This window comes from Cetorhinus maximus, unplaced genomic scaffold (genome assembly GCF_964194155.1).
Source record: "Cetorhinus maximus unplaced genomic scaffold, sCetMax3.hap1.1 HAP1_SCAFFOLD_1468, whole genome shotgun sequence".
Classification (NCBI taxonomy): domain Eukaryota; kingdom Metazoa; phylum Chordata; class Chondrichthyes; order Lamniformes; family Cetorhinidae; genus Cetorhinus; species Cetorhinus maximus.
In genome coordinates, this window is record NW_027597409.1 from 229 (window position 1) to 72,167 (window position 71,939).

Below are 71,939 nucleotides of genomic sequence, written 5' to 3' on the forward strand. Positions count from 1 at the left end.
CATTCTCCGGCCTGTTTGAGTTAGCTGGGTGCTGCAGTTGACCTCAGCTTCGAAAAGGGCAAGGTTCCTGCTCAGATTCATTGATTTCTGCTGTGGTTAGTGAGGATAGGGTTGTGTTCACACACACCTATGTGTACTTTCCAGGGCATTGTTTGTAGATTGAATGGTTTGGCTCTGCAGCCACCTTCCTTCATACACCAGAAAATGGGTGTGAAGGTAGAATTGGCCTAAAGTGATGAGTTGAAATAAGATAAACACTCAAATTATATTGATGAGGAATAAAGTGGGGAGCACTTGGGCAGTAGTGATTTGAAAACAGGTTTAGAATGGAGTGGAAAAGGATTAGAAATAATTGGGCTTAAAAATGCTCAACTGAAGGAGTGGACATTTCAGTGAGAAAAAGATACTTTGCATTTCTATAGCACCTTTCATGACCACAGGGTGTCCCAAAGCACTTTATAGCCAGTGATGTGTAGTTCACTATTGTAGGAAGTTTTGCAGCAGCCAACTTGTGCACAGGAAGCTCCCACAGACAAAAATGTGGTAACGATCAGATAATTTGTCTTTGTGATATTGATTGAAGGATAAATGTTGGCCAGGACAATGAGGAGAACTCCCCAGTTTTGTTTGAAATAGTACCATGGGATCTTTTACATTCACCTGACAGGGAATACGGGGGCTTCAGTTTAATGTTTCATCTGAAAGCCAGCGCCTCTGACAGAGGTGCAGTCCCTCAATACTTCACCGGAGTATCAGCCTGGATTGTTGTGCTGTAGTTCTGGAGTGGGACTTAAACCCACAACTTTCTGACTCAGAGGCAAGAATGCAAACAATGGAACAAAAGCTGAGTTCGAATACGATCTGGCCCAGGTGAATTGGAATCAAAAATTGGTCAGTGAAACAGTGATTAAATAATGTGAGACCTTGAAAGTGAGATCGTTCAGCTACAGACTAGACACATTCCTTTCCCCTTTGTGACAAAGGCATCCAAAGCTGGAGCTGTCTAAAGGACTCAAGATATAATTACTAAAATAAAACAGAAAAAAAGAGGTTTGGAATAAATGTCAGGCTCATAATACAGCAGAGACCCAAGATGAATACAGACAGTACATAAAAATAAAATCTTTTTTAAACATAATTAGAAAAAAGTAATTTAAAGAAAGGTGGAGCCAATGTAGTGACTAAAAGGGAGATTTACTTAAATTACCCTAATATAGACCAGAATAGTAATATTGTAAAGGGCAGAGAAGGGGAAGGGTTCCTGAAGTGTGTTACTGGCTCTGTGAGGAAGGAGGCACTTCTGAATCTGGTGCTGGGGAATGGGATGGGTCAGTGGATCAATGCACAGCAAAAATAATTAATTCAGGGAGGCCCAATTTCAGTGGGTGAAAATGGATCTGGCCCAGGTAAATTGGAATCCAAGAGAGGCTGGCAAACCTGTAATAAAACTATGGGCTGCCTTTAAAGAGGAGATAGTTCAGGTAAAGTCGAGGTACATTCCCACGAGGGAATCCAAAAAACCTTCAATAGGCATATTAGTAGTAAAGGATAGTAAGAGGAGAGGTGGGGGCAATTAGGTACCTAAAAGGGTGATCTACATATAGAGGCAGAGGGCATGGTGAAGGCACTGAGTACTTTGCATCTGCTTTTACCAAGGAAGGAGATGCTGCCAAAGTTATAGTGAAAGAGGAGGTGGTGGATAGGCTAAAAATGGATAAAAGAGGGGATATTAGAAAGGTTGCCTGTACTTAAAGTTGTTGAGTCACCAGGACAGCATGGAGATGGATCCAAAGGAAGCAAGGTAGAAACTGCAGAGGCACTGACAATAACCTTTCTAATCCTCTTTGGATACGGGAGTGGTGCCAGAGGACTGCAGAATTGCAAATGTTACATCCTTGTTCAAAAAGGCTGCAAGGATAAGCCCAGCAGCTACAGGCCAGTCAGTTTAACCTTGGAGGTGGGAAAGCTTTTAGAAACAATAATCCGGGACAAAATTGACCATCACTTAGACAAGTGTGGATTAATTAAGGAAAGCTAGCACGGGTTTGTTAAAGGTAAATCGTGTTTAACTAACTTGCTTGAGTTTTTTGATGAGGTAACAGAGTGAGTGGATGAGGGTAATGTGGTTGATGTGATGCCCATGGACTTCCAAAAGACGTTTAATAAAGTGCCACATAACAGGCTTGTCAGCAAAGTTAAAGCCCATGGAATAAAAGGGACTCTAGCAGCTTGACTGAGTGATAACAAATGGTTGTTGGAGGAAGGTACACAGTTGGATTCCCCAGGGGTCAGTACTGGGGCCACTGCTCTTCTTGAGCTATATTAATGATCTAGTATATTAATGATCTAGTCTTGGGTTTACAGCCAGAATTTTAAAATTTGTAGATTTGTAGATGACACAAACCCTGGAAGTACTGTGAACTGTGAGGAGGATAGTGATAGACTTCAAGAGGACACAGACCGGCTGGTGGAATGGGTTGCCACATGGCAGATGAAATTTAAGGCAGAGAAATGTGAAATGATAAATTTTGGTAGGAAGAATGAGGAAAGGCAATATCACATAAAGGGTATAATTCTAAAGGGGGTGCAGGAACAGGGGGACCTGGGAGTGTACACAAATTCCTGAAGGTGACAGTGTAGGTTGACAGTGATTAGAAAGGCACAATGGGATCCTGGGCTCTATAACTGTCCATAGAGTACAAAAACAAGGAAATTATGAAGAATCCCTATAAAACACTGTTTCGGCCTCAACTGGAGTATTGTGTCCAATTCTGGTCACCAGACTTTAGGAACGATGTGAATGTATTAGAGAGGGTGTAGAAAATATTTATGGGATGTTTCCAGGGATGAGGGACTCAGTTACAAGGACAAATTGGAGAAGCTGGGGTGATTTTCCTCAGCAAAGGGAAGGTTGAGAGGAGATTTAAAAATGATGTTAAAACCCTAAGCCATATAGCTAGGGAGAAACTGGTCCCCATTGGTGTAAGGGTCGAGAACTAGAGGACACCGATTTAAGGTGAATGGCAAAAGAACCAAAGGTGTCATGAAGGCAAAGCTTTGTTACACAGCAAGTGGTTAGGATCTGGAATGCACTGTCTGAGAGTATGGTGGAGGCAGGAACAATCATAGCTTTCAAAAGGGAATTGGATAATTATCTAAAGAAAAAAATTGCAGGGCTGTGGGGAAAGAGTGGGGGAGTGGGACTAACTGAATTGCTTTCAGAATGCTGGCATGGACACAAAGGGCCAAATGTCTTCCATCTGTGCTGGAAGTATTTTATGATTCTGTATGTATAGAGCCAGAGGGTATGACAGTGGTCTTAAATGAGAGCTTTGCATCCACCCGAGAGGAAAGACAGGACCTCAGATTAATATCTCCTTTGAAAGACCACAATTTGACACTGCAGCAGCCTCTGAATACTGCACTGAAGTGTCAGCCTGGTTATTCTCAGGTCCCTGGAGTAAAGACTTGAACATATAACATTCTGACTCTGAGGTGAGAACATTAAGCCATGGTTGACTCTAAGAAGTTACTTGAAAATGCACGATTGAGGTTATGAGGGTGTGAGCATTGTGTTTCAAGACCTGAACTAGGAGCCAATGCGTACCAGTTTCATGCTGTGTCCTTTCTTCCAGCGAAGTGCAGAAAGCAGTGAACACTTCTCAAGGACTGTACCAGCGATGGACTGAGCTCTTAGCAGAACCCTCTTCTGCCAGCAAGGAGGAGTGTGACTGGACAACCAATGAGCTTCGGAATAGCCTCCGTAGTATCGAGTGGGACCTGGAGGACCTCGATGAGACTATTAATATCCTTTAATTGCAAGTGTTCCTCCTTCAAAGCCACTTCTAACAACAATGTAGCAGTTTTACCTCATTGATGCTGCAATTGCTAATAACTGGAGTTTTCTAATGTTTGTATCAAACATGCATGTCCAGTTTAGCGGCTATGTCTTAAGAGGCCATGTTGTCCATAAAACTAGGATGCCGTGGTCTGTCAAAACCTCTAGAAATTCAAGAGCTAACTTTGTGCGGTGTTACAAGAAGCTCTTGGAGATAGCTGTGTTTATCAAGCTGGTTAGTGCAAGTCAGGCCATGTATTCTCCTGTATCTGAAGCCAGCTGCAGGTGAGATTCAGCACACATTGAAAGTAGCAACATGCAAATACAGCAGAGCTACTGAATACATCCCAAATATCAGCGTTTCTAATGGCTAACATTTGACAGACTAGAATAGAGCCTAGAAGTAGACCAGTTTCCAATTAAATGTTGTCTTGCAACAATATTGTAACAATACTTGTGCTTCGCTAAGCAAATTGAGCTTCTTGATAGTGCTCAAGGTGAGTTACTTCAGTATAGTTTGGGAACGGAATGCAACTCCGTGTTAGCACATGGAAAAATCAATTGTTAGAACAAACTGATTTTCTGTAGTGGTGGCTATAGGCAATGGTGAAATCGGATTTGCCGTCTTTACAGTAAGTGGTTTGCACCATCTGTGATGGTGGCATGGCATCAAAAGGAAGTCATGGGATGGGAGATCACAGAACGAGTCATCCTCGCAACTAAGGACAGGTCTTGAGAGAAACAACTTGAGAGGAGGTCACCTCTTACTTCCTTGACTGGGAAGTTGTGTGGTGCGGAAAGAGGGAGGAGGAAAAGGTGCAGCGTTGAGAGATTCAGTGTTAAGAGTATGTGCACACATTTATTTGGTGGTGCCACTGTTATGTCAAATTGCAAAATTTGTTTTGGAGTGTACAGCTGTAAAAGGTGCTGCAGTTATCTGAGTAATTATTTTTCGTTGGATTGTCAGCTCCTTGAGGCATTTTACCACATAAAGGTGCTTTATCAATGCAGATCGTGGAGTATAAAATTGCCATTCCACTGTAAACACACACGATTTACCTTGACTGCAGCGTACGTATTGTGGAGACGAATCCTCGGAAGTTTAACCTTGATCCAGCAGAACTAAGCAAAAGGAAAGCATTCATCACCAGTACAAAGCAAGTTGTAAAGGTAAGTCCTGTTGATGTGTTACAGGTAAATGAGGAAGTGATGGTTACTGATAGCAATGATTCAGTGGGACTGGGCTGTGGAAATATTTGTTCTGGCTCCCCCCCTGCTGGCATCTGGGATGTTGGAGATGCAGAGCAGGATCTAAAAGCTTTTGTGGAGAGGTAGGAGGCAATGTGCTTTTGTGCTCCAACTTACGCTACAGTTTCTTTATCTTATATGTTTGTGTCTAGAATTTCTTTGGAGAATGGCATCACAGTGGTTATGTCACTAGATTAGCAAGCCAGAGCCTGGACTAAGCCAAATTCCATTTTAGCAGTTAAAATACTGGTATCAGTAAAAGTGATCCCACAGAGATGTTGAATTATCTTTTAAAATCTCCAACTGGTTCACTAATGTCCTTTTTGTGAAGTGAATCTGCCGTGTTTACCCAGTCTGGCCTGTTGGGACTTCAGTCTCACTTGGAGATGGTTGACACTTAACTGGCCCTAGCTTGCTGTCTACTTCAGCCAGTCATCAGGGCAATTAGGTGTGGGCAATGAATGCAAGGTATAGGCAAGAATGAATTTTTTGTGAAGTTGGAAGTTCCAGTTATCTGATGTTGTATAGCTGTTTTCGCTTTTAAGTACAGTATTGCTGTTACCTTATGGGAGACAGGCACAACTGGGAAAACCCTGGAACAGGTGCAATATCTGCTGCAGTACGGTTTAATGGATTTTATGATTTTTTTTCTGAGAATCATCTCTCAGGTATGGGTTTTTAGCCTTGATTTAGCCCTACAGTGTGAGGTTGAGCTTTCAGTCAGCAAAGCAGAGAGAGAGAGGGTGTGAAAATCAGTGGGAAAATCACTAAGTACCTGATTCAAAGCTGTTTGGGAATTATGGAGAGGTCACATGAGTGTTGGAATGCTGGCTGTGTGGGACACATCACAGGAAACTGATGTGGGAAGTGCAAGAATGTCACTAATGCGGTAGAGATACTGTTCTGCTGCATGTTTATGAAAGAGTGTAGAGGGAGCTTTACTCTGTATCTAACCCCGTGCAGTACCTGTTCTGGGAGTGTTTGATGGGACAGTGTAGGGGAGCTTTACTCTCTATCTAACCCTGTGCTGTATCTGCCCTGTGGGTGTTTGATGGGACAGTGCAGAGGCAGCTTTATTCTGTGTTTAACCCCATGCTGTAACTGCCCGAGGAGTGTTTGACAGGATAGTGCAGAGTACGATACATTTTAAAAGTGGGGCTGAGTGGGTTGGTTTTGGCTCAAGATGCTGATGTATAGATGTAAACCCTAAACTCTCAGAGGGAGAGACCGGCTCACTGCAGTTGTTCATATCTATTTCTGGTGAGTGTTTCCATTATCTGCTAGAATGAATACCAAACCTTTTCATTGCATTTACAGGAAATGAAGGATCACATGTCCAGTTCCTCAATGCAGGTGTTAGTGGAACAGAAGAACAGACAGGTGAGTAGCCTGTATTTGACTCTTGCTTATTTTCAACCAGTGCTGTGTTGCAGCACAGGGGCACAGTATGAAAATTCATGAGTACTGGTCAGCAAAGCTGGGACTTCTCACAGCCTTTTGGATAACGATGAGATATCTCAGTGGGAAAAATATAGGCCTTAACCTTCCAGTCAGTTTCCCAGATTGGATATTCATGGATATTGTCAACATTATCTTCAATATTATGCAGGTTAGCCAAAAACTCCATTCCCAGAGTTTGAAATCACTTGCATGGAAAATTAAAGGCATTTCACAGTGTGTTAAAGAGTTGAAGAAAGGGGATTCCGCCCACCCCCCAAGTTGAAATGCAGGTAGACTAGCACCTACTGTGCAGATCGCTTACCCACTTTGCCCTATTCAGCACAGTTAACCAAACTTGAAATTTCATTAACGTGACATTCTTAACTCCACTGTGTTTTCCTTCAGAAGGCACTCGAACTTGAGGAACTCCTCTGATGACCTGGCACAGGCTGGTGTGGTGCCAGGATGCCAAGGTCAGAAGGTTGCAGGTTCGATCATGGGCTGAGTTGACAGATTTCAGCTGGGGTGGCTGTTGGGTGCTCAAGTGAATCTCAGTGTCTCGGGAGGAAAATGTGTGGGTATTCCAGCTGTTGATTGCCAGCTGGATGGCCTCAGCTTGATGTTGTATGCCACAGAAATCTAGTGAGCCTCAACTGTCCAGTTCCTGTGGTGTGCTGGGCATGATTTCCTCAAACCAGCGCCACCAAAATCAGATCATTTGGTCATTAATGTGTCGGCCATGGCTCAGTGTGTAACACTGACACGTGTCAGAAAGTCACGGGCTCAAATCCCACTCCAGGAGCATCCCGTAATCCAGGGCTAACACACTCCAGCGCAGTACTGAGGGAGTACTGCACTGTCAGACGTGCCACTTTTCAGTGAGGTGTTAGACTGAGACCCCATCTGTCCTCTCAAGTGGTTATAAAAGTTCCAAGGCATTATTTCAATGAAGAATAGCTATTTGGGAACCTTACTGTGTGCAAATTGACTGCCACTTTTCCTTATATTATGCAATGATTACATTTCAGAAGTATATAGTTAGCTGTAAAGCGTTTTGGGCTATCCTAAAATTGTGAACAGAACAATATAAATGCAAGTTCTTCTCATTGTTTTTAATGAAGGATCTTTTTGCGTGGAAAATAGCTACAATAGCTACAACAAACCTGTTCACCTGATAGTGATTCACAGTGTGTGAGGTGCCTTGAGATATTTCTGTGACACCCACTGTGGTTTAATAAGTACAAGTCTTTCTTTTCCAGACAGCAAAATCCAAGGCCTGTAAAATCCATTGAATGGTTTTAATGTTTCTTTTTTGCTGTCTGTGTGCAGAGTTTGCTGAGCACCAAGGGAAGCCAGGGACTGAACTCCACTTCAGATAAATACAGCCGGCTGGACCAAGAGCTGCAGGCAGCAAATTCGCAATTCATTGAGGACCAGCACATCCAGCAGCAGGTACCTGGATAGGGAGTGAGCAATGTGTCTGCAGACTGAGAGCTGGGCAGGAAACAGGAGTGGAGGCTCTGTCAGGGTTTCTTTTAGCATTCCTGGTAGGGATTGGGGAGGTTGGTTAGACTTTGGATGTGGGTTTCAGTCATGGTACTTAATTGCCTAGAATGTCTTAGGAGTGGAGGGAGGGTGGGGTTTGTGAGTACGTATGTGTGTAATGGGTAGGTAAAGGCACTGTCTGAATTATATCGTCTGGACAACAGCAGATTGTAGATTTCCCAGGCTGTGCTGGTCATACAGATCTCAGCAGAAGGACCATTAAACTGGCCTCGTTGCCAGGTATGGGAGAAGGCTGGGGATGAAATCAGCTGGATTCCTGCTGCTGATAGATGTCCAGCAAGGTGTGTGCTGCAGGGAGTATGTTTGTGGACACTGAGCACAAAGCCAGGATGCAATCGCCCCACGGCTGAATGGCCTGCCGCCAGTCACTGCGGCCAGTTGCATGAACTGCTAGAGCAAATGCAAAGGCCCGTGGAACTGTAACTAGCAACAAATGATCAGCAGTTTGGGTTGAGAAGAAAAGGAAAAACTGCTGCTTTAAGGCCTGATCTCGGCCTCTGGCAGCTTTGGACTGTTGTGGGGGTGGCTCTGTGCAGGCGGGTAACAGTATGTTGAGGGGGAGAGCAGTGCTAGTGATAGGAGATGGGAATCTAGCAGGGGGGAGGCTAGTCTGCTGACAGAATCTAACAGCCTGGGTGAGGCCAGTGCTGGCGATGGATGATGACAGCTGGTGAGGTGAGGCCGGTGCAGTTAATGGGAGGGGTTGGGGGCATGGGTGTTAGCTTGGTAAGGCATGACCCCTGTTCCTGGGTCTTGTCATTATTTTTTTTGTCTCATGTCCTCACACAGTTGATTACAGAGCAGCAGGATGATCAGCTGGAGCTGGTATCGGGCAGTATTGGAGTGTTGAAGAACATGTCGCAGAAGATTGGCAATGAGCTGGATGAGCAAGCAGTGTGAGTGTCGTTTCAATTGAACACTTGCTTTGAGTTTCATTCTTTTTCCCCCGCCTCCTGCGTTTGATCCTTAAAAATGGGTTTTACTTAGAGTGAAAATCGTTCATTCCCTGCGCCCAGTTTTCTCCCTTCTTTGTCTGAAGTGACTGACCCGGGTTGGAGTGTAGTTTTACAACTTCTGGATGCCTTCTACCAAATGCCCACTGATCATGCACCACTCTAGATAGCAAGTGTTGGCAGGTTATTTAACCAGGAAGAGTTCCACAGTCCAGTCTTACCCTATTCGCACTCATTGCATATCCTTCCAAACACGTGCTTTTCAGTAGAGGTTGTGGATGGTGCCTTCAATTGAGAGACGTCCCAAGGTGCATTACAGATATGTATAAGGAAAGGGATGGCTAGTTAGATAGTGAAAGTTGAGGAGGGGTGACTGAAAGGCTTTGTGCGGAATGTTTTGGAAGCATGGAGGTTTAGTGCCCACTTTCCAGGGAGCGGACTCAAGGGGGTTGTAGGATCTGCCTCCAGTGAAGACCTGAAGGGACAGGAGGAATATGTAGAACACTAGATACAGAGCATTTGGGAGGTGGTGGCGTAGTGGTATTGTCACTGGACTAGTACTAGTGGGACCTGGGTTCGAATCCCACCATGGCAGATGGTGAAATTTAAATTCAGTAACAACTTCTGGAATTAAAAGTCTAATGATGACCATGAAACCATTGTCGATGTTTTGTAAAAACCCATCTGGTTCACTAATGTCCTTCAGGGAAGGAAATGTGTAATCCTTAACAAAAACAGAATTACCTGGAAAAACTCAGCAGGTCTGGCAGCATCAGTGGAGAAGAAAAGAGTCGACGTTTCGAGTCCTCATGACCCTTCAACAGAACTGAGTATAGTTAGGAGAGGGGTGAAATATAAGCTGGTTTAAGGTGGGGGGCGGGGGGAGAGAAGTTGAGGGTGGGGTGGTTTTAGGGACGAGCAAGCAGTGATAGGAGCAGGTAATCAAAAGATGTCACAGACAAAAGGATCAAAGAGGTGTTGAAGGTGATGATATTATCTAAGAAAAGTGCTAATTAAGAATGGATGGCAGGACACTCAAGGTACAGCTCTAGTGGGGGTGGGGTGGAAAGACTGACAAGGTATTAGTTGTAGATTTAAAAATAATGGAAATAGGTGGGAAAAGAAAAATCTATATAAATTATTGAAAAAAACAAAAGGGAGGGGGAAGAAACGGGGTGGGGATGGGGGGAGGGAGTTTAAGATCTAAAGTTGTTGAATTCAATATTCAGCCCGGAAGGCTGTAAAGTGCCTAGACAGAAGGTGAGGTGCTGTTCCTCCAGTTTGCGTTGGGCTTCACTGGAACAATGCAGCAAGCCAAGGACAGACATGTGGGCAAGAGAGCAGGGTGGAGTGTTAAAATGGCAAGCGACAGGGAGGTTTGGGTCTTTCTTGCGGACAGACCGCAGGTGTTCTGCAAAGCGGTCGCCCAGTTTGCGTTTGGTCTCTCCAATGTAGAGGAGACCGCATTGGGAGCAACGAATGCAGCAGACTAAGTTAGGGGAAATGCAAGTGAAATGCTGCTTCACTTGAAAGGAGTGTTTGGGCCCTTGGATGGTGAGGAGAGAGGAAGTGAAGGGGCAGGTGTTGCATCTTCTGCGTGGGCATGGGCATGGAAACGTCAACTCTTTTCTTCTCCACCGATGCTGCCAGACCTGCTGAGTTTTTCCAGGTAATTCTGTTTTTGTTTTGGATTTCCAGCATCCGCAGTAGTTTTTTGTTTTCATCTGTGTTTAATTGACTGCCACTTCTCTTCAAGAAATGCCTTCCTTGAAGAAGTACTGCTCTGTTCTCCGACAGGATTTCCGTCTGTCTCTTCTGCCTTGTTCACCTTCATTGCTTTCCATTTCTCTCCTGGTGTTTGACAAGGTGTTTACTAAAACCCGCTTTCACAGCCATATTTCCTTTCTCAGTGACTGTCTCCGTCTCCGACTCACCCCACGTGGATTTCAACTGAAATTCCATCCCTCTTGTTTCGAACCCACCCAGGATTACAGGTATCTCCGGGACATAAAACGTATCTCGGACTGCTGTTCCCGTCGCATTCTGAGATCCACACTCAGTGCCATGCGCCGCCATGTGAACACACTCAACCTCTCCCTCCAGCAGCACCGCCGCACCCTTTTTCAAAGCTGCGCGTGCCCTCAGTTTCATTTTATTCTTCGCCTCATCCGACGCCTCAACAAGAAATTTTTTCTCTTTCTCTCAAGTGCCAAGGAACGCAAGCTCCAACAACTCATCGACACCAACACCCATCTGGGACCCTCCACCCCTGCTTGTCCCTCCATCCCCACCCCATCTTCCAATCCCAGCCCCAGCCGCGTATTCACTATACCCCCTGACCTTCCCCTCTCCGATGCTGAACGTTCAGTGCTCAGCAAAGGACTTAGTTTCATACCCTTACGCCCTCATCTCAATGAATTTCGGTCTCGGCACGATGCTGAACTCTTCCGCCGTTTTCGTCTCCGTGCTCACTTCTTTGGGCAGGAGTCCTCTCCCCGTTCAACGGATCCTTTTACCCACCTCCAATATTCTCCCTCCACCTGGACCCCTCCCTCTGGATTCTTACCTTCTCTTGATCTTTTCATTGAGAACTGTCGGCATGACATTAGCCGTCTCAATTTCTCTGCTCCTCTCACCCATTCTAATCTGTCTCTCTCTGAACTTACTGCACTCCGTTCTCTCAGGTCCAACCCCAACATTGTCATCAAACCCGCTGACAAAGGTGGTGCTGTTGTTGTCTGGCGCACTGACCTCTACCTCGTGGAGGCTGAGCGTCAACTTGCAGACACTTCCTCCTACATCTCCCTGGACCATGACCCCACCACGGAACATCAAGCCATTGTTTCCAGGACTGTCACTGACCTCATCTCTGGAGATCTTCCTCCCACAGCTTCCAACCTGATACTTGCCCAACCTCAGACGGCCCGCTTCTACCTCCTACCCAAAATCCACAAACAGAACTGTCCCGGCAGACCGATCGTGTCAGCCTGTTCCTGCCCCACGGAACTCATTTCTCGTTATCTTGACTCCCTTCTCTCTCCCCTTGTCCAGTCCCTTCCCACCTACATCCGTGATTCCTCTTGACACCTTACGTCACATCAACAATTTCCAGTTCCCTGGCCCAAACGCTTCCTCTTCACCATGGATGTCCAATCCCTCTACACCTCCATCCCCCACCAGGATGGTCTGAGGGCCCTTAGCTTCTTCCTTGAACAGAGGCCCGAACAATCCCCATCCACCACTACTCTCCTCCGTCTGGCTGAACTTGTTCTCACACTGAACAATTTCTCCTTTAACTCCTCTCACTTCCTCCAAATAAAAGGTGTGGCTATGGGTACCCGCATGGGCCCCAGCTATGCCTGTCTCTTTATGGAGTATGTGGAACATTCCTTGTTCCAGTCTTACTCCGGCCCCCTCCCACAACTCTTTCTCCGGTACATCGATGATTACTTCGGTGCTGCTTCATGCTCTCGTCGGGACCTGGAAAAATTTATTAATTTTGCTTCCAATCTCCACCCCTCCATCATTTTCACATGATCCATCTCTGACACTTCCCTTCCCTTCCTTGACCTCTCTGTCTCAATTTCTGATGGTAGACTGTCCACCAATATCCATTACAAGCCTACCGACTCCCACAGCTACCTCGACTACAGCTCCTCACACCCCGCTTCCTGTAAGGACTCCATCCCATTCTCTCAGTTCCTTCGCCTCCGTCGCATCTGTTCTGATGACGCTACCTTTAAAAACAGTTCCTCTGACATGTCCTCCTTCCTTAACCAAGGTTTTCCACCCACGGTTGTTGACAGGGCCCTCATCCGTGTCCGGCCCATCTCCTGCGCATCTGCCCTCACGCCTTCTCCTCTCTCCCAGAAACATGATAGAGTCCCCCTTGTCCTCGCTTATCATCCCATCAGCCTCCGCATTCAAAGGATCATCCTCCGCCATTTCCGCCAACTCCAGCATGATGCCACCACCAAACACATCTTCCCTTCACCCCCCCTGGCGGCATTCCGTAGGGATCGTTCCCTCCGGGACACCCTGGTCCACTCTTCCATCACCCCCTACTCCTCAACCCCCACCTATGGCACCTCCCCATGCCCACGCAGAAGATGCAACACCTGCCCCTTCACTTCCTCTCTCCTCACCGTCCAAGGGCCCAAACACTCCTTTCAAGTGAAGCAGCATTTCACTTGCATTTCCCCTAACTTAGTCTACTGCATTCGTTGCTCCCAATGCGGTCTCCTCTACATTGGAGAGACCAAACGCAAACTGGGCGACCGCTTTGCAGAACACCTGCGGTCTGTCCGCAAGAAAGACCCAAACCTCCCTGTCGCTTGCCATTTTAACACTCCACCCTGTTCTCTTGCCCACATGTCTGTCCTTGGCTTGCTGCATTGTTCCAGTGAAGCCCAACGCAAACTGGAGGAACAGCACCTCATCTTCCGACTAGGCACTTTACAGCCTTCCGGGCTGAATATTGAATTCAACAACTTTAGATGTTAAACTCCCCCTCCCCCCATCCCCACCCCGTTTCTTCCCCCTTTTTTTTCAATAATTTATATAGATTCTTCTTTTCCCACCTATTTCCATTATTTTTAAATCTACAACTAATACTTTGTTAGTCTTTCCACCCCACCCCCACTAGAGCTGTACCTTGAGTGTCATGCCATCCAATCTTAATTAGCACTTTTCTTAGATAATATCACCACCTTCAACACCTCTTTGATCCTTTTGTCTGTGACATCTTTTGATTATCCGCTCCTATCACTGCTTGCTTGTCCCTACAACCACCCCACCCTCAACTTCTCTCCCCCCGCCCCCCACCTTAAACCAGCTTATATTTCACCCCTCTCCTAACTATACTCAGTTCTGTTGAAGGGTCATGAGGACTCAGAACATCGACTCTTTTCTTCTCCACCGATGCTACCAGACCTGCTGAGTTTTTCCAGGTAATTCTGTTTTTGTTTTGGATTTCCAGCATCCGCAGTAGTTTTTTGTTTTTATCTCTGTAATTCTTACCTGGCCTGGCCTACCTGTGACTGGGGACTCTCAGCAATGTGGTTGACTCTGAAATGGCCTAGCAAGCCACTCAGTTCTCAAGGACAATTAGGAATGGGTAATAAATGCTGGCCCAGCCAGCAATGCCCACGTCCCATGAACAAATTTTTAAAAAGTGACAATAATTTTTGAAAAAGTTGATTTCTTTATGAGGGTAGAAGTTGTAAGGCCAGCAGGGAGAGCATTGGTGTCAAGTGTGAGTTGATGGAGACATAGATGAGGGTTTCAGTGGCACAGGTAGGATGCAAATGAATCTAATTCGCACAGACAGGAAATACTTCTTCGTATAAAGAGTAGTGGCAATCTGGAACCCTCATTCCAGAGTCTGGAACTCTGCTGAGTCCGAAGTTAGTGGAAAATTTCAACACTGAGATTGATAGATTTTTATTGTTAGGCTATGTGGCAAGAGTTACAGAGCCAAGGTGGGTAGATGGAGTTAAGATCCAGATCAGCTTTGGTCTAATTAAATGGCAGAACAGGCTGAAGAGACTGAATGGCCTCCTCCTTTCCTGTGACCTTCTGAAGGTGGAAGTAAGTATTGTTGGTTTCAGAAAGGATGTTGGGTTTAATGTTTGGCTCACGTTGAACAAAATGCTAAGTTTCCAAATGGTCACGAAAGAGAGCATGGGTGGTGTTGGTGCGAGTGGGGGCTGTGGAGTGGAGTTTATGTCAGTGGCTGAAGACAATTGGTCGGGAAAGTTGTGGCACATCCCAGAGTGGATGTCAGTCTTGATGCACAGAAGCCGTGTGAGGACAGGTAGAGTTGGGTATTGTCGGCGTGTGTGAGAAAACTGGGCTTCATCCTATGGATGATGTCACAGAAGAGTAGCTCGTGGACAGAAAAGAGGATATGCCAAGGATGGGCCCTTGCCGAAACCTCGATGTGATGGGTGTGGGGATGGGAAGAAACTCTATTGCTGGAGTAGTACAGGCTGTGCTTGGATAGATATGAATGGAGTCATGAAAGGAGCCTCAATTGAGTTAGGTCTTCCTCTTGCTGCCTGCTGCTCGTTGTGGTCCCTTGGCTGAGATAAGCTAACTGAGCAAATATTGCAAATTGAACCTGGGGCAATCTGGTCTGTCAGCTGACAGTTGGGCCATTGGGAGTGTGTGACAGTGTTCAGTCTTGGCCTTCTGAACTGAGTAGTGTTGTTTACCCTGCTTATCCACTTAGCCTGCACCAAAACAAACACATTGATTGCTAATGCTGACTGAAAGTAATGCCCCTCCCAGTACTCCTGTTTTCAGCTATTAGGGAGTGATGCTGTTAATCAATTAGGTGACATGACAAGTAGAAACAGTATCAGAGTTGAAAGCCTCTGGGACCTGGGCCACAGGCTTTCATCATGGCAAAATGGAGGCAAATATAAACATAGGGGATTGGTAGGGGGCATTGTTGTACAGTATCATTTGAAACAGGATCTTTGCGCAATCAGAATGGTGGGCGGGGGAACCATGATGGTAAATATTTTATCTTGTGTGTGGAAGGGAGAGCATTGTGTGTTTGTATGGGGTGGGGGGTTGTATATGTGTGTTTGAGAGGAAGGGGCGTAGGGGGAAAGGATATGTTTGTGGGGTGGGAGTATGTTTGTGGGGAAAGGGGTATGTTTGTGTGGTTTTTTTTATGGGGGTTGAGGGATTGTGTTTGCGGGAGGGAGGGGATATGTTTGTGTGGGAGGGATATGTTTGTGGGCGTATGTTTGTGTGCTTTGTGTGGGGGGGTGGGGTGTGTGTTTGTTGGGGCAGGATATGTTTTGGGGGTGGGGGTGTGTTTGTGGGAGAGGTAGGTTGTGTGTTTGTTGGGGGGACCTGTTTGTGCAATTGTGGGGGGAAGGGGGTATGTTTGTGTGGGGGCACAGTGGTAGGTGATATGTTGTGTAGGGAGGGGAAGGTTTGTGTTTGGGCGAGGGAAGGAGGGCATGTGCTCGTATGTGCCAGGGTGAGGGATCTCTCAGAGGCTTAATAAGGATATTGGAGATGAGATCAGTCTCCACAGGCCAACATAAGAAAGAGTAGTCAAGTTGTTCAGCTTGGAGAGTACTAGAAATTAAGAGTTAAATTAATTAAATAAAAATAAGTTAAATCCGTGGATTATTATCCGAGCCATGTACAAATTGACATGGAGATAAACATGTTAGGACAGTGAGCGCATAGCTGAACGAGGCATTTTTTCTCTTGCGACAGGAAGGAGCTGTAGATTTGGGGTAGGCTCCACTGAACTGAGTTGGGTCCAGGGTCCTCGTGGAAAGGATAAATAGGGTGTTCACAGGGACTTTAGTCAAGGTGAGGGAGATGACTCAGATGCAGAAGGTAATGTAGATAGTAGTTTGAAAACAACTAAAATGGAAGAGAGTAGAGTAACAATCAGAAATTGTGCTTTAGGCACTGCAGATGATGGGAAAATGAAAAGATGTAAAGCAATTAGGAGAAAGAAATAGAAACATGCAAGTAAAACTTTGGAGCTGAAGGACAGGTTAGGGTGTGGGGCCCAAATAAGCATTCTTAATACAAATTCATAGTAGATATGAGGAACAAATTAAATGAATTGCAGGTACAAATTCAACCTGGAGGGTATGACATAGTAGCCATTTTGACAATGTATGGCCGTGAAAGCTGGAAGACCAAGAAGAGTGACGAGGCTTGAATAAGAGTTTTTGAAATGAAAGGACTTAGATGGATATTATTTGTGCCATGGATGGCCAAGCAGACAAATGAGTGGGCGCTCGAGGAAGCTGGTGTTAAGAGGAACTTGTTTGAGGCAATGATATTGAGGAAGCTCACATATTTTGGACACGTGTTTGCGAACAGGAGGGGTGTGTTTGGAAGGAGAGGTGATGAAAAGAAAAACAGCTGGAAAACGTACACAAGGGAGACCCAAGATGGAATGGATGAATAATATCATAACGTGGACTGGCCTCTCTATGGGACAGGCAGCGAGGGCAGCGGAGAATAGAAATCAGTGGAGAAAGATTGTTTATAGTGCAGCCAATCCTTGGTACGAGGAAGGATGAAAGACAAGACAAGACTGCAAGGTCTACAAGAAAGGTAGGGAAAATGGTAAAGGAGCAGCCTTCTTGATGAAGGATAAAATCACTTCCGTGATAAGTGAGGTTATAAGAGGTAAGCTGGCAGTGAAGACTTTATGGGTAGAATTAATAAATAGAAAGGATTTAAGACAGGAGCATATGTAGGTATGGGAGAAGTTGCTGTGAAGGGATAGCTTATATAAGTGCTAAGATTAGACATGTATGTAGCAACGGCAAAGTGGTTTTAATGAGGGATTTTAACTTTCATATGGATTGAAATAAGCAGGACCAGCACATGTCAGAAAGGTAGTGAACTTCTTGAGTGTATCCAGGATAGTTTTCTGCGATGATGCGCCTAATTTTAACTCTTAAGTAAATGGGTTTTAAGTGAGTTAAAATCAGGCCCTATATGTCCTAGAACCAACATTAAATTTCATTATGAGTCAGATATAGTTAATAGCCTAAAGTACTAAAATTCTAAATTTAGATAAGGCTGACTTCAGTGGAATGAGACAAAGACTGACAGAAGAACAATGGGAGGTGCTCAAAATGAAATTTAACATGATACAGAATCAATATACACCCATAAAGAGCAAGAGTTCTACTTGCCAAAAAACAACAGCCATAGACGACAGAGAAAGGGATGAGATAAAAGAAAAAACAAACAAAAATGCAAACAGTTGCACAAATCATGGTGAACGGTAAAGATGGGAAGAGCAGCAAAAGATGACAAAACAGATACTAAGAACTACAAAAAGGGAGTATGAGAAGAAACTTGTAAGGGCTATCAAAATCAACACACTAAACTTTTACAGTGACAGGCAAAAGAAGTGATCAATGTGAGCCCTTTGCTCACAGTGAAAATAAGGAAATAATGGACATGCTGAATAATGAATTACTTTCTGTCAGTATTTACATGTCAGTGTTTACAGTAGAGGAAGAGGTCAGCATGCCAGACATCCCAAGGAAACTAATATTGAATCAGGGACAGAGACTCAACAAAGTTAACATAAGCAAAATAAAAGTAATGGAGAAAATTATGGCACTAAAAGGTGACAAATTCCCAGGACCAGATGGTTTCCATCCCAGGGATTTAAAAGCAGTAGGTGAGAATATTGCAGATGCTCCAATTATAATCTTCCAAAGGTCTCTTGATTCAAGAACTATTCCTTTAGTGTGGAAAATTGCACATTTCACTGCCCTATATAAATAAGGTTACAGAAGGAAACCAGAGAATTATAGACCAGTTAGCTTAACATTTGATGTTGGAAAATTACTGGAGTCTGTGATTAAGGATAGGGTGACTGAAGACATTGAAAATTTTCAGCTGATCATAGAGAGCCAGCATCGATTTGTAAAGCACGAGTTATCCCTGACAAACTTGATTGAATATTTTTGAACAGTTGACTAAAGTACTGGACAAGGGATTTTCTGTGGATATGAACATACAAACATACGAATTAGGAGCAGGAATAGGCCACTCGGCCCCTTGAGCCTGCTCCACCATTCAGTAAGATCAGGGATGATCTGATTGTAACCTCAACTCCACATTCCCGTCTACCCCCGATATCCTTTTACCCTCTTGCTTATCAAGAATCTATCTATCTCTGCCTTAAAAATATCCTTTTACCTCCTTGATGTCAAGAATCTATCTGTCTCTGCCTTAATGATATTAAGAGACTCCTTCCACCGCCTTTTGAGGAAGAGATGTTCCAAAGACTCATGACCCTCTGAGAGAAAAAGTTTCTCCCCATCTCTTTCTTAAATGGGTGACCCCTTATTTTTAAACAGTGACCCCTATTTCCAGATTCTCCCACAAGAGGAAACATCCTTTCCACATGGATGTTATTTGTATATGGACGTCTGGTGGACATCTGATAAAGTCCTTCATAAGAGACTGCTAGCTAAACTTATGAAAACTCATAAAATTGAAGGCAGATTATTGACCTGGTTATGAGATTAGGAAAATCTTCATCTACTCCATCAATGACCTTCCTTCCATCATAAGGTCAGAAGTGGGGATGTTCGCTGATGATTGCACAATGTTCAGCACCATTCGCGATTCCTCATATACTGAAGCAGGCCATATTCAAATGCAGCAATACCTGGACAATATCCAGGCTTGGGCTGATAAGTGGCAAATAACATTCGCGCCACACAAATGCCAGGTAATGACCATCTCCAACAGGAGAGAATCTAACCATCGCCCCTTGATGTTTAATGGCATTAGCATCACTGAATCCCCCACTATCAACATCCTGGGGGTTACCATTGACCAGAAACTGAACTGGACTAGCCATATAAATACTGTGGTTACTAGAGTAAGTCAGAGGCTAGGAATCCTGCGGCGCTTAACTCACCACCTGACTCCCCAAAGGCTGTCCACCATCTACAAGGCACAGGTCAGGAGTGTGATGGAATACTCTTCACTTGCCTGGATGAGTGCATCTCCAACAACACTCAAGAAGGACAAAGCAGCCTGCTTGATTGGCACCCCATCCACAAACAATCACCCCCTCCACCACTGACGCACAGTGGCAGCAATGTGTAACATCTACAAGATGCACACAGATGGGAACACCACCACCTGGAAGCCCCCCCCCCCCCCCCACAAGCCACTCACCATCCTGACTTGGAAATATACCGCCGTTCTGTCGCTGGTTCAAAATCCTGGTGCTCCCTCCCTAACAGCACTGTGGGTGTACCTACACCATATGGACTGCAGCGGTTCAAGAAGGCAGCTCACCACCACCTTCTCAAGGACAAGTAGGGATGGGCAATAAATGCTGGCCCAGCCAGTGATGCCCACATCCTGTGAACAAATAAATAAAAAGGAAGCAGACAAGGAGTAGAAATAATGGGCAGGTACTATAATTGGTAGACATGACTAGTTGTGTCCCGCATGGAACATGCTGAGACCTCGCTATATTTATTAACAGTTGGACGATGAGAAAGAAAGTCACGTATGCAATTTATAGATGACTCAAGATCGGCGGTATTGTAAGCAGTGTAGAGGGAAGCAAGAGGTATTAATAGATTGCGCAAAACTAGCAAATGGATTTCGACCTAGGCAAATGTGAAGTCATCCACTTTGGACCTAAAAAAGAGATAGAACAGCGTACTTTCTAAATGGTGGAAAGCTGGAAACAATGGATAGATCATTAAAATATCATGAACAGACACTAATGGAAAAAGCTAATGGAATGCTGACCTTTATATCTAAAGGACTAGAATACAAGAGGGTAGAAGTCATACTTCAGATACACAAAACCCTGGTTGGACCACACCTGGAGTACTGCGAGAGGTCCTGGGCACCACACCTTAGGAAAGATATGTTGGCCTTGGAGGGGGATAAAGCATAGATATGCTAGTGAGTGATTCCTGGACTCCAAAGGTTAACCTGAGAAATGATTGAACAAACTAAAGTTATGTTTCCTGGAACTGAGAAGGTTAAATGGTGAATTGAACAAAGCTTTCAAAATAGTAAGGGGAGCAGGCAGGGTGGATTGCGGGAAACGATTGGGGAGTCTAGGACAAGGGGTCAGAGTCTAGAAATGGCAGCCAGACCTATCAGGAGTAAAATTAGAAAACCGTTCTTGCAAAGACACAAATGGCGAAAGATGTTAGAGCAATTGTGAATTTTAAAACCGTGATTGACAGATTTTTGTTAGCCAAAGATATTAAGGGATATGGAGAAAAGACTGGTATGTGGAGTTAGGTCACAGATGAAGCATGATCTCATTGAATCATGGAACAGGCTTGAGGGGTTAAATAGCCTACTCATGTTCCTATATGTGAGAGATGTGATATGTTTGGGGAGGGTTTTTGCTTTTTGTGTGTGTGGATGGTATATATTTGCGTCTGTATTTGGAGGGCAGGGTTTATGTGAGGAGCACGTGTGTATGCATCTTTGGGGTGAGTCTATATGCGTGATATTTGGAGGGGAGGTAGTCTTAGGAGCTTTATTGTAAAGTAGCCCTAGCAGAAGCATAGTAACTAGGTTTCTGATCTGAGCGAAAGAAGGAAAATTAAATATAAAGTCGAGTCAAGAGCAATTTCTATAAATAATGCAGCGCATATGAAGGGTGAAATTGGAGCCTCCTCCTCAGTTTTATGTTTCAGCCTGTGTATCTTCTGTTCTCCCACAGTATGCTTGATGAGTTCTCCTATGAGTTGGATAGTACCCAGTCACGGCTGGATAATGTAATGAAGAAGCTGGCCAAGGTGTCCCACATGACCAGTGGTAAGTTGGAGGGGGCTGAGCCTTCATTGTAAGCTGATCTGCATGGATGCAGGCATTTATTTAAGTTACGTGCTGATCCCAGAAATTAAAGACACGATTTTGAAAAGTTTGTCGTTCCTCGGCCTTTTCCTCTTGAAGAATGTGGCGGGCAGGGAAAGAGAGAGATGACCTGGTGGAATGTGGAGCGGGGTGGGAGGTTGGGGAGGGTTGGCGGGGGAGTGGGATGAGTGACCAAGGATAAAACGAGGCACGAGGGTGGACTTGCTTAGAGAGAGAGGGGTTACTCGGGGTAAAATGCAGCCCAAGAGTAGCCTCGCAGGAGAGCAAGGGGCTCACAAAGTTGGGCGCCAGAGCTTCAAAATCAGCAAAGAAAATCAAGGACCGAGGGCACAGGTCAACAGGTGGGTGGTTGATAAGTATTACAGATTTATTTTTGTTCTTTAAGCTAGGGAGGTGTATCAAACCCTGAGCTAGAAAACCTGTAACTTACTATTACTTATTAAATTAACAAACTAGATAAATTAATTATACCACTAAAATAATTTAAACTATTAACTAAATAAATTGTTTAGATTGACATGGCAGAGCAGGTGGTATGCCGTAACTGCAAATTGAGAGAGCTTGTGGCGAGCATTGCGATCCTGGGAGAAGTCACATCTGCGGTAAGTGTCTGCAGCTCAAGGATCTTCAGTTCAGAATTGTTGGCCTAGAGTCTGAGCTACAGACATTGCAGAGTATCCAGGAAGAACATAGGAGTAGGCCGTTCAACCCATCAAGTCTGCTCTGCCATTTAATTTAATCATGGCTGATCATCCACTTCAATGCCTTTTTCCCACACTATCCCCATATCCCTTTATGCCATTTGTGTTTAGAAATCTTGTCAATCTCTGCTTCAGACATATTCAATGACTGAAATTCCATAGCCCTCTGGGGTAGAGAATTCCCAAGATTCACAACTCTTGAGTAAAAAAATTTCTCTTCATCTCGGTCCTAAGTGGCTTCCCCTTTATTTTGAAATTGTGTCTCCTGGTTCTAGACTCCCCAACCAGGGGAAACATCTTACCTGCATCTACGTTGTCTATCCCTTTAAGTATTTTGTAGGTTTCAGTGAGATCACCTCTCATTTTTCGACACTCTAAAGAATACAGGTACGGTTTCCCCAATCTCTCTTCATAGGACAGACCTACCATCCCAGGATCAAGACTGGTGAACCTTCATTGCACTCCATCTATGACAATACTATCCTTCCTAAAGTAGGGGGACCAAAACTGCACACAGTACTCCAGGTAATGTCTAACCAAGGTTCTATACAATTGAAGAAAGATTTTGCTACCCCTGTGCTGAAATCCTCTTGCTGCACCTGCATGTTAGCTTTCACTGACTTATTGACGCGGACACCCAGGTCCCTTTCCACATCTACACTTTCTATCTCTTATCATTTAAGAAATAGCCTGCACATCTGTTCCTCCTGCCAAAGTGGATAACCTCACATTTTTTCACATTATGTTCCATCAGCCGTGTTCTTGCCTACTCACTAAATCTGTCCAAATCCCCATGAAGCTGCTTTGCATCTTCCTCACAATGCACATTTCCACCCAGCTGTGTCATCCGTGAACTTGGAAATATATCTGCACTGGAGTGCTGCTTTGGGCTGCATTAGAGTGCTTAACTTGGAGTTTGGTGAGTGAGGGAGTTCAGTGAACATGGAAGGAGGTGATCCTTTCACTTTCTACCTTTCCTCAGCCTCCAGTAGTTGGCTATTACCTTGCTATAGGGGAAGCCCATAAAGCAGCGGGAGTTCAGGGAGGGAGAGCCGGGAATTTACAGATGAAATCTAAAAGTGATGTCACAGGAGTCTTTAAAATTGATTGTTTGGTAAGTATAGGCCTAAGTATAGGACTGGATGCTGGTGGATGGTGAGTATTTTAAAAAAAAATCTTTGTAAAAATCTAATTTTGTTTGAAGTTATTTAACTGAAATCTACAGTTTAAATTCTAAAGTTCCCACCTTAAGCAGAGTTTTAACAAGGTGTCCACTGGATGAGCAATTGGGCTTAGTTAATTAAAGAAGCAGCTGAAACTGGTTCCTCTGTAACTGGGTCAGCTAGCCTTTGTCTTAGGAGCGTATAAAACCAGTCAATTTAGTGCAACTTAGCACTTGAGTGCAACTTAGAATAGAGTGCTAGGATTTGGGTGATTAAGGGAGATAGAGGAGGAAGCAAAAGAGATGCTACTTGCTTTTGTTTTTGGCATTTGATAACGTGAGGATCAACGGCCTTAAAGAGCATGGGGAACCATGCCCAATACCAGAGCGGGAGCAGGAACCAGCACAAGAGGAGCAATGGTCTTGGTAAGTAGGACCTGGTAAGTATTTCTACTGTCCTTAATATTCCTTAAATTAGAGGAAGTAAAAGTAAAGGGAGTAATTTAAGGGTAAGTCATGGCAGGGAAGCTCAGCCATGTGGAATGCTCCGCCTGTGCGATGTGGGAAGTCAGAGACACTCCCAGTGTCCAGGGTGGCCACGTTGGCAGGAAGTGTCTCCAGCTGCAGCTACTCGAAACCTGCATTTCAGAGCTGCAGCTGCGGCTGGGTCACTGTGGAGCATCTGCAGGCTGTGACTTTCGTAGATAGCATGTACAGTGAGGTGGTCACACCGCAGGTAAGGAGTGCACAGGCAGAAAGGGAATAGGTGACTGCCAGACTGAGTAAAAGCATTAAAGGGGGGAGAAAAAAGAGTGGGAGAGCAATAATGATAGGGGGTTCTATCATAAGGGGAACAGATAGATGCTTCTGTGGCTGCTTCCTCCCGCTTTCTGTTGCCTCCCTGGTGCCAGGGTCAAGGATGTCACTGAGCGGCTGCAGGACGTTCTGAAGAGAGAGGGTAAACAGCCAGAGGTTGTGGTCCATATCGGTACCAACGAAATGGGTAAAAAGAGGGATGAGGTCTTGAAAGCAGATTATGGGGAACCAGGAAATAAATTAAAAAGCAGGACCTTGAATGATAGTTTGGGAGGGAGGGAGGGATTTAGATTCCTGAGGCATTGGGACTGATTCTAAAAAAAGAGGGGAGGGATTTAGATTCCTGAGGCATTGGGACTGATTCTAAAAAAAGAAGGGAAGTTCTGCGAGTTCCTACAAGCAGAATATAGGAAGCTAGGAAATAAATTAAATAGCAGGACCTCAAAGGTAGTAATCTCAGGATTACCCCCCAGTGCCACGTGCTAGCAAGATCAGAAACAGGAGACTAGACCAGATGAATGCGTGGCTGGAGAGATGGTGTAGCGGGGAGGGATTTAGATTCCTGAGGTATTGGGACAGATTCTGGGGAAGATGGGACCTGTACAAGCTGGACAGGTTGCACCCCAGCGGGACCGGGACTAATATCCTCGCAGGGGTATTTGTTAGTACTGTGGGGAATGGTTTAAACTAGATTGGCAGGGGGGTGGGAACTTGAGTGGAGAGACACAAGAGAGGGAGACAAAGGTAGAAATGAAAGACAGAAAAGTAAAAAACAGAAGGCAGAGGAAACGGGGGCTAGCAGCAAATAGGGCCATAGTACCAAAAAAAATGTAAAAAGACAAGTCTAAAGGCCCTATATCCAAATGCACAGAGCATTCACAATAAGATAGACGACTTAACAGCGCAAATAGATATAAACGGGTACGATATGATTGCGATTACAGAGACATGGCTGCAGGGTGACCAAGGCTGTGAAATTAATATCCAAGGATATTTGATATTTAGGAAGGACAGGGAAAAGGAGTTAGCGTGGCATTGTTATTAAGGTTGAAATTAGTGCAATCGTGAGAGAGGTTATTGGCTTAGAAAATCTAGATGTAGAATCAGTCTGGGTGGAGCTAAGAGGCAGCGAGGGGCGGAAAAAATTGGGAGTTGTCTCTAGGCCTCCAAACAGTAGTGGTAAGGTAGGGGACGGCATCATACAGGAAATTGGAGATGCATGTAACAAGGGTGCTACAGTAATCATGGGTGACTTTAATGTGTATATATAGACTGGGCAAACCAAATTAGCGATAATGCTGTGTAGGATGGATCCCTAGAGTCTGTACAAGATGGTTTTTTTTAGACCAGTATATCGAGGAACCAATTAGGGAACAGGTTATCCTAGATTTGGTTTTGTACAGTGAGGAGGGGTTAATTAATAATCTTGATGTGCCGGGTCCTTTAGGGAACAGTGGCCATAACATGATAGAATTCTTCCTTAGGTTGGAAAGCAAGGAGGTCCAAGTCGAAACTAGGGTCCTAAATCTTAATGAAGGAAACTATGAAGGTATGAGGCATGACTTGGCTAAGATTGATTGGGGAACTTCATTAAAAGTCTTGATGGTGAATAGGTAATGTCTAATATTTAAGAAATGCATGCAAATATTGCAACAGTTATACAATCCTTTCTGGCGCAAAAACACAACAGGAAAAGTGACCCAACCATGACTAACTAAAAAAATTTAGGATAGTATTAGATCCAAAGAGGAGTCACATAAAGTCGCTAGAAAAAGTAGCAAGCCTGAGGATTGGGAGCAGTTTACAAAGGAGGACCAAGAGATTGATTAAGAGGGGAAAAATAGAGTATGAGAGTAAACTTGCAAGGAACATAAAAGAGGACTATAAAAGCTTCTATAAGTATGTAAGAAGAAAAAGATTAGTGAAGACAAATGTAAGTCCCTTACAGTCTGAAACAGGAACTTACCAAGGCTTCTTAGGCAGCACCTTCCAAACCCACAACCACAACCATTTAGAAGGAAAAGGCAACAGACACATGGGAACACCACCTCCTGGAAATTCCCCTCCAAGCCAATCACCATCCTGACATGAAAAATATATTGCCATTCCTCCACTGTCGCTGGGTCAAAATCTTGGAATCCCCTCCCTAAGAGCACTGTAGGTGTACCTACACCACGGACTGCAGCAGTTCAAGAAGGCAGCTCACCACCACCACCACCTCAAGGGCAATTAGGGATGGGCAATAAATGCTGGCCTAGTCAGCGACATCCACATCCCATGAATGAATAAAAATGATTATAATGGAGAACAAGGAAATGACAGAGCAATTAAACAACTACTTTAGTTCTGTCTTCATGGAGGAAGACACAAATAACTTCCCAGAAATACTAGGGAACCAAGGGTCTAGTTAGAAGGAAGAATTGAAGGTAATTAGTATTACAAAAAGAATAGTGCTGGAGAATTTAATGGGACTGAAAATGATAAATCCCCAGGGCCTGATAGTCTACACCCCAGTGTGCTAAAGGAGGTGGCCATGGAAATAGTGGATGCATTGGTAGTCATCTTCCAAAATTCTGTAGATTCTGGAACAGTCCCAGCAAATGTAATTTAACAAAGGAGGGATAGAGAAAACAGGGAATTACAGACCGGTTAGCCTAGCATCAGTGGTAGAGAAAATGTTAGAGTCTATGACAAAATATGTGAAAACAGGACACATAGATAAAATCAATGGTATTACACAAAGTCAGCATGGATTTATGAAAGGGAAATCATGTTTGACAAACCTACTGGAGTATTTTGAGGATGTAACTAGCAGCATAGGTAAGGGAGAACCAGTGGATGTCGTGTATTTGGATTTTCAAAAACCTTTTGATAAAGTTCTGCCTAAGAGGTTAGTGCTGTTATGACCACAGCCAGCGTTAATTGCTGCGCAAACCAAATCCCAGAGGGAAACTTGGCTTACCCTTTTTTTTTGTATTCTGAAAACGATGAACATGATGTACAGATCTCAGCAGTAAGAGGTCCAGTAACACTTTTCGGATTTTTAAATATTAAAAGTAAAAGTTTTATTAAGAAAAATAAAAGAAAATTTAAGCACACAAGATTACAGTGACACAATTAAAGTTAGTCTTACAAAACATTCCCCAAAACACACTACTTGGTCAAACCCACAAGTAAACACCTTCCAGGCAACACTCACTTATAGATGTTTAACTATGAAATCCTGTAATATTATCCAAGGCAAATTGCTGTAGCTTTAATAAAAGCATACCACATGACCTCTACCCTCTTCCACTCTGCAGTGGAATCCACTTCAGAATAAAACTGTTTGTTGCAGCCCAAGACTTTTCTGGCTTGACTGGGTGGTTGATTCAAACTGCATCCTCTCCCAACCCAGAGCTCCAGCTATAGCTCAACAGCTCCAGCTACCTCTCCATCCTAAGCTCTCCACAGTAACTCTGAAATACGTTTTTCCCCCATTATCTCCGTTTCAATTGTTCTTATACCTCTTTGAGACTCTCATCCTTCCAAATATAAAATCTTTCATATCTCTATCTTGTCTTTGCTTTCGGGTCAATAAAATATAATGTCCTCACTACTAATTACCTTTGGAACTCCTGCAAGTTGCAGAGACATGTTACTTGTTACTTCTGACTCCCCTTTGATATTCAAACAAACTCTCAACTTATCTAAAAATGCAAATGTTAGATCTAACCTATTTACTTGTACCTCAAACTTAACACCTTTATCCTTTTCATGTTTCAAACACCTCAGAAACTTGACTCCTATCAATCTCTTGCTCAGCTTAATTAAATCATTCACATGCACACAGACACCCAGCCTTCTTTACAGAATAACACAATATTCCCCAAAAATATTTAAATAAATAACATCCATTCTCTCACAAGTGTGCAAAGTTAAAGCACATGGGATTGGGGGGTATTATATTGGCAAGGATTGAAAATTGGTTAACAGACATGAAAGAGAGAGGAGGAATAAATGGGCCTTTTTTGGAGTGGCAGGTAATGACTAGTGGAGTACCACAAGGATCAGTGCTTAGGCCCCAGCTATTCACAATATATATCAAAGGTTTGGATGAGGGAAGCAAATGTAATAATTCCAAATTTGCTGTCGATACAAAACTAGGTGGGAATGTGAGTGGTGAGGAGGATGTTAAGAGGCTTCAGGGTGATTTAGACAAGTTGAATGAGTGGGCAAATACATGGCAGATGCAGTATAACGTGGATAAGTGAAGTTATCTACTTCAGCGGGAAAAACAGAATGGCAGAGTATTATTTAAACGGTGATAGATTGAGAAATGTTGATGTACAAAGGGACCTAGGTGTCCTTGTACACCAACCACTGAAAGCAAGCATGCAGGTGCAGCAAACAGTTAAGGAAGCAAATGGTATGTTGGCCTTCATTGCGAGAGGATTTGAGTACAGGAGCAAGGATGTCTTACTGCAGCTGTACAGGGTCTTGGTGAGACCACACCTGGAGTATCGTGTGGAGTTTTGGTCTCCTTTCCTAAGAAAGGATATACTTGCCATAGAGGGAGTGCAACGAATGTTCACCAGACTGATTCCTGGGTTGGTAGGATTGTTGTATGAGGAGGGATTGGGCCAACTAGGCCTGTACTCACTGGAGTTTAGAAGAATGAGAGGGTAACCCATTGAAACGTATAAAATTCTGACAGGGTTGGACAGACTGGATGCAGAGAGGATGTTTCCCCTGGCTGGGGGGCCGGGGGGGGTCTAGAATAAGGGGTCACAATCTCAGGATACGAGGTAGGCCATTTAGGACTGAGATGGAGCAGAAATTTTCTTCACTCAGAGGGCGGTGAACTTGTGGAATTCTCTACCACAGGAGGCAGTGGAGGCCAAGTCACTGAATATATTTAAGGAAATAGATGGATTTCTAAACTCTAAAGGCATTAAGGGGTATGGGGAGAGAGCAGGACTATGGCGTTGAGATAGAGGATCAGATTGAATGCCCGAGCAGGCTTGAAGGACGAAAGACCTATTCCTGCTCCTATTTTCTATGTTTCTAATATTACATTTGGTGCCCACATTCAGATCATTGATATATATTGTGAACAGCTGGGGCCCAAGAACTGATCCTTGCGGTGCTCCACTAGTCACAGCCTGCTAACGCGAGAATGACCTGTTTATCCCTACTCTTTTGTTTTGTCTGTTAACCGATCCTTTAATCCATGCCAATATATTACCTCCTATCCCATGTGCTTTAATTTTGTTACTGATGTAAGGTTAACAGGTCTGTAGTTCCCTGTTTTCTCTTTCCCTCCCTTCTTAATTAGTGAGGTGACATTTGCTACCTTCCAATCTGCAGGAGCAGTTCCAGAATTGATAGAATTTTGAAAGTTGATCACCCCTGCATCCATTATCTCCATAGCTACCTCTTTTAACACTCTGGGATGTAGGCTATCGGGCCCTAGGGATTTATCAACCTTCAGTCCCATTAATTTTTCCAATACAACCTTCTTACTAATACTAATTTGCTTCAATTCCTCATTTTCCGTAGTCCCTTGGATCACTAACTCTGGGAGATTTCTTGTATCTTCCTCGGTGAAGACAGACACAAAGTAACAATTTAGCTTCTCTGCCATTTCTCTATTGCCCATTATAAATTCTCCCCACTGTCTATAATGGACCCACATTTGTCTTAGCCAAACACTTCCTTTTTACATACCTAAAAAACAGACTGTAAAAGTTTCCAATGTTCTTTGTTAGTTTACATTCATATTCTATTCTCCCTTTATCAGTTTCTTGGTCCTCCTTTGCTGTATTCTGAAATGCTCCCAATCCTCAGGTTTACTGCTAGTTCTGGCAACTTTATAGGCCTTTTCTTTTAATCTTATACAATCCTTAACCTCCTTTGTTAGCCATGGTTGATTGACTTTTTTGGGGTTTTTGTGCCTTGAAAGAATGTACAGTTGCTATAAACTATGTGATAATTCTTTAAAGACTATCCATTGCCTATGTATCATCATACCTTTTAATGTATTTTCCCAATCCACCTCAGCCAATTTTCCCCTCATACCTTCATAATTTCCTTTGTTCAAATTTAACACCCTGGCTTTAGATTGAACTACCCTACCGTCAAAAATAATGTAAAATTCTGTCATGTTATGGTCACTCATCCCTAAAGGTTCTTTCACAACAAGATTATTAATTAGCCCTTTCTCATTACATAATATTAGATCTAAAATAGCCTGTTCTCTAGTCGGTTCCTCAACATACTACTCAAGAAAACCATCCTTGACATACTCCAGAAACTCGTCGTCCACAGTGTCAGTGCTCATTAGATTTACCCAGTCTATGTGCAGATTGAAGTCATCCATGATTACTGTATTATCCATGCTACTTGCTTCTTTAAGCTCCTGATTAATACCATGCCCTACACTACCACTTCTGTTTGGTGGCCTATAAACATCTCATACCAATGTTTTCTGTCCCTTGCTATTTCTTAGCTCCTCCCAAACAGATTGCACATTTTGTCCTTCCGATCTGAGATCCTCCCTTACTAACACCTGATCCTATCCCATATTATCAGTTGAACACCACCTCCTTTTCCTTTTTCCCTGTCCTCCCTAAATTTCGGATATCCTTAAATATTCAGTTCCCAGTCTTGGTCACCCTGTAGCCACGTTTCTGTAATGGCAATTAGATTATACCCATTTACCTCTGTTTGTACTTTTAAATCACCTACCTTGTTGCGAATGCTGCGTGCATTCAGGTAGAGCGCCTTTAACTTTGTCTTTTTGACATTATTCCACAGTCTAAGCCTAGTTGATGCTCGTCTTTGTTCCGCCAGCCTTAAATTGCACTTGCTACTTTTTTACTTCCTGTTACCAGCTTTATTGCCTTTCAATTTGAGCTACCCCTCAGGTTCTTGACCCCTGACAAGCTAGTTTAAACCCTCCCCAGCAGCACTACCAAATCTCTGCGAGGATATTAATCCTGGCCCTGTTAAGGTATAACCCGTCCATCTTGTACAGGCTCACTAGCATCTGGCACTGGGAGTAATGCTGAGATTACTGCTTTTTAATTTCCCTCATAACTCCCTAAAATCTGCTTTCAGAACCTCATCCCTCCTCCTACCTATGTAATTGGTATCAATGTGGGCCACGACAGAGGAGAAGAGTTACCGGGACGTTTCTTTCCGGGAGACAGTCACATCCTCTAGGTTAAATAAAAATTTAGAGTTTGTTGATGGTCAAGGGCAAGAGATGTGATTGCAAGTCAGGCAGGTATAGAGATCCACAATGTAGTGATGTAGGAGCCTCAGTGGCTTCATCCAAAAGGTACCTCAAGCGTAATAATCTGTGGATTAATATCGGCTCCACACAAATTGGCATAGGGTAAGCAGATTAGGGAATTAAACATGTGGCTGAAAGAGTGCTGTGGGGAGAAGGAGTTTTAATTCATGGGGCACTGACATATATGGGAAAGAGGGATGGGCTCCATTTAAGATGAGCTGGGATCAATGTTCTGACACATCATATAACTTGGTTGTGGATAGGGCTTTAGATTAAAAGTAGGGGTGGGTTGAGAGCAATGAGGGGAGGGAAGATTTAGAAATTTAAAGAGTAAAGTTGAGGCAATAGAGCAATGTAGTGATTTTGGTGAAGATAAGGAGAATGTGACAGGAAGGGACAGAGTGTCTAACAGTAATATTGTGTCAGTGAATAAGGTCCATGTGGTGGTTATAAGAGTGGTGGTTATAAAATAAAATTAAAAGCTCTTTACAAATGCACTGTGCATTCAGTTAATAAGTTAGAAGAACTACCAGCACAAATAAAGATAAATGGGTTTGAATTAATTGCCATTGCAGAGACATTGTTACAAAGTGACCATGTTGGGAAGTAATCAGTCCAGGGCAGCTATTTCAAAAAGATAGAATGGGAAAGGAGGAGGAGTCGCCCTGATAGTAAATGATAACATAAGGACAGTGATAAAGGATCTTGACTCAGAAGGGCAGGAAGTAGACTCAGTATGGGTGGAGATTAGGAATAATAAGGGTCAAAGAACCCTGGTGAGTAGTTTATCATTGAAAATTTACCGCACAGAAAGAAATTATTTGGCCCATTGTGAATGTGCTGGTAGTTATACTGTTGGCTGGAATATTAAGCAAGAAATAATAGGAGCTTGTAACAAAGGCAATGTAATAATCACAGGGGGATTTAATCTTCATATAGACTGTACAAATCAAATTAGCAAAGATAGTTTGAAAGATGAGTTTGTAGAATGCTTTTGCAACAGCTTCCTGGAAAAACTAGGGATAAAGCTATTTTAAATCTAATATTGTGTGATGAGGCAGGGTTGATCCTCAGTACAGTAAAAGAGCATCTAAGGAAAAGGTGATCATGCTACAAATGAATTAATTGCATTCCATATTAAGTTTGAGAGCAACATACTCAAGTCCAAAACAAGAACCTTAAGCTTAAACATAGCCAATTGTATAGATATGAAGGAAGGCTGGCTAAGGATAATTGGGTAAATAGAACCAGTGTATGGTGATAAACAGACGGTGGGAAACATTTAGTGGAATTATTCAAAACGTTCAACAAAAATACATTTATTAAAAAACAAAAACTCAGCAAGAAAGATCGATCTTTAGGAAGTTAAAGATAGTAATAGATTTAAAAAAGAGATTTATAATATTGCAAGAAATAGTAGCAAGTCTGAGGATTTGGAATGTTCTAGAAACCAGCAAAAGGCAACCAAAAAGATGATTAAAAAAGGAAAAATATAGAATATGAGAGTAAACCCAGCCAGGAATATAAAAACAGATTGCAAGAGCCTTTGCAGGTTTATAAAAAGGGAGAGTAGCTAAAGTAAACTTTGGTCCCTTAGAGACAGAGACAGGAAATATTATGGGGAATGAGGAAATGGCCGAGATGCTGAACAAATATTTTGTCTATAGAAGACACAAATTACATAACAGAAATAGATGGTAACCTAGGAGCTAATAAGAATGAAAAGACAAGAAAGAATTGCATTTACGTAGCAATTTTCACAACCACCGGATGTCTCAAAGTTCTTCACAGTCAATGAAGTACTTTTTTCAAAGTGTAATCACTGTTACAATGTAGGAACCATGGCAGCTCATGTGCACCCAGCAAACTCCGACAAACAACAATGTGATAATGACCAGATAATCTGTTTTTGTGATGTTGATTGATGGGCACATATTGGCCAGGGCATTGTGCATAATTCCCCTGCTCGTAACGTCATGGGATTTCTTGCATCGACCTGAGAAGGCAGTTGGGGACTCAGTTTAACATCTCATCCGAAAGATGGCACCTCCAATGAACGCTAACGGTGTGCTGCACAGTTGGAGCATCAGCTTTAATTTTTTTACTCAAGTCCTGGAGTGGAACTTGAACATGGAGCCTTGTAACTTAGAGGCGAGAGTGTTGCCAACTGAGTCACAGCTGACATTGAGGATTGGTTCAAGTGAGGAACTTAATTAATGTCAGCAGAGAAAAAGTATTGAAGACACTTAAGGGACTAAAAATTGACAAATCCCCAGGACCTAATGGCCTATATCCAAGGGTTCTAAAAGAGAGAGCTGCAGAGATAGTGGATGCACTAGTTATGATTTTCCAAAATTCCCAAGATTCTACGACAGTCCCAGGAGTTTGGAAGTTAATAAATATAACATCGCTATTCAAGAAATGAGGGAGGGAGAAAGCAGAGAACGACAGACCAGTTATCCTGATGTCAGTCATCGGAAAAATGCTGGAATCTATTATGAAGGAAGTCGTAACAATGGACTTGGAACATCATAGTATGATCATACAGAATCAACGTGGTTTTACAAAAGTGAAATTGTGTTTGACAAATTTATTAGGGTTTTTTGAGGATGTAACCAGTAGGGTAGATAAAGGGGAACCGGTAGATGTGGTATACCTGGATTTCCAAAAGGCCACACAAAAGATCAATATGCAAGATAAGGGCTCATGGAGTTGTGGAGTTGTGTAATATATTAGCATAGATGAAGGATTTGTTAACAGAAAGGAAGGAAAGAGTAGGGAGAAACGGGGCCTTTTCAAATTGGCAGACTTGGAGTGACGCAAGGATCAGTGCTTGGCCTCAGCCATTTAAATATAAATGACTGGGACAAAGACACAGAGAGTAATGTATCCAAGTTTACTATTGATAAGGCATGCTGGTGCTAACCTGAGTGTGTGCTAAGTCACACAATACTCGGGTTCTTTGAGGCTCAACACTCAGAAAGTAAGCAAGTGGTTAAGCTAGTCCATAAATAAGTATTAGGATAAAAACAGAAAAATCTGAACAGGTCAGAAAGACATCATCTGTGGAGAAAGAAGTGGAGTTAACATTTCAGGTGGATGACCTCATGTTAGAACTGTAAGAATCTGGAGATTTAACAGCTTATACGCAAGAGTCCAGGTGGAGGGGAAGGAGAGGAAAGAGCAAAAAAGAAGGGGTAATGGGGTTGGAGGCAGGAGTATTTAAATGACAAAAAGGATAATGGTGCAAGATGAGATGGCAGTGGGACATGTAAAGAAACAAGAGATGGGTCTAACAAGGTGTAAATAACAACAGCAAAAACATCAGCTATCTGGAAAACTGGGAGCAGTGGTTATGATTTGAAGTTTTTGAAATCATTGCCAAAGTAGCACTGAATCAAAAGGGAAAGTCCTGTTTCTCAAGCCTCTGTTAAGGTTTGTTGGAATAGTGTAGCAGGCCAAGGACAATGAGAAGAGCACAATTGCCATTTTAAATTTCTATCCAACTGCTACTCTGATCTCTGTCTTCAGTGAGGTAAGGAATAATTGCTGGCCTCTCTGGCCTTCAGGAGAGGAAGGAAGCAGCTTGGAATGGAGAAATGAAATCCAGCTGGTTACTACTGAGAAAGAAACAGCAGTGCCCTTCAATTAAAACTACTACTTAAACCAGTAACATAAACAGTGTTTAGTATCAGTTATGCCAACAAACTGCTGTATTTAAACTCACTAAATGGGGAAAAAAGGAAATTGGTTTGTTTGGTGTGAGAAGTTGATGTCAGTGAGATTGTGAAACATTTGACAGTCAATGTGGTTTCGGTGTTCATCAGGTCTGGCTCGGACTTCTGATAGTGGGGATTTGCTACACAGTATCTGCTCAGACACCAGGAATGTGTAGGCAGCTGGTTAGAAATCCCCTAATATGGTGCTGGTTTTGATTCAGAGAACTGAACCACAGCCGGCAGGAAGTTGTGGAATGGAACAGGAAATGTGAAGGGGGAACTTTCCAGGAAGTGACACCGTGGTGTATGTGGTTCGTTTTCAGCTTAGTCGTTGACTCATAGTTAAGTCTCTGTCTGAGAAACTTAAAGCAAGTGGTGGTGTAATTGCAAACTACCAACTGACAGTATCAGCATAGGCTCTGCTGCTATGACAAAAATTGATCAAGATGTAGGATTAGGTTACTCTTATTTTCTTTTTTTTTGCTGCAACAATGGGTCTAAAAGGCAGCATGTGATGTAACATTGCGTGGTTGAGTGCTCATTGGGAATGGCCAGCTGGGGGTTCTGTTCCTGATCGTTGGAGAGTCCTGCTGGACTCTTCGTATGAGAAAAAGTGCTGCTTTGTCTCCACCTTGGTCGCATTGCCTGCTGTCAGCTAGCTATGCGGTTACTGTGTGAAGAATAGTGATTTCTGCAAAGCAATGATGGACCGCTGGCATCAATGAAACTGTTACACCTCAGTGGACGCAGGGAGGGAAGTAAACTTGGGGCAGTGAAGATTCGGTGGCACCGGCAGAAATATTCCCCGGAAAGGAATGTGCACCTTCGAGGGAAAGCAAATAAAATTAGGGGAAAAAATATGAATCCCATAGTGCTAGTATCACTGAGCCTGTGTTTGTAATCTCAATATAAGCACTATATTGAGGGACCAGCCTGTGTTTATATTCTCAGTATAAACAATATATTGAGGGCCCAGCCTGTGTTTGTATTCTCAGTATAAACACTATATCGAGGGTCCAGCCTGTGTTTGTATTCTCAGTATAAACACTATATCGAGGGTCCAGCCTGTGTTTGTATTCTCAGTAGAAACACTATATCGAGGGTCCAGCCTGTGTTTGTATTCTCAGTAGAAACACTATATCGAGGGTCCAGCCTGTGTTTGTATTCTCAGTATAAACACTATATTGAGGGTCCAGCCTGTGTTTGTATTCTCAGTATAAACATTGGGCAGAAATTTTCTGTCAGCGAGCTGGGTATGGCGCCCGCTCGCCGACGTGAAAGTGAAGCAGGATGACATCGCGAGGAACCCCCGACATCATCCCGCCCCATTTAAATATTCAGGAAGACAGGCGGATAGCGCGATCAGCTGTGCGCCCGCCGACCTGGAAATGGCCAATTGAGGCCATTGACTGGATCATTAAGCCAATTAAAGGCCCTGCCCGTCCAACCTTAAGGCTGGCGGGCAGGCCAGGAGCCCCAGCGGGCTTCTGAAAAAATTTGAAACCTCATCCACTCGCGGGATGAGGTTTCATGTCTGTTTTAAAAAATTTAATAAAGTTTTAGTGATATTTATTAACATGTCCCATCTCGTGTTGCATTGTCACATGAGGGGGACATGTTAATAATTCTTTTATTATTCTATTTTTGAAGTTTGAAACACTATCAGTGATCTCCCTGAGGCAGCACTTAGTCTCAGGGAGATGTGCGCTCTTCCGTGCTCATGCGTGAAGGAGAGCACTCAGACAGTTGGGAAATTCCACCCCACCCCCGCACAGGAAGCGCATAGTGTTTCCCGTCAGGCAGCCCTTGGTGGGCCTTAATTGGCCTGCCCATTCAAAATGGCGGCGGAGCCCGGTTCGGCGGCTGCGATCGACTGCCCGCCCGCTGCTGAGCTGGTGGGGCCAGACCGCCCATCAAGGGCAAAATTCTGCCCATTGTGTTGAGGGTCCAGCCTGTGTTTGTATTCTCAGTATAAACACTATATTGAGGGCCCAGCCCTGTGTTTGTATTCTCAGTATAAAGACTATATTGAGGGACCAGCCCTATGTTTGTATTCTCAGTATAAACAATATATCGAGCGTCCAGCCTGTGTTTGTATTCTCAGTATAAACACTATATCGAGCGTCCAGCCTGTGTTTGTATTCTCAGTATAAACACTATATTGAGGGCCCAGCCCTGTGTTTGTATTCTCAGTATAAAGACTATATTGAGGGACCAGCCTGTGTTTTTATTCTCAGTATAAACACTGTATCGAGGGTCCAGCCTGTGTTTGTATTCTCAGTATAAACACTGTGTTGAGGGCCCAGCCTGTATTTGTATTCTCAGTATAAACACTGTTTTGAGGGCCAAGCCTGTGTTTGTAGTCTCAGTACAAACACTATATTGAGGGTCTATCCTGCGTTTGTATTCTCAGTATAAACACTGTGTTGAGGGTCCAGCCTGTGTTTGTATTCTCAGTAGGAACACTATATTGAGTGCCCAGCCCTGTGTTTTTATTCTCAGTATAAACATTGTGTTGCGGGACCAGCCTGTGTTTGTACTCTCAGTATAAACACTGTGTTGAGAGTCTATCCTGTGTTTATATTCTCAGTATAAACACTGTGTTGAGGGCCCAGCCCTGTGTTTGTATTCTCAGTATAAACACTATCGTGTGGTCCCAGCCTGTGTTTGTATTCTCAGTATAAACATACATATTGAGGGTCCAGCCTGTGTTTGTATTCTCAGTGTAAACACTATCGTGTGGTCCCAGCCTGTGTTTGTACTCTCTGTATAATCACTGTATTGAGGGCCCAGCCTGTGTTTGTACTCTCAGTATAAACACTATATTGTGGGTCCGGCCTATGATTTATTCTCTATTGGAGCTCTCTTGGTGTCTGTTATATCGTGATGGCTGATAGTTTTGCTCTTCAGCTGGCTAATGGTATCCGTAAGTAAGGGTTGGGAAGATCGGATTGTTGAAGAGAATATGTATCATGACATAATATTTTATTGCATTGAAGCCATAAGAAACGTAATTAAGAACTGGCAGCAGTTTAGTTTTCATGTTGAAACTTTTAAGATGAATTTTTGGCTTGAGGTTGGATGAACGGTATGGTGCTGACTGTTATTGTTCACCTTTTTTCCAATGTTTATCCCCAAGGCAACTTGGTCACATTATCATTTGCTCCCAGGTATGTCCATTGGCAGGTTAGTTAACTGTGGAAGGCTCTGCAGCCTCGCCCAATTCAGTCTTCAGACACTCCAGAGAAACCTAGTTCTTTAAAGGGACCATCACCCCAACATAAGATATAGCTCCCCCCTCCCCCCTGAAAAGCATATGGGTCACCACACAAGCATCACTGGTATTATATTCACCCCGTCCTGAAGTGTCGTGAAGACACTGACTCATGCTGGGGTAGACATCCATTGGCATCAGGGAATCTTGGGTCTTCTGCCAAAGTGACGAACATAAACATAGAGTACCTGCAGCTTATTCCCCCATGGAAGCCTACGTAGCCAAGCCTGGTTCTCTCCTCCCCGACTCTTGTGCCCTTTACAGCTGGAACTGTTGGATAGCAGTTAAGCTGCAGCAGCCCAACACATTTTAAAATTCTTTTCATCTTCCTCTCTAGCGCAAGTATGTCTGCAGAGGTTACAAGTAACACCCCTGTCTATACTACAATGGAGATCAGCTCTCTCTGCACTTGAAGTAACTGTGGGAGCCTAACTATATTTGTGTGTCTGTCTGTCCATCTGTCCAGGCTCTCACATGAAGGATCACCATTTTGTAAGGTAGCAGAGGGTGGCTAAAGCCTGTGGAACTATCTGCCTGTAGGAGGCATTACCTTGAGGTCAGAAATAAAGATGAATAGTGACTGTGTTGAATAGTACACTGTATCACAGGTTGGAGGAAGAAAGCAACTACCTATGCATAGGAGGTTTCCCCTCCCAACCTTGCTTTGTGATAGCAGATGCCTGGATGGAGAAATACCTTTGAGGGGAGCAGCTTTCTCATGCCGATTTTAGTCAATGTGGTGGCGCAGATCCTCATTATTGCCCAATGTGTACAGTGCTTGCTTCATTTGCTTTTTTTTTGTTTTTTTCGATTTATTTTTATTGCTCACTCTGTCACGCCAAGGCCTGAGTTTTTCGTTCGTCGGGTCCACACAATCCTGGGTGGGGGGCGGTTCCAGGAGCAGACGGAAAACAGGCCCCCAGCTGCAATCAGCCTCCGACAGCGATTTCACACTGGCTGGCCAATTAACGGTCAGCCAGCGTAAACCACGCGCTGAGAGGGGCTCAGCACTGCCGGTGGGGGCGTGAAGAGGGCCGGGCGCTGACGTCACTGCGGGTGCTGCTGAGCGCTTTCCACTGAGCTCCCTGCAGGCAGACAGCTGCATCGGGGAGCTACAGACCTCCACAGAATAAACAAAATAACAAAAATGCTGCATAATCAAGCATCTGAAAGCCTACCTCATTTAAAAAAAAAAGCCCCCAGATATCTCTTTTTATTTTGTTTCCCCACGGAGATTTCATCCCGCCCTGGATCGAGGTTTGAGCAAAAACGTAAAGGCCAATTGGCCCCGTCCGCTAACCGTAAAAGTGGACAGGCCACAAAAAATCGCTTTCAGTTGCCTCCTTAATGGGCTTATTGCCCGCTTAATTGTCGGCGGGTGTGCTTCCGACTGGTGTATGTGTGCGCGCCGAGCAAGATATCACATGAGTGCGCGATGCTGTTGGGACTTTCCCGACGTCACCTCGCACTATTTCACAGCCGGACAGGTCGGGCACCCGCCTGCCTGTGGAACGTGAAATTCTGGCCCAAGTGTTAGCTTATGTCTGATGTGATCTTTGACACAGTCAAAACACGGTCCAGCTCCCTTTTGAAGGCCTGCAGAGGGGTTGTGAAGAAAATTAATAATGCCGCCTTTATTTTTTTAAATTGCATTTCCTTTCCTCCCTCAGATCGGCGGCAGTGGTGTGGAATCGTCATTTTACTTATCATCCTGATCGTGGTGCTGATATTATTCTTCACGATCTAAATCAGTAGAGTCGGACTTGAACTGTTTGCCTCAGAGAGAGAGAGAGAGAGAGGAAGAATGGAGGAGGTGACGGAGAGAGGATCAACAAATGACAGCCTTCCATTCTGTAGTGCATGCTTCCCATGGGTCGGTCAGTCAGTCAGCCAGGCCAGGCCATGGGTTTCCTGTCACTGTGTGTGAAGCGTTTCTCCAGCGAATGTGTCCATCCTCCTGTCTCTGGCCATTGGATTTTCCAACTGCAGAATTACCACAGAACGTCTTTTGTTTTATTTCAAATTTTTCATTCACAGAAATGAGGAAAGGTTAAGGCATGGTCTCACGCACACACGCATACACATGTGGTCACGCCCCACAAGGTTGGGGAACGTACAGCTTTTCTTGAACTTGAAGAAGAGGGTTTTTATCTTTTTAATAGTTCATATTTTCTTTTGTACGTCACCCCTGGTGGAGCGGCCGGGTAAAGGAAATTGCCTGGTAGGCTGCCAGGCTGTGCAGATCAAAAGGCATCCCAGCTTTGATCCTGATCTTCCCCGAGTCAGCTGATCTCGATCAGGGGAAAAATGGAGACCGGGCTCCTGCTCCCTATCTTGCTGGAGCATCTGAAGACTGAATTGGGCTATGCTGCGAAGCCTTCCATAGTTAGCTAACCTGCCAATTTTCACACCTGGCAAGGTGTTGAGGGCTTTCGTAGAACAATAACTCACCCCATCTATCACCTTCAACATTGTGTGTGAGGGGTGGAGTGAACCTATAATTGGATTTGGACTGGCCTGCATTCCAACAAGCTCAGGGGTGAATCAGTGCATGGCAATGCCCAGTTTATTGAGAGAGTGTGCATTTCTTGCAAACCCCTGACATCAACCTCTCCCCTTGGGAAGTAAACCCACTGCAAATTATCCTCCAGCTCCTAGTTTCCAAATTATTACATACTTTAAAAAAGGGGCATTTCAGATCAACCTCCTGGAGCCCTGAAGCAGTGAAATAGATGATTCGCTGTTGTAGCTCACTGATAGCCTTTAAGGACTGTGCCCCTGACCTTTATTGTACAACCCATTAATGTTTGAATTCATGCAATCAGCAGTGAGTGTTTGGCTGTTTCTGGCTGCATAGCTGATAAGCTAGCACCAATTTTCATGCTTTCAACCTTGGCTAGCCCATTGTTCTCACGAGGCGCAGGCTGAATGGGGAACGAGCAGCAACAGCAGAAAACTGTGGAGCCAACTCGGGGCCCCTTGGCATAACTGACATTTAGGAGTCCACTCGAAACACATTCTGACCTCGGGTCTCCTGTACATTTTGAAAGGTCGTCACATGCAGAGCGTGCCTTTCTTCACCTGCATTGGCATGAGTTGATCTTAGTCAAATACACATCCCCACACACACACACACACCTCTTCCCACCCCCCCCCCCCCCCCCCCCACCACCACCTCACCTTGTCGTCGTCCCCCCGCAGCTAAAGATCCGCTAAGTTCTCATGTGGCACAATCCTTTACAAACAGGTGAGATGAGCGAGTAATAGTATTGTGGGGGGAGTGCAGGTGGAATATTCTGTGTCGTGTCATTTCAAGTAACAACTTGAGTAGAGCTTTGATCTTCAAATGCCTACTCCTCCCCATTCTCAACCAACTTTCTTTATAATTGTTCTCCCTCTCTGCTTGCTCCCAAACCTCCTGTTCCTCCCAAGTAAAGTTTGGCCATGACCCTTTCTGATGCGGTATTTGCCTTTAAAATCAGCTTCAGCCCTTCAAATTTCAAAGGGTATTGCAGAATATTTCCTAGAATAAACCTTTGCCATGTACACAAAACTCCAAACTGCAGTTGTCAAAATTAAGATGTCCTTGTGATTAGATTTTAGTCAAGTGTGTGTGTGTGTGTGTGGCCTGCACTTTGTACCTTTTGTTTTGCACTGTATTTTTCTGCTATTTTTGTACCCCTCTGTGGAGAACTAACAGCCAAAGTAATTCTACTGCCACTGAATGCCATTTGAAGAACTTTCTTTATCAGGGTGGACTTGTGCCTGTAGATCACATGGTTTCCTTCTTTTGTCACTTGCAGTCTGCACTAAAACTCTTCACTGGCACCCCCACTCCCAAACCCCAGTGGCTTCCAGTGTGTAACTGAATCCTACCGACTAGAATTGTTGCCAGGTTCACTCTCTGCTTTGTGCTTATCTCAGTGCAGCAACAGAGGTGCTGAGATTTACTTCTGTGTACTTTGACTTTGGGGGAAGAGAAGTGGTGGGGGGCGGGTACAGGAAGTCAACCTGATTGCCCGCTGCTGATCACCAGCCAGTGGTACCTGCCAACAGTGTGTCGGGATTTTGGGTGTGAGCAGGACCAGACTTGGCTCGGATGAATGCTTTCTGACACTCTGGGACAATAGGCATGGGCCTATCTGTCCCAGACATCCAGAACTGCGCTCAACATCTCCAGAGAAGAATGGTGATAATGGGATTGTTGCGGGGCTGCAGCAGTGGTGGGGGCATGAATTTGTTGGGGTGATAACTAATTTGGAAGCAATTAAGGTCTGATCTAATTGAGTTGTTTAAAATGATTAGAAGAGGTGATAGAGCAGATCAAGAAAATCTTCTGGTGCAAGAGTACAGAACAGGGTGTGGTGCGGGGTCACAACCTTAAAATTAGAGCTACTCTGTTTCACGGTGAAATTAGAAGCACCTTCTTCACACACAGTAGTGGAAATCTGAAATCCTCAACAGTGTTTTGGGAATCAATTTAAAATTGATAGGTTTTTTGTTAAGGGTATTAAGGGTTACGGAACCAAGGTGGGTAGATGGAGTTAAGATTGGGATCAGCCATGATCTAATTTAATGCTGGAACTGGCTTAAAGGAGCTGAAAGATCAACTCTTATTCTTGCTATTGTTTTCTTTTTACCAGAAGAATTGTTAACTTTTCCAATACAGTATTAGCAGGAGGTTCAGCTGTTTAATTTTTTTTTAAATGGTATTAGGGCTGTTGCAATAAATGGAAAGTTTAAATCATTCAGAGGTATTTTAATATGGTACAAAATCCAGTACCGATGTGATGATCCCAACACCTTTCGGTTAGACTGTAACTGGTGCTAGAGGATGTTTGGGCAGAGTCTTGCTGATAGTCCCATGAAGCTAAGTACTGACAAGCAATGCCTGCCATCCTACAATCCCTGCAGCTAGTTGGAGCTTTGATGGCTGGATTTTGGTGGGGAGGAGAATCAGCAGATTCTCTCAGACACTCCAAGCCACGTTGCAGACCTTTCGCCCAGGGTGTTCAGTGGGGTGGTGGAGGGTCGCAGACTCAAGAACACCCCCTGTCCTGAATATTTGTGGTTCTTAACCCTGATCAAAATCAATTGCTCTTTTTGGGAGGGTCTTTGTATTAACTATTCTCAAACAATTGCCCTCCATTCAGCCTTGACTAATTCCCACTTGCTGGCTTATTAATGCCATAGAGGTGCCAGCTGTGGCATAGTGGGCAGCAGCCTCTCTTTTGAGTCAGAATATCATTGGTTCAAGTCCCACACCAGGGTCTTGAACTCATAGTTTAGTCTGGCACTCCCGGCTAAGGGAGTGCTGCACTGTCAAAGTGCTGTCTTTTGGTTGAGGTCGTTACTGATCTCTGAGGAGCTCATAAAAGATCGCAAGGCGTTATTTTGAAGAGAAGGGGTGACCTGGACAATATTCATCCCTCAACCAACAACAATTTTTTTAAAAATAGGTTCTATGCTCATTAGCACATTGCTACGTTTGGGAGCTTGTTGTGCAAAATTACTTAATTGGCTGTTAAAGTGCTTTGGGATGTTCTTGAGATGGTGAAAGGCTCGATATAAATGCACAATTATAAGGTTATTTTGCATCTTCTGATTTCCATGTTCACAGTCTGGTGTGTAAATAAACAATGTACAGTTATACCTCTGCTTTTTATCCTGTTCATCAACACACTTGGAAAGGAAATTCTAGGGAGTGAGGGGCAGGGACAGTAAGATGCAGTGGGCATGATTCAGCACAGGATGACAACCTCACAGACTACTTGGGAAATGGGAAAAGGTGTCGCACGTGCAGCACCCCACTGGGAGTATAGCTCTTTGTAAAAGGAACTTTACTCTGTGCCTAACTTGATAACTGCAGGTGGCAGGGCCCCTCATTCTCAATTCCTGCACAAGAAGGGCCCCCCATTCACAATTATTGTACATGGCAGTGACCATAATTCACTATTATTGTACTGGAGGCCAGCATTGGAAGAGTTTTTATCCGTCCCTTGAGTGCCGAGATCTCGGATAGTAGGAGTGGATGAAGTTACAGAGGTTGGAAAGGAGCAAGGGAATAAAGCATCAGAATTTTAAAGTTGAGGCATTGCCAGACTGCAAGAATAAGGACATAAATATATAGGAGTCGGAGCCGGTCATTCAGCACCTTTGAGCCTACTGCAGCATTCAATAAGATCATGGCTGATCTTCTACTTCAACTCCAGTTTCCCATGCAATTCCCATATTCCTTGATTCCCTGAGCACCCAAAAATCTATTGATCTCTGTCATGACTTTCCTCAATGACTGGACGTCCGCAGCTTTCTGCGGTGGAGGATTCAAAAGATTCACAACATTCCCAGTGAAGAAATTTCTCCTCAACCCAGTCCTAAATAGCTGACCCTTTATTCTCAGACTGAGACCCATGTTCTAGCTTCCCCAGCCAGGGGAAACATGCTACCAGCATCTACCCCTTTAAAAATTTTATATGTTTCAATGAGATCACCGCTCATCCTTCTAAATTCCAGGGAATAATGCCCCAGTCTATTCAATCTCTCCTTATCACAGGAATCAGTCGTGTGAACTATCATTGCACTCTCTCTAGGGCCAGTATATGCCTCCTTAGGCAAGGAAGCCCAAACTGTACACAGTATTCCAGGTATGGTCTCATTAAAGCCCTGCATAAGTAAGACTGGCAGTAAGACTTCCTCACTCATGTTCCAATCCCTTTTGTAATGCAGTAAAGGCTTTCCTAATCGCTTGTTGGATGGTAACTTTCTATGATTTGTGTGCAAGGACACCTAGGCCATATGAATACCAACATTTCCCAGTTTCTCAATAAATAATATTCTGCCCTTCCATTCTTTCTACTAAAGTGAATAACTTTCTATTTCCTCAAGTTATACTCCATCTGCCATCTTTCCCACTCAATAAACTTGTCCACGTCCGTTTGGAGCTTCTTTGCATTGTCCTCCCACCTTACTTTATATTGTCTGCAAAACATGGACACGTTACAGTCAGTTCCCTCATTTAAGTGATTGAAATGAATTGTAAATTGTAATAACTGAGGCCCAAGTACTGATCCTTGCAGGATCCCACCACTTACAATTTACCAATCCAAAGTTTTTTTTTCATTAATGGGACGTGGGTGTTGCTGGCTAGGCCAGAATTTATTGCCTTGTTCAGAGGGCATTTAAGACCATAATATGATTGGCAGTCAACATGGATTTATGAAAGGGGTAACGTAATGAAGTATGATGGTGTAGTAGTTATCTGCTGGACTAGTAATCTAAGTGTTAACTACTCCAGTAGAATGTGAGTTCAAATCCAAGCATAGCAATGTTTACTTTAGTGGGGAAAAGGGTGCTTTTTATGGATAAAAGCAAAACACTGCAGAGGGTCTGGAGTTACATGTAGGCCAGACCAGCAGATTTCCTTCCCTAAAGGGCATTAGTGAACCAGATGGGTTTTTACGACAACAGTTTTGTGGTTATCACCAGACTTTTAACAAATTCAAATTTCACTGTCTGCCATGGCAGGATTCAAGCCAGTGTTCCTAGAGCATTACACTGGGTCTCTAGTCCAGTGACAATACCACTATGCCATTGCCTCCCCAAAACTGATTAGCCTCCCCAAGTTTATTTGTACTCTCTGTTTTCTGTCTGTTGACCAGTTTTCTATTGGTCGATATTATCCCCAATCCCAAGAGCCTTAATCTTGTGCAACAATATCTTGTGCAACAATATTTTATGCAGCACCTTATCAAATGCCTTCTGAAAATACAAATATATAACATTGACTTTCTCTCTTATCTACTCTGCAAGTTACATTTGTCAAACATGATTAGAAATATAGGAACAAGAGGAGACCATTTAATCCCTCTGGCCTGTTCCACCATTTAATGAGATCATACCTGATCTGTAACCTGACTTCATAAAAAAAGCAACAAAAACAGAAAATGCTGGACAAAACTCAGCAGGTCTGATAGCATCTGTGGAGTGAGAAACAGAGTCATAACGGACTCAAAACATCAATTCTGTTTCTCGCTCCACAGATGCTGTCAGACCTACTGAGTTTTTTTTCCAGCATTTTCTGTTTTTGTTTCAGATTTCCAGCATCCATAGCATTTTGCTTTTATCCATAAAAAAGCACCCTTTTCCCCACTAAAATGAACATTGTTATGGTTGGATTTGAACTCACATTACACTGGAGTAGTTAACACTTAGATTACTAGTCCAGCAGATAACCTCTACACCATCATACCCCATCATGTTATCCCTTTCATAAATTTGTGTTGACTCTGCCAGTCATTTTATGATTTTCTAAGTGCCCTGTTATTGCAGGCTGGATTTAACCAACCCCCTCCCCGAACCACCATTCCTGCTGACTGGTGTGATTCCAGGGGAGGCTCTTTAAGTCCAGTGGGTGGCCTGCCCACCTCTCCGCCCGCCTCCTGCACCCACTGCAAATATACGAGCAGCAGGGATGTGCGCAGGTGGCCCACTTGCCAGTGGCCCAATTGAAGCACTTAAGTGGCCAATTAATGCCCACTTAAGGACCTTATCCCGTCACTGCCAAGATTTACCTGGCAGGTGGGGATAGGCCCACCCCAAGTGGCCCAGCAGTTTTCTCCGAACGGATTGGTGGCAGGGTTCCCTCCTTAATGGGTCCCCTACGCTCACTGAAAGGCCCACCCAAGGTTTTATTTACCCCCCCCCCACCAGGTTTCCCTCCCCCCAAAGCCTCCCAAATCCTAGCCCCCCCACTCGCTGAGGCCTGCCAGCTTGGCACCCAACATGATCCCCATACATTAACCCAATTCCTGATCCAACATTACATGCCTCTGTCCTGATGTGCTGGAGAACTGTGGGCCTATAGTTGTCTGGCGGCTCTCTCTGAGGTGGGTCTTCTGGATCCATAAGGGTGGCAGTCCCACCTCCACCCTATTAATAGTTGATCAACTGTTAAATGCCTGGCTGGCCTCAGTTCCCCTCAGCAAGTTCCCTATTCCCTGCCCCCGCCCGACCCCCCCCCCCACCCCAACTTTTTAACTGGGGGGGAGTGGGGAATCCAGCTTTGTCCCTGATAATAGATTCCAGAATTTTCCCTACGACTGATGTCAGTCTAACTGGCCTTTAGTTCTCTGTTTTCTCTCTCCCTCTTTTATTGAACAGTAGAGCTATGTTTCCTACCTTCCACTCCATGGGGATTATTCTCAAACCTAGGAACTCGGGAAGATCAAAACCCACAATTCCATTATCTCTAGCTACCACTTTTAAAACCCTAGGACATAGGCCACCAGGTCCAGGGGATTTGTTGATTTTTAGTTCCATTAGTTTCTCCAGTACTATTTATTTACTAATGCTAATTACTTTAAGCTCCTCAATCTCACTGGACACTTGTTTCCCCATTATTTCTAATCCGTTTTGTGCCTTCTATGATGAACAATACAAAGTATTTAAGATGAAAGCAAAATACTGCAGATGCTGGAAATCTGAAATAAAAACAGAAAATGCTGGAAGAACTCAGCAGGTCTGGCAGCATCTGTGCAAGGAGAAAAAGTTAACATTTCAACTCTGTATGACTCTCCTTCAGAGCTCTGAAGAGTCATACGGACTCGAAACGGTAACTCTGTTCTCGAAACGTTAACTCTGTTTCTCTCTCCACAGATGCTGCCAGACCTGCCGAGTTTTTCCAGCATTTTCTGTTTTTATTACAAAGTATTTGTTTAATGTCTCTGCCATTTCCTTATTCCCCATTATAACTTCTCCTGTCTCCCCCTCTAAGGGACCCATGTTTACTTCTGCTAATCTCTTCCTTTATATGTACCTATTGAAATGTTTACTCCCTTCATTTTAACTCTTTAAGGGAAAGTATTATTGTTGTGAATTATGAACTATTTCTTTAAATATTTCCCATTGCTTATCATACTGTCGCAGCTCTTAATCTTAGACAACTCCTGCCCTTATACTTATGCAGTTTGCTTTTTTCAGATTTAAGACCGTAGTTTCGAACTTAACTGAATCACTCTCAAATTCAAAATGAAATTCCATCATATTAGGATCACTGTTCCCCAGAGGCTTATTTACAAAAAGGATATTAATCATGCATGTCACATTGCGCATTATTAGATCTAAAATAACCTGTTCCATGGTTGGTAACTTGACGTAGTGAACTAGAATACGCATTCCATGTACTCGTCTCCCAAATGGGTACTGCAAATTTGGTTTACCCCGTCTATGTGAAGATTAAAGTTATTATTGTTTTCCCCTTGTCTCTATTTTCTTGATTTTTACTCTGTCCTACACTACAACTGTTGTTATGGGGTCTATAAACTACTCCCACTATTGTTTTCTGTCCCTTGTTGTTTCTTAGCTCCACCCAAATTGATTGTACACCTTGACCTTCTGAGTTAAGATCCTTTCTCACCACAATCTTTCTCTCATCCTTCATCAGGGCTCCCCTTCTCACCTCCCCATCTCACCTCCCCAACCCCCATCACCAACTCTTTTTCCATCTTGCCTTATATCTTCAAAAAATCAAGTATCCTGGAACATTTAATTCCTAAGTGTGGCCAGTCTGCAAACATGTCATTGTGATAGCTATTCGATTAGGCACATCTACTTCCATCTGTGCTATTCAATTATGCTGTTGTGAATAGACCATGGGTTCGGATATAGTGGAGATAAATTGGCAGGAAAGCAGGGACAGGGATTGCAATGGTCTATTAATCTGTCTTTCCTGACCCCTGATTTAAATGATAGTGGTGGGCAACCCAGAGCCAAATGTGAGTGACTGCATGCGTCAGCTGAGGCCCAGGTTTATGCAAGCCTCACACCACTTGAAATTAGCCTGCATTACATAAAGCCAGCTAGCTCCTGTTAAATGCAAAGTGCTTTCTAGCTGCTGCAGGGCTGGAACCAGTTACAGAAGGATCTTTGAGAGGAAATGGTGTAACAGGCCAGAGAGCAGCGCCCCCCCCCCCAACCCCAGGTTCTCAGACGCAGCATGGCAGGGGAAGGGTGCCTGGTGCAGGAGGTGGGCAGGAGGAGGAGAAAGAGGTCCATTATCCACAGAGGGCCAGGAGGCCTTCCAGACAGAAACTGAAAAGACACTGGGAGAAGCTAACCATTGCAGTCAATGGCAGCAGTGTAAACCAAGGAGCTTGATGCAGTGCCGCATGAACCTAGTGAGCTCACATTAGTGGTCAAGATCAGGGAGTTTACCTTCAAATGCAGTAACCTTACAAGTAAAGCGTTAGCCCCGCACACTGCCTAATCCCCCACCATTCCCCCATCATTCACCTGCCATCAACTTCCATCAAGTAGAACTAAGCCTCGCATTCATAACCTTGCCTCACCCACACACACATTTAATCTTCTGCTCTGCTTGCTAATGTAGGTCAGTGAGCACAGAAGTGAGAGGTGAACAGGACTTGATGCAAGTTAGGATATGGGCAGCAGAGTAGGGTACAAGTTGGTGACTTCAGGAGAGGTGGGCAAGGGAGGGGAACAGCACTTACACCTCTGCCATTAATACAGAATACCAGGTTAGTTCACAAGCTTCCTCACACAAGGACCAGCATTGCCCCTGGAAGGGACCCTATTTCACCATCACAGGTTGAAGTTCTTGGATTCTGCTGTGTGCTTAGACTCAACCAAAGGATTAGACACCTGAGGCAGTCGATGCCAGACCTGGTCAAAGTCTGTCAGTGTAGTGTGGAGTGCACAACATCTGATCTCCTCCTATCAATACAATACCATCAGGTCAGAAAGCTTCCTCTTAGTCATCTCTCCTGATTCCCCCGTCTTTGGCTCAGTGTCAACTATTCTCTGATTAGTACCTGTGAAGGGCCTTAGGATGTTTTGCTGCTATACAGGAGCTTTATGAGTAGAGTTTGTGTACACAACTTAACAGGGAGTTCATTTGACCAGGAGTAAAGGCCCGCCATTTACAGAGTTTCCCCACCTGTTTCTGGCTATTTGAAATGCTGCAGCAAGCAAAGGGTTAACCATGAAATAAGTAAACGTGGCCTCTGCCAAGGACATCAGTGCCTGATATGAAAGTTCCTCTGACAGCAGGTGAGGGTGGATTTGCAAAGCATCAGGACCCTTTAATCACCCTGGGCGAGATCGACAGTCAGCAGCTGGGGCCCAGGAAACACCCCCACCCCCCATCCCAACGTCCAGCCCCCTCCCCGATCTCCTGAGACAGCAGGGCAAGCTGCCAGGCCAGCTGGGTTCATTAGCATTGTAATGTAGCCGGAGGGGGGAGGCTCAGAGTGACTGCATGGGATTAGCTGAGAGGCCTTTCACTGACACTCAAGCCTCTGACCCTGGGACGTTGTCAGTGTCTCTTCACTCTCAGCACCTCGGGCTCCCACCCATCTGTCGCCTACTACCTTCTCTTGATGGGGTATCACAATATGTGGACCATGTTACCTTTAATTATAGAAAAACATAGAATTAACAGTGCAGAACCAGACCATTAGCCCAATTCCATTCTGGTGTTTACACTGCACACAAGCTTCCACCCACCCCACTTCATCTCATACCCTTCAATTCCTTTCTCCCTCAACTACCAATTTAGCTTCCTCTTAAATGCTATTCACCCCAACCGCTCTCTGTGGTCGTGAGTCCCACCTTCTGACCACTCTCTGGGTAAAGATGTTTCTCCTGAATTCCCTATTGGATTTATTAGTGGGCATCTTGTATTTACTGTGCCTAGTTTTGGGCTCCCCACAAATAGGAGCACCTTCCCTACATCTACCCTATCGAACTGCTTTATAACTTAAAAAAGATTCAATCTCATCTAGGCTCTTTTAATTCTTTCTAAATTTACACTATTTTCCAGAGATTCACAGCTTGCATGTTCCTGCGACTGTAGAGTCAAATCAGAGAATGTGTACATCCAGCCCGCATACTTTATATTCATTCTGTGGATGTGGGAATTTCTGGTATTTACAGCCCATGCCTAATTGCCATTGAGAAAGTGGTGGTGAGCTGCCTTCTTGAACCGCTGCAGTCCATGTGGTGTAGGTACAGCCACAGTGCTGTTAGGGAGGGAGTTCCAGGATTTTGACCCAGCCACAGTGAAGGAACAGTGATATATTTCCAAGTTGGGATGGTGAGTGGTTTGGAGGGGAATTTGCAGGTGGTGGTGTTCCCATGTGTCTGTTGCCCTTGTCCTTCTAGATGGTAAGAGATCACAGGTTGGAAGCTGCTGCCTAAGGAGCTTTGGTGAGTTGCTGCAGTGCATCTTGTAGTTGGTACACACTGCTGCTACTGTGCATCAGTGGTGGAGGGATCGAATGTTTAAGATGATGGATTAGATACAATACAATGTTTTATTTCACTGTACGTACCTCTATTACCTGACATTGTGGTTTGAGAGATACTGCTGTAATTTTTCATTTGCTTGTCCGATTTGCTCTATAGTATATCCTGATTGTCTGTCTTACTGCTCAAATATTGTGTTATGTTTCAGAACATAGGAACAAGATTTGGCGATTCAGCCCCTTGGAGCCTGTTCTGCCATTCAATAAGATCATGGCTGATCTGCAACCTAACTCTGTATACCTGCCTTTCCCTCGTATCCCTTAGTTAACAATCTCAGTTTCAAAATTAACAATCGACCCAGCACCAATTGTCAGTTGTAGAAGCGAGTTACAAACCTCCACCACACCTTGTGTGTCTCGGTGTTTCCTGATTACACTCATTTCATTAGCTCACACTATATTTCAGCATTGTCTTGACTTCAAAAATACTTCGCTGGCTGTAAAGCGCTTTGAGGTGCCCAGTGGTCATGAAAGCACCACATAAATGCAAATCTCTCTTTTACTCCTGGCAGATATGACTCAAATTCTTAGACTATGCCCCAAATCTCTCTGTCTGCCTCGTCATTTCCTCTTCCTATCTTGGAAACTTTGCGCTAACTTGTGTAATCTCTTCTCAAACATGTGTAATCTCTTCTCATAACTTAAACCCTGGAGTCCAGGTTATCATTATGGTACAACCTTCCTCGCAAGGCCAATCTATCCTTCCTAAAGCATGGTGCCCAAAGCTGAACACATGGCCTAAGCAGGGATTTGAATAACTGAATGCCCCCTTTTATACGCACTTGTATTCCAGTTCTCCAGATATAAAGACCAATATGCCATTATCCTCTTTTATTGTTTTATGTGTCTGTTCATAACATTTAAATAATCTATTTTAGGTTTTTTGTGCTATTTTGAAAGTCCCCTATTCTATCCTTTTGAAGTCCACACTGGATGACTTAATACTTGCCTACATTGAAATCCATTTACCACAGATTTGTCCACTTAATCAACCTATCTACGTTTCTTTCCAATGTTATGATTCCATCTACATTGTTTAAAATGCAGTGCATCTTTGTGACACCGGCAAACTTGAGCATATGGCTCTCTATCCCATCGTCCAAGTCGTTAATCAATACAATGAATAGTTGAGGCTCCAACATGACCCTTGCAGGACAGGCTTATGGGAATGATCAGGAGGGTCAAGGGGGAGGTTAGGGTCGAGGGACAGATCAGGAGGGGCCAGAGGGAACACCGATGTATTGACGGAGTGATTGGGAGTGAATGATCCTGCTGGTGAGGGACTGATGGCGAGGGGGATTTGAGCAAGAGATCGGGAGCGGGGCTGGGGAAGAGTTTGAAGTCGCGCAGGTGATCAGCAGGGGGAAGGTATTGTCAGGGGCCTTCAGGGGAATAATCGGGAGGTTGAGAGAGAGATTGGAGGGCGAGTCGAAGAAACGATTGCAAAGGGATTGAAGAGATTGGAAGGGGGTCCATGGAGTGGTCAGGAGGTTGAGGAAGAAATATGGGGCCCGAGGGAGAGATCAGGAGGGACTGGGGAGTCAAGGAATTGATTTGGCCAGGTGTGCAAGGGAGAGGTTGAGACGGGGGTGAGGGGGGCGGGGGGTGGGCACGGCGAGGGCGGGGTAATGGCAGTGTGGGGGCCGGGTCAGACGAGAGATTGGGGCCAAGAGAGTCCTCGAGTGGGCTGAGAGAGAGATTGATGGGATCAAGGGATATATTAGATGCGTGGTCTGAGTGAATGACCGACAGAGCTGTTTGAGAGAGTGATTGGGCTGCGGGCTAAGTGATGTGGATGATTGGGAGGGATGGTTGAGAAAGTGACTGGTTGCAGAGTCATACACCCCAGCTCTTCCCGCTTTCTCATTTAACTAAGCATTTTTTGAAAACTTACCTTGCTGACCGCAGCCTGCTGCAGTCCCGCGAAAGATCTGGGAGTTTTACAGCCGCGGTGCGCGCAGGACCGTAAAATGCAGCAAGTCGTTCAAAAGCCCATTGACTTCGACGAGACTGTAAAATCCCACTGGCCTAAAATTCCGTTGGTTTTCCTGTAGATAGCCAGACCTAAAACAATATGGTGTGAGCCACACAACCAGCTCAGATTGCGTGTGCAGGCTGCCCCTGCCACATTGGATGCTTTGGCACCAGTTTCACCTCAATGAATCGTCAAATTTCTACCGTATGTTTCCAAAAGTTCGCTTTTCTTATCCAATGGGAGTTGGGAGTCAGGCTGAGTGGGTGAGCTATGGAGACAGGGATGGGCATCAGCATCCCCCCCTAATCTGCAATAAGTTAAGCTTTTCACACAGAGACCACATGGATTCACTTCAATGCTCCAAAACATCGCTATATATAGTGAATAGCTGGGGCCCAAGCACTGATCCCTGCGGTACCCCACTAGTCACTGCCCGCCACTCCACAAAAGACCTGTTTATTCCTACTCTCTGTTTCCTGCCTGCTAACCAATTCTCAATCCATGCCAATATATTCCCCCCAATCCCATGTGCTTTAATTTTACACACTAACCTCTCATGTCGGACTTTAGCAAAAGCTTTCTGAAAATCCAAATATACCACATCTACTGGTTCTCCCTTACCTATTCTGCTAGTTACATCCTCAAAAAACTCCAGTGGGTTTGTCAAATATGAATTCCCTCTAACAAATTCATGTTGACTTTGTCTAATCCCGTTGATATTTTCGAATTGTCCTGTTATCACATTCTTTATAATGGACCCTAGCATTTTCCCTACTACCAACGTTAGGCTGACCAGTCTATAATTCGCTGTTTTCTCCCTCCCTCCTTTTTTAAATAGTGGGGTTACTTTTCTCACCCTCCAATCTTTCGGGTTGTTCCAGAATCTACAAAATTTTGGAAGATGACAACCAATCCATCCACTATTTCCTTGACCACCTCCTTTAGTACCCTGGGATGTAGATTATCAGGCACTGGGGATTTATCAGCTTTCAGTCCCATTAATTTCTCCAGCGCTATTGTTTTAGTAATGTCCTTCAATTCCTCCTTCTCACTAGACCCTTGGTTCCCTAGTATTTCTGGGAAGTTATTTGTGCCTTCCTCCGTGAAGACAGAACTAAAGTAGTTGTTTAATTGCTCTGCCATTTCCTTGCTCTCTATTATAAATCCTCCCATTTCAGACTGTAAGGGTTAGAAACATAGAAATATAGAAACTAGGAGCAGCAGTAAGCCATTCGGCCCTTCGAGCCTGCTCCGCCATTCATTATGATCATGGCTGATCATCTAACTCGATAGCCTGCTCCCACTTTCTCCCCACACCCTTTGATCCCTTTCGCCCCAAGAGCTGTATCTAACTCCTTCTTGAAAGCATACAATGCTTTGGTTTCAACTACTTTCTGTGGTAACGAATTCCACAGGCTCACCGCTCTCTGGGTGAAGAAATTTCTCCTCATCTCAGTACTAAATGGTCTACCCCATATCCTCAGACTGTGACCCCTGATTCTGGACTCCCTCACCATCGGGAACATCCTTCCTGCATCTACCTTGTTTAATCCTGTTAGAATTTTATAGGTTTCTATGAGATCCCCCCTCATTCTTCTGAACTCCAGCGAGTATAATCCTAATCGACTCAATCTCTCCTCATTGACATTGACTGACATGTCCCGCCAACCCAGGAATCAGTCGGGTAAACCTTCGCTGCACTCCCTCTATAGCAAGAACATACTTCCTCAGATAAGGAGACCAAAACTGCACACAATATTCCAGGTGTGGTCTCACCAAGCCCTGTACAATTGCAGCAAGACATCCCTGTTCCTGTACTCGAATCCTCTGGCTATGAAGGCCACCATACCATTTGCCTTCTTTACCGCCTGCTGCACCTGCATGCTTACCTTCAGCGACTGGTGTACGAGGACACCCAGGTCTCGTTGCACATTCTCCTCTCAATTTACAGCCATTCAGATAATAATCTGCCTTCCTGTTTTTGCTACCAAAATGGATAACCTCACATTTATCCATATTATACTGCATCTGCCATGCATTTGCCCACTCACTCAGCTTGTCCAAATCACACTGAAGCATCTCTGCATCCTCCTCACAGCTCACCCTCCCACCCAGATTTGTGTCATCTGCAAATTTGGAGATATTACATTTAATTCCCTCATCTAAATCATTAATATATATTGTGAATAGCTGGGGTCCCAGCACCGATCCCTGCGCCCCACTAGTCACTGCCTGCCATTCGGAAAAAGACCTGTTTATTCCTACTGTTTGTTTCCTGTCAGCCAACCAGTTTTCTATCCATCTCAATACACTACCCCCAATCCCATGCGCTTTAATTTTACACGCTAATCTCTTATGTGGGACTTTGTCAAAAGCCTTCTGAAAGTCCAAATAAACCACATCCACTGCCTCCCCCTCATCAACTCTACTAGTTACATCCTCGAAAAATTCCAGTGGATTTGTCAAGCATGATTTCCCTTTCGTAAATCCACGCTGACTCTGTCCGATTCTGCTACTGTTTTCCACGTGCTCAGCTATTAAATCTTCTATAATAGACTCTAGAATTTTCCCCACTACCGACATCAGGCTGACTGGTCTATAATTCCGTTTTCTCTCTGCCTCCCTTTTTAAATAGCGGTTAGGGTTAGGGTTAGGGTTAGGATCATATCCTGCCAACTGTCCTGCCACCCCCTCCTTTAACCACCCACCCACCCCTCCCACTTGCCACATTGGTCACTCAGCATGTCCATCCTTGTGATGCAAATGATTTCTTTAAACCTTTAATGGATTTTCTCATGAGTTTTTGCTTACAACAATGTTCTGGAGATTAATTTTCAACTGCTCGAGACACCAGAACCTGTCTCCACGCCTGAGTGACAGTTCTAAATGGATGACCCCTTTGTCACTGACTCCTCCGACCAGAGGAAATAGCCCTTCCCTATTCACTTCACCGGAAGCCTCCATAACATTTAAACCTGCGTCAAATCTCCTCTTAACCTTCTCTGCTCCAGTCCCATTATCTCAAGCCTTCTTCCTCATAACTATAGTTTAATACTCCTGGCACAATCCTGGTATGCTCTCTGTGGCTTTAATGAAGCATCAAAAACTGGACACAATACTCTAATTCCTGCCTAACCACACTACGCCACAAAGTCAGTGTTACTTATTGGTGGTGAAAAATTATTTTCCTTTGGCTTGAATAGAATAGAGAATCAGGCAATGAAAAAACAGTCCCACAGTTCCCTTTCACCAGTTCCACCCCTGGTACTCCATGGCCCATTTTCTAAAACACTGAACACGCTTGGTCTTTATTCATCAAGCTGTACTCAAACTGTCAATGGGTTGGGAACACTAGGTCTCTCTCTTCATCCATCCCCATCGATTTCCTCATCCCATTCCTTGTTCTTTTCTTCCCCAAAATGCATTACCTCACGCATTTTAAACTGCATTTGACACCTGTCTGCCCATTACCTGTCCAACTCCTCCTGAAGTCTTCTGCAGTGCTCCCCATTGCTTTTCAAACCTCCTACTCTTGTGTTGTTGACAGGTTTGGTTATTGTGTCTCATACGCCCATGTCTGAATCGTCTACATGTACCAAGAGTGTGGGGGAATGCCTGACCTGCTGAGTATTTGCAACATTTCCTGTTTTTATTTCAGGTTTCCAACGTCTGCAGTATTTTACTGTTGTATAAATGCAACTCTTTCTTTCCTGGCATTAAATAAGAGGCTGTCACCACTGGCATTAAATAAATAGCAATTTTATTTCATGAGTGTTATATCTGTGATGGAGTTGTATTATATATTACTGGGAAGGATCAGGCAGTTTCGATAATGAAACCACTCCAATTGTGGCTGCTGCTGGCATAAGGGAGCAAAGTTTGAAGGTAAATGTATGAAGATCTCTCACTGTATAATTTTCAAAAGGATGGTACAATGATGGTTCACCAGTAACTTGATGCCCTTTTCTGACACGGTGAGAGCTCAGAGCCTTGGTCCGGCTGTCAGTCCCCAATTCATTTAGTCGTTAGTGTTGAGTTTCCTGTAGTTTATGAGGAAGGAACAAATCCCGCTCCGTTCTATGTTTGGGGTCCTTAGTACACTGGTTCATCAAACTCCTCAACATCAGAACAACAGAAAGTGTGCTTGGGAAATAACAGGATCTGTCTGAACGGGGAATAAAAAAGCCCCAGTTTCTACTGAATTACAAATCAACGTTCAATACTGAGAACTGTCCGTCCAATTGGACATTGAGGAGGGCTCCAGCCAATCAGGGGTTAGGAAAAGGAGGTGCTTCAGTTGCCTGCGTAAATGAACTCAGTGCCGCTGTGATTGGGTCGCAGTTGGAGGTTGGCTAACAAACAAAGTTGTACGTGACAAGGACGCTCAACATCGATGCTACTCAGGGCCCTGGCCTTCGATATGGCACCCAGAATGGCAACTGTTACTGCCCCTTGCCCATGTTCCAGGTCTGAGAATTAATGCAAATAAATATTGGATTTAGAAGCACCACAGTGCCTGGCCTGGTTGGAGGTGATTTTTACCCTAGGTGCATCTGAGTGTTGTAAACACTGAAAGTACTTTGAGTGAACAGCTTGCAGTGGCTGTGAATCTAAGCCATGGGCCGTGACTGTTAATGTTCCTGCTGCCGTCTGGTTCCATTATGTCTTCTGATCCAAATGGACACTGTGCTGCCCTGTAGCATCAGACTGTTCACCTCATTGAAGCTGAGATTTTCAACACGTACCCCGTTGACCTCCAGAATTTCATCCCCCAGTTCCAGCAATCCAACGTACAGTTTCTCAGCATTCTGGTCTGCCATTTGGTGAATAAATAAACCTAGAAGCAGGGGGAAAAAAAAAGTACACAAATTAACTTCGTAAAAATGGTGCAGTCAAAGGCCCAGATTTTTGCTGAGTCGTGGTGATTCCATGGACCTTTAAAAACGGCAGGTGGGACCCGGATCCGGAGGTCCCAGCCCCATTCCCGACAGGTGCCATTTTCACCGGTAGTGGAAAGGAGGTTTCCCTCATATGTGACTCACAGATGAGGGAAACCCAAACTCAGCTGGGCCATTTGAATTTAGTGCTGAGTTCAAACAGACCCTATTTTCGCTGAAGTGAGGGGCTTATCCCAGAGCATGGGAGTTGTGAATTTATGGAGCAGATGTAAATACTCCTGAAGGGTGGATAAACTCTGTAGAACTGTCAGGCTGTAAAGTTATTTAAATCCCCAGCCCTTTAAAAAAAATTGTCAGTGACATTGAAAAAAAATCTGTTCCAACAGTTATAATAGTTGTTTGCTGACATTACCCCAATGTCAATGGTTATCATTATGTCATTATTAATGCTTGGCTACTTTTCACATTATCTCTTTCATTATCTCAGTAGGGGGTTCTAAGTTCACAGTTTGATTGACAGCTCAAAGTGGTTGTTAAAGGATTAACCGTCTTTGATTTGGGATTGTGAATACAAGTGTTTGTTTTTGTAAGGAATTAAGTACTTGAGGGAATTTAAATGTTTTGATTATTTTTAATATAGTAAAGGCTACAATAGATATTTAGAACTTTATTTTATTTCATCTCAAGGTCACCTGATGTCTGTCCACGGTGGATACTGAGTGAGTTGGCACGGGGGGGTGGGGGGGTGAACAGCAAAGGATTGTGGGTGGATTGGCATGAGTTAGCATTACGTTGGCTATAAGGGGCTATGGGCTTGAGTGTGAGGCATGAATTGGCATGAAGGATATGAGGGGCCATTGAGGGTGGTTGGGGGCATAGGGAGTGGGTGGGAGGGTGAGGGGGTGTAGCAGGTGAGAGCTAGGGGACATAATATTTAACAAAATAGCTGGGAAGAAGACCCAGAGAACTGAGGCAGGCCTTTTAAGCAGCTCCCCTCAGCACTCAGAAACCTATATGGGCACCTCTGATGTGCATCCAGGGGCAGCAGGCCTGACTCCTTCCCGCCTCCTGCCCCCTCCCCCGGAGCTAAGGTCCCACTATTCAGGTGAGTTTTCCATCTTGGGAGCAAAGGTCTGTGCCAATATTTGTTTGTCACTCTGAGCCTGTATGAAGCCTGCAGTGGGTGTTATTTGGTATACATGTTTGTAGCGGAGATAGAAGACATAAAATAACCAGCAGTGTGGAGTGGAGAGGGTCTGGAGACATCAGCTCAGAATTTCGTCAGCGTGTTCTCTCTCAGAAACATGCTTACAATTTGATTATGCATGTTCTAATTGAATGGCAGAACAGGCTTGAGGGGCTGAATGGCCTACTCCTGTTCCCCGTTCGTGCTTAAACAGGATTTCCACTGCACTTCCCGGTGAGATTACTGTGGTGAAATGGACCAGTGCCTAGAAAACATCAGGCCATTCATAGCTTATAGCTGGTCGGAGAACGAGGCAGTAAATGAAAGAAAACCTTAGATCCTTAACAGAGACTAAGCTCCACATCCAGTACTCACGTCCGCATGACCTAGAGATGAGAAATCCAAAAGGACCATGGGCCGGCTTGGACAGTTCAAGCATGAAGCTGGCATCAGCGAATGTCTGGGTCACCTGACCAATAACCCTTGGGTGATTGGGCGACCCAATGTCTTCTGCGCTGAGGGATGTGATTGGCCTGCGACCAGAAGGCTTGGCCTCGCTGTCAACAAGTGAAAGGAAGACATTTGCACAAAACATACACATCACAACACAACTCAAGCAAGCCCCCGGTGCCCTATGGAGACCCTCCTGACTGAACATTACCTTATTGTTAGAGGGACCCACCCAAAAGTGCTGGTGCCTGTCACACGGACGCGGACCCACATTAGCACAGTTACATCATTTCCTCGCACACTTCAGGCCTGCCTTTGGAATCCCAAGGGAACAATGTGGAAGAGCTGACGGATGACCAACTTCTCCCTGTCCAATTCCCCAGTAATGCTAACGGACAGCGGCTGACCGAACAGATCGGCAGAAAGACTGAGGATGGAAACCCAACTGTGAAGCCATGTCGCCCGTGGCTTCAGTTTCCTCTCCAAAGACTTGGGGGAGAATTTTTCCTATGGCGGGCGGGCTGAGCGGGAGCGGGTGGGGGAGGATGACCGCCCACGATCGGCGGCGCTCCGTCATTTTACACGGGCGGGACAATTAAGGCCGGCCCAGCGTAATGCGGGGCTGGTAGTGTTCAGCGCTACCTTTGCGGGCAGGGGGAGGAGAGAGAATCGGGGCCTGCGCTCTATCGCGTGCACGGAGCTGCCTTGCGGAGATTGAATGGATTTGGAAACTTTTAAATAAATAGAGTAAAAATGTATTTGAACATGTCCCCTGTTACATGAGCTGGGGCATGTTTGTGAAGTTAGGAAAATTTATTTATTTACTTTATGAAAACCTTCAGGAAACCTCATCCCGCCCGTGGATGAGGTTTCCTGAAAAACGTGAAGGCCGCTTGGACTCTTCACCTGCCCGCCAGCGTTCCTAACAGCTTTAAGTACTTTTTTAATGGCCTTAATGGGCCGTTGACAGTTCGGCGGGCGTGCAGCTGCCTCAGGAGCGCCCCCGCTGAACGGAATGTCCAAATGATCCGCGATGACATCAGGACGCACGCCCGACATCATCACACATCACCTTACCTGTCGGTGTGTCGGGCCCGCCCCCGCACACCAACGGCAAAATTCTGCCCTTGAGCACGTGACCCAGGCTGACACTCCAGTGCAGTACTGAGGGAGTGCTGCATTGTCAGAGATGCCAACTTTCAGGTTAAATGATGAAACAAGGATCCCTCTGGCCCCTCAGATGGACGTAAAATACCCACATATGAACATACAAATTAGGAGCAGGAGTAGGGCCCTCGGCCCCTCAAGTCTTCTCCACCATTCAATAAGATCATGACTGATCTGATTTTAACCTCATATTCCTGCCTACCTCTGATAACCTTTCACCCCCTTGCTTATCAAGAATCTACCTAACTCTGCCATAAAGATATCCCATGGCACTATTGGAGGAAATGCTGGGGACAAATATTCCCTGACGAATATTTATCCCTCAGTAACATCACTGAAAGATTACCTGGCCATGATTGCATTGTTGTTTATGGAAACTTGCTGTGCATAAACTACCTGTCACGTTTCCCACATCTTAAACCCCCCAATTAGATTGCCCTGCTCAATCTTCTAAACTGGTGGGAAAACATCTACGCAGCCTGTCTTTAGAGATTGTCTAAACCTCGTGATATTTTTAAAGCTTCATTCTTTGGGGTGTAAGCATCGCTGGTATTTGTTGCCCATTCTCTGAACCCCGAGTGGAGGTGGTGGTGGGTCTTTTGAGCTGCTTGCCTATCTAGAGGAATCAGCACTCTCAAGAGAGGAATTAAAAGAGAAATAATTAAAATAAACACTCACAGTGAGCTTGATCAAGCCTATCATGCGCCTGCCTTTCATTAAATAAGTAGATTTGTTAGGTAGTAGTCTTAGCAGGGGAGGTCTTGTGGTGCAGTGGGTAGTTTCCCTGCCTCTTAGCCAGAAGCTCTGGGTTTAAGTCCCACTCCAGGACTTCATGGCTAAGGAAAGTGTGTTCATAACACAGCCAAACAGGTTAATCCTTCTAATGGCAGGTGGGAGAGATTCCTGGTCAGCCATGTGATGCAAAGGAAGTTTGTGCCTCTCCCATCACTATCTGTAGCTCCAGACTTCAACAGGCTAAAAATGTATGTTGCCACAGCAACTTGGACCCCCTTGGGGTCGGAGAGGTGGATGCAGTTGGTCTGGATGTTTGCTATGGACCAGATTGGTGTCAACAGCACAGGGTTCAATCCTGGCCCTGGCTGGGGTGGATTTGGGAGCTGCTTCCTTGCCCTGCCCCTGGTGGAGGTCACAGTGCTGTGGGTCAGACCTGCCCTTTGGGTCGAGAACGGAAGTCCTAGCAGAGTTCAGCGCCTATCCTCGGTGACAGAAGCTGGGAGGAAGTGTCCATTGTTTAAAGTTATGTAGAGACCAAACAGCAACGTGATAATGATCCGCTTTCCCCTGACGTTGTTTGAGGGTGGATCCTGGCTGGGTCACCCGGGAGACCTCCCCTTGCTCTTCTTCAGAGCTGTAACACAGGAGCTTTTACGTTCATGTGAGACATTTAACGCCTGTCAAGAAAAAACAGCACTACCAACAATGCAGCACTCCTGTGGTACTACACTGCAGCCTGGATTCTCCAGTGTGGGAATGGAGCCTACAACCTTCTGACCAAGAGTGCTATCACTAAACCACACCAATACCACAGATGACTCAAAGAGGAAATATCAGCCAAGCAGAGCCAGGTGTAGGTGGAGGAAACGCCCCCTCAGAAAATATTGACCTCATGGACAGATACAGCTGGGAAATCTCCCTCGGGAATATATTCTAGTCAGGTTCAAAAAAACGTCTCCAGCCATTGATATCTCTCGCCATCTTGGCTCAAACCTGCAAGAGAGGCACCAGGTAAAACTGCAGCCCTTCACTGCCCCACTGAGGCTCAGAGAGGCAGTGGGAGGGGTGGGGGGGTGGAAGCATTGGAATTGGTGGCAATGGGGTGATGCCAGGGGATGGGGTGGGAGGTGGGGGGAAGAACAGTAAAAGAAGTGATTGGTTGTTAAATTAAAGGTGTGTAAACAAGGCCAATGGAGGTGATTCCACCCCCACCCTCCAGCCACCAAATCCAACCCCTTCGTATTGCAGCTTGGCTGGGTAATGCCAACAATGTGGGTGTACCTACACCACACGGGCTGTTAGCGGTTCAAGAAGGCTCACCACCACCACCCTCTCAGGGCATTGAGGGATGGGCAACAAATGCCAGCGACACCTGCCTCCCTAGAATGGCATTTTTAAAATGCCACGAGGCTCAGGGAGCTAAATTATGAGGATCTGCATGGACTAGACTTGCTGTCCCTTGAGATTGGAAGGTTTGAGCACTGGTCTCATCGAGGTATTAGAGATGATCAATGGATTGTGACGGGGTTAGATGGAGAGACACTATTTCCTCTGGTTGAGGGAGTCCAGAACAAGGGGCCACGAAATTGAAATTAAAATTGGGGAAGTGGGAGAATGAGAGGAGGTCAGAGACCTCGGAGGGTTGTCGGGCTTTAGTGGGTCAGAGAGACAGAGGCGTTTACAGAGGCCGTGGAGGGATTCGAAAAGAAGGTTGAAATCCTCCTCGGCTCCTATTTCATCCTTGACTCTCCCTCGCCCTCGCCATTACTGAACCTTGACTGCCATCACCAGCCTACCTGTGCCCCAGGCCAGTCTCTGTTGCCTCCCCCACCAGGTAAGAATTGTATCGACTCTTCTTCTTCTGGGAGTGAAGGGATTGAAAAGACGCGGCTTTCCTCAACTGAACCAACGGGGACACCTAGTGGGAGATAACACAACTGCATTTATCCAGCCGCTCCATGCATTTTCAATGTTGACATTAAAATTTACTTTTCAGCAGCGGGCTCATTAATGCTAATTAACCATTCGTCAGTGAAACCTCCTCCAAGCCCCCAGTCCCAATGTCACTGGCAATGCTAATTCTTCAGAGCAAAGAAAAATTCAATGTTAAATTCAGGACAAGCTCTGGAAATTCTTTCCTAGCTCCTTGATGCCATCAAGCCAGACTCCTGGAGGCTGTAGTTACCCATTGCATATCACAATAGGTACGTGAACTAACATCCCTCCCTCCCATTCCTGCCAGAAATTCCCATTTTCTTTGGAATCAGGGACTGTACAGAAGTTTGCATTAATATGGAACAGTGTAGTGTATTGAAAATTGCATTGTCCATTCTGTCCACTTGAGGCTTCCATACACACATATGCCAGTGGTGAGAGTCTGCTAGGAAAAGATAATAAAGGATCGTGTTTAACAGTTCATGCGGTTCTAATGCTAAATGCCCCTGGCTGAATATATAACTGTTTCTGTCCCAAAGAACTTCACTGACACGATGATGTGACTTGTGCATGAGTGATATTAATCTGTAATTTTATTGGCTGATCAAACATTTATTGAACTGTTTAAAAAGGACTTTTAAAAAACAAAGGCACTGACTTAAGATGGCTGCCACGAGTCACCTGATGTCAGGTATCACCAGTTGACCAGTTTTCTGTAAGGTTCCATTGTGGAATACAATTAAGACATGCCCCAAGATCCTCATGGAATTTCACACCTGCTGATGTCAAGAACCACTTCAAAAGATTTACTGAAATGACACTGGACCTCACATTTGCATTTCTATAAAGCTACCTGTCAACCAGAGACAGAAAGCCCACTAGGATAATAGATAGATGGAAAGGTGTTTTTCCTATCTCATCATGATGGATAATGAATTATTCAGAAGTTAATGGTTGGGAGATTATAGACCACAGGGCAATAATCTCAGTCTGTTCAGACATCAGCTAAGCTAATACCTTCTGAAATCATTATGGGGAGAGAGGTCATGTGGCTAGAATAACAATTTTTGAAATCTGCCGCAAGATGCTAAAACAGTAGGAGCCTGGGAAAACCTGCCAAATTGCCGTAATAAGCCAGATTACGTTCTTAAAAATAAATTGTCTCCAGCAATTGCTGTTTTACACGGGCTTCCACTCCTAGGATCTCAGGACCACCATGGATAAAAATCTGCCACAGCTACAGACACTAGCAAAGGACTCAGAAACAGTGAACTCTCTATTTTTGGCCTCTTAGCATTTTAATTTGCCTAAGAATGCAATTACCTATTGTATAACTTGTAATTTTGCACGTATATGTGTGTTGTGAAGATCAGGCATGGATTTCCCTTCTTAAATATTTTGATGTTTTTACCTGGGTGGGTTTTTAACACAATAAAAACGAACCCCTTTTGTTTAAATTCAAGAAAGCCTGCCCGGCTAGTTTCTTTGTAATCAGCATGTAAATGGTTAAGCACAGACAGTAAGTACGTACTTTCATCCTTACAAGTTCACAAAAAAAAAACCCTGTCACGGTCAGACTTGGAGTGGGAGGACAGGGCAATCATTTTTTCCACTCCTCACATGCCCAAGTTGAACAATACCTCTAACCTCCCTCCAGTCTGAATTTGCTCCTGGTTAAACATCTCCAGCAACCCTTAGCCTTTCCACCTAGCTCCAGTGCCCAATTTTATTTGAACCATGGAACCATATAGCACAGAAAGGGACCATTCGGCCCATTGTGCTTGTGCTGGCCCTTTGATCAAGATTTCCGATTGGTTCTGTTCACTTTGCTCTGTCCCTGTAACCCTGCAAAGTCTGTCTCTTCAAATATTTTCAAATTTCCATTTGGAAGTTATTATTCAATCTGCTTCTACCATCCTCTCAGGCAGTACATTCAAAATCATAACAACTTGCAACCTAAACAAATTTTCATCTCCCCTCTGGTTCTTTTACCAATTATGCTACATCTGTGTCCCTCTGGTTAGTGACCCCACTCCTACTGGACATAGTTTCTCCCTATTTACTCTTATCGAAATCACTCATAATTTTGAAAATTTCTATTAATTCTTCCTTAAGGAGATTCTTCCCTGCTGGAGGTTACATCTTCCAAATGAGATCTAGAATTACTCGGATAGCGCAACACAGAAATAGGACGTTCAGCCTAATTGGCCTGTTATCCAGTGTTTATACACCACTCAGGCCTCCTCTCCTTACAATGATCTCTTCCCACCCTGCTCCCTGTATCCCTCTGTTCTCAGTCACGTTTGAATCAAGTCTTCCCTGAAGCACCTCGATGGTATCTGCAAAAAACACTCTTTGTTTGATCGGCTACTCTTAATACTTACTTGTTCTGGACTCCTTCAAAAGTGGAAAGTTACTCCACACCTACCCTGCCAAAGCCCTTCATCATTTTAAAGGCCTCGATCAGACTTCTCAGCCTCCTCCTTTCTAGAAAGAGCACCCCACCACCCTGTCCACTGTTCAATCTTTCCTGAGAGTCGCATTCACTTATTCTGGGATCGTCCTTGTCAAGTTTTTTTTCTGCACTCTTTCCAACGCTTTTCCAATGTTGGGAAAAAGGGGATGTCCTTGAGCGGGTATGTTTTCAGCCCAAGTAGAAAGGAGGCATTGTGAGATCTGGTGCTGGGAATGAGGTGGACCAAATGGGGCAATTGTCTGTGGGGGAGCATTTGGGTAAGAGTGATCATTGTATCATCAGGGTTTGGATTAGTAATGGAGAAAAGCAAGGAACATTCTAATATAGACTGTTAAATTGGAAGGGACCTCATTTCAATGCAATAAGGAGGGATCTATTCAGGGTAAAATGGAACCAGGGACTGACAGAAAAACAGTCAAGGATTAATGAGTGATCATTAAGGAAGGGATGCTTCAGGTACAGGCTAGGTACATTGCAACAAGGGCAAAAGGCAAGGGAGCCAAAAACTGGCTGCCTTGGATGATAAGGGAGATAGAGTTTATGAATAAATAAAAAAGAGGTGAATTCTTCAAGTGAAACCAAGTTAAATGCAATATGTTAAGAGGGGATGTGAAGAGGAAAGTAAGACAGACAAAGAGAGAGTCTGAGAATAGAATGGCAGTCAACATAAAAGGGAATCCAAAAATCCTCTACCGGCATGTAAATAGTATTTGGAGGTGTGGTGCGTCCTATACAGGACAAAGAGGGTGCTGTCTGCTTAGAGGCTTAGGGCAAGGCTGGAATACTTAATGAGTTCTTTGTATCAGTGTTTACTGAGGAAGACGGAGCTGACAAAATATCAGTAGAAGTGGAGATAGTGGAGGCAATGGATTGTGTGAAAATTGAAAGGGAGGTGGTACTGGAAAGGCTGGCTAAGCTTAGGATAGATAAGATGGTCCGGATGGCTTGTAACTCAAGTTACTAAAGGAAGTGGGGGTGGAGATAGCAGATGGGTTTGCCTTAATTGTTCAATATTCCCTATATGAGCAGGTGACAAAGGCTGGAGAGTGGCAAATCTGACATCCGTATTCAAGAAAGGGCATAAGGACAGTCCTAGCAACTGCAGGCCGGTCAGTTTAGCATCAGTGATGGGTAAGGTTTTGAAAGCCATAATAGGGGGGAAAAAATCAACAGGCACTTGGAGAGGTTTAAGTTAATTAAGGAGAACCAACATGGATTTCTAAAAGGCAGATCATGCTTGACTAATCCAGTTGAATTTTTTGATAAAGTAACAGAGAATTGATTCAACTCCATAGCATAGCTACGGATAATCATTGAGTGACATTTCTAAAATTGAAACCTAATTAATTAAGTAAAACACAATAAAGATGGTAGGACAGGTGATGTGTGGCAGCTGTAGAATGTGGGAGCTGGTGGGCACCAGTATGACCCACAGCGACCGCGTCTGCAGTAAGTGCCTGCAGCTCGAGGAGCCTTGGCTCAGAGTTGATGAGCTGGATTCTGAGCTTCGGACACTGTGATGTATCAGGGAGGGGGCAGCTACCTGGACGCTTTGTTCCAGGAGGCAGTCACACCCCTTAGGCAAGGTACTTCAGATATGGTCAAGGGTCAGGGACAGGAGGTGAGACTAAGAGTGAGGCAGGTATGGTGACCCAGAAGGTTGCAGTGGAGGATACACAGCCCTTGCTATTTGAGCAACAGGTTTGATGTTCTTGCAACTCTTATGAATGAGAGCAACGGCTGCAGGGAGGGTGAGCAAACTGACCATGGCACTATGGTTCAGGGGGCCGATCAAGTGGGAGGAGTAAAAAGAAATGTAGTTATAGTAGGGGACAGTATAGTTAGGAGGATCAATACTGATCTCTACAGCTGAGAGGGAGCCCTGAAGGCTGTGTTGCCTGCCCAGTGCCAGGTTTCAGGGCATCTCCTCAGGGTTGGAGAGGAACTTGGATTGGGAGGGGGAGGATCCAATTGTCATGGCCCATGTGGATACCAGTGTCATAGGTAGGACTGAGAAAGAGGTTCTACTGAGGGAATCTGAGCAGCTAGGAGCTTTATTAAAAAGCAGAGCCACAAAGGTAATAATCTCTGAGCCATGCGCAAATTGGTGTAGGGTAAATAAGATTAGAAAGTTGGATGCTTGGATCATAAATTGGCGATAGATTGGTGTGGGAGAAATGGGTTTTGATTCATTGGGCATTAGCACCAGAACTGGGGAAAGAGGGAGCTATACCGTTGGGATGGTCTTCACCTGGACTGTGCTGGGATCAGGGTTCTGGTGAACCTTATAGCTGGGGATGTAGAGAAGGCTTTAAGTTAAATAGTTGGGGGGGTGGGGCGGTTCACATGAGGGGAGGTTTGGAAAGTTAAAGAGAAAGGACAGGGCAATAGTGCAGGATAATGACACAGTTAATGGTAACCAGAGTGTGACAGGTAGGGACAGAGTGTACAAACAGAAGAATGTACCAGAAAATAAGGTCAAAGTAGGGAAAAATGGTAAAAAGAAAGCATTAAAGGCTCTTTACTTGAATGCACGTAAGCATTCATAACAAGGTGGATGAATTGATGGCTCAAATAGAAATAAATGTGCACGGCATGATAAACATTACTGAGTTGCGGTTGCAAGGTGACCATGGCCGGAACCTGAATATTCAAGGGTATTTGACATTTTGGAAAGAAAGGAAGAAAGGAAAAGGAGGAACGGTGGCTCTGTTAATTAGGGATGAGATCAGTTCAAGAGTGAGAAACGATCTTGGTTCAGAAAGGCAAGATGTAGAATCACTTTGGGTGGACATAAGAAATAACAAAGGAGTCACTGGTGGAAGTGGTTTACAGCCCACCCCCCCCCCCCCACCCCCCCACCCGTTCCAGCAGCTACACTGCATGACAGAGTGTATATCAAGAAATAATGGGGGCTTGCTAGAAAGGTATTGCAATAATTGTGGGAGATTTTAATCTTCATGTAGATTGGACAAATCAAATTGGTAAATGTAGCCTGGAGGATAAGTTTATAGAGCATATTTGGAATAGTTTCATAGCACAGTACGTTCTGGAACCAACCAGGGAAACAGGATATTTTAGACTTGGCAATGTATAAGAAGACAGGATTAATTAATGACCGCATAGTAATGGATCAACTAGGCAAGAGTGATCATAACATGCTGGAATTTCACATTCAATTTGAGAGTGAGAAATGTGGGTCTATCACTAATGTCTTAAACTTAAATAAAGGCAATTACAAAGGTATGAAGACAGATTTGGCTAAAGTGGAATGGGAAAATTGGTTTAAAGGTAAGACGGTAGAGAAGCAATGACAGACATAAAGAGATATTTCATAACTCAAAGCTACATTCCATTGTTTAAAAAAAAACTACTAGAAGGATGTGCCATCTGTAGCTAAGTAAGGAAGTTAAGGGTAGTATTAAATTGAAAGGAAAGGTGTATAATGCTGCAAAGATTAGTGGTGGCCCAGAGGTTTGGGAAAACTTTAGAAACTAGCAAAGAATGATTAAGGAAATAATAAAGAGGGAGAAATTGTAGTATCAGAGAAAACTAGAAAGAAATATAAAAGCAGACAATCAAAGCTTTTACAAGTTTGGAGTAGCTAAAGTGAGCACTGGTCCCCTAGAGGGTGAGACTAGGGGATTAATAATGGGAGGCAAGGAAATGGCAGAGATTTTGAACAAGTATTTTGTACCTGTCTTCACAGTAAAAAACACAAAAAGGATCCAAAGGATAGTAAAAAAATCAAAAGGCTAAAGGGAGGGAGGAGCTTAAAACAATCACGATCATTCGAGAAAAATTACAGGGAAAACTAACAGGAATAGTATGTAGGAACAGACAGACCTGGGGGTCCATGTGCATTGGTCTTTGAAGGTGGCAGGACATATTGAGAGAGTGGTTAGCAAAGCATATGGGATCCTGGGCTCCAGAAATAGAAGTATTGGGTACAAACGCAGGGAAGTTATGCTGAACCTTTATAAAGCTCTGGTTAGGCCCCAACTAGAGCATTGCATCCAGTTCTGGTCACCACACTTTAGGAATGATGTGAGGGTCCTTGAGAGGGTGCGGAGGAGATTTACTGCAATGGTTCCAGGGATGAGGGGTTTTAGCTACAAGGTTAGGTTGGAGAATCTGGGGTTGTTCTCCTTGGAGCAAAGGAAGTCAAGGGGAGATTTGGTAGAAGTGCACAAGATTAGGACCGGTTTAGATAAGATAGAGAAGGAAAAACTCTTCCCATTAGCTGATGGTAGAAGGTCTAGGGGATACAGATTCAAGGCTTTGGGCAAGCGATACAGGAGGAATGCGAGTGAGTGGTAATGACCTGGAACTCGATCACTGCCCATGAGGATGGCGGAAGTGGAACCAATGAATGATTTCTGAAGGAGATTGGATGGGAACTTGAAGGAAATAAACTTGCAGGACTATGGGGACCGAGCAGGGGAGTGGGACTGAATGGATTGCTCCACAGAGGGTCAACATGGACTTGATGGGCCAAATGGCCTCCTTCTGTACCACGAATGACTCCATGAGTCCATGACTTCATTTCAACATAACCTCCCTGCTTTAAAGTGTCACCTGTTCCCTCTCAGGTGAATGAAAACTGGGCACTATTTGAAGAAAAGTGGGCAATCTGCTCGGTGTCCTGGCCAACATTCCTCCCTCAATCAAATAAAAAAACTACAAATGAACTGATCACTCATCCCACTCGCTGTTTGTGGGATCTGGCCGTGTGCAATTGGGGGTTTTCCTACATAACAATAGCGACTTCACTCGAAAGTAAGCTGGGAAGTGTTGTAAGGATACAATGGGGTACTATATGAATGCAAACTCTTTCTTCTCAAAGGCAGGATGATTCCACCCACCCTCCCCCCACCCCCGCCCCACAACCCCCCGACCCACCCTCTGGTATGAGGTCTAGAATGGTACAGGATAGGTTAGAGCTTAGTGCGTGTGTTACTGCCTGTCACCTGCTCTTATCCCTCGAATTCTGTCTCGGATAATCTCCCAAGGCACTTCACCGAGGCCTAGCAAAATAAAACAAGAACCCAGGCCAAGAAGGAGATACAAGGCAATGAAAAGCTAGGACAGTAGCGAGTACGAGCATCTGAAAGGAGAGAGAGAAAGAGAGAGCTGGGGGAGGGGGGGATTTCCAGAATGTGAGTCCTAACAGAGCACGGCCACCAATCGTGGACTGAATGGGGGGCCAGAGGCAAGGGTTTGGGGAGGTTGTAGGCATGCAGGTGCTCATAGAGCCAAGACCATTTAAACACAAGGATGAGAATTTTAAAATGGGCCCCAATGTCAGTCGGCGAGCACAAGGGGAACAGAATGTTAGGATACGGGAAGCAGTTCAGATGAGCTGAAGTTTATGTAGTTGGGAGATGAGTGGCACAGGAACATTGTGACCTA

The 71,939-nt window shown here is 44.4% G+C and overlaps 2 protein-coding genes across 3 annotated transcripts in view; one reads left to right on the forward strand and one right to left on the reverse strand.

Moving 5' to 3' along the window:
- Positions 1–3,770: 3,770 nt before the first annotated feature.
- On the forward strand, positions 3,771–44,033 carry LOC144676262 (syntaxin-6-like). 2 transcript variants are annotated; one of them, XR_013575285.1, is made up of 8 exons: positions 3,771–3,805; positions 4,914–5,008; positions 6,404–6,466; positions 7,856–7,978; positions 8,882–8,988; positions 21,278–21,372; positions 23,116–23,247; positions 40,054–44,033. XR_013575285.1 is itself a non-coding variant. In XM_078536742.1 (7 exons), exons 3-7 carry the CDS (start codon positions 6,407–6,409, stop codon positions 40,128–40,130), a joined length of 462 nt encoding a protein of 153 aa, XP_078392868.1. In that variant the 5' UTR covers positions 3,771–3,805; positions 4,914–5,008; positions 6,404–6,406; the 3' UTR covers positions 40,131–44,033. The 2 variants fall into 2 exon arrangements, 1 of the variants encoding a protein (XP_078392868.1); XM_078536742.1 differs by lacking the exon at positions 23,116–23,247.
- A 13,390-nt stretch (positions 44,034–57,423) lies between these two features.
- The window catches only part of LOC144676263 (uncharacterized protein KIAA1614-like), a 20,171-nt gene continuing 5,655 nt past the window's right edge, over positions 57,424–71,939 (reverse strand). Inside the window, exons 3-5 of the mRNA XM_078536743.1 lie at positions 63,913–64,034; positions 60,140–60,321; positions 57,424–58,517 (exon numbers count right to left, since the gene is read on the reverse strand). Of these exons, the coding sequence (XP_078392869.1) occupies positions 58,312–58,517; positions 60,140–60,321; positions 63,913–64,034 (510 nt within the window). The 3' untranslated portion in view covers positions 57,424–58,311. The remainder of the gene's footprint in view (positions 58,518–60,139; positions 60,322–63,912; positions 64,035–71,939) is intronic.

Coding starts and splice junctions, on each gene's coding strand:
- LOC144676262 (XM_078536742.1), top strand. CDS start 6,407: ATGAAGGATCACATGTCCAGTTCCTCAATGCAGGTGTTAGTGGAACAG. Junction 6,467..7,855: donor TGGAACAGAAGAACAGACAG/GTGAGTAGCCTG, acceptor GTCTGTGTGCAG/AGTTTGCTGAGCACCAAGGG. Junction 21,373..40,053: donor GGTGTCCCACATGACCAGTG/GTAAGTTGGAGG, acceptor TTCCTCCCTCAG/ATCGGCGGCAGTGGTGTGGA.